At 47.0% G+C, this 72089-nt stretch overlaps 1 protein-coding gene across 1 annotated transcript; it reads right to left on the minus strand.

Annotated features, from left to right (window-relative positions):
• Positions 1–3122: 3122 nt before the first annotated feature.
• Positions 3123–57498, minus strand: CTSZ (cathepsin Z). The gene is made up of 6 exons (XM_086932640.1): positions 57231–57498; positions 28257–28420; positions 26557–26736; positions 22968–23118; positions 21780–21945; positions 3123–5963 (listed from the first exon to the last, which is right to left on the minus strand). Exons 1-6 carry the CDS (start codon positions 57347–57349, stop codon positions 5850–5852), a joined length of 894 nt encoding a protein of 297 aa, XP_086788766.1. The 5' UTR covers positions 57350–57498; the 3' UTR covers positions 3123–5849.
• Positions 57499–72089: the final 14591 nt, after the last annotated feature.

Consider the following 72089-nt stretch of genomic DNA (forward strand, 5'->3'; position numbering starts at 1 on the left):
TTTCATCTTTCGCACACTGTTCCCATACTTTCACAGTTTTGTTGGTGCCGCGGAAAAGTTTCTCAGAAGAAAACTGATGTCAGCGCGCTGGAGGGACTTGTATAACCCCGCTGACGTCACGTCTATGGACGATGTCCGGGTGGGGTCGTGTGGCGCTGTCCCCCGGCGTGCAGAGGTGCTGCTGCTGCAAAAAATTCCGGATCCAGTCTGACCCCTGGGGATACTCTAAGTTGAGGAATCTGCGGCTAGACAAAATCTCTACCAGATACATCATTACGAAAGGTAAGTAACTCATACGTTATCCTCAGCTGGGCCCCACAGCATACAAGGGAAGGCCTGGCCTGAATGGACCTTCCGACACCCCCTCCCCCTTGAGCCTCACCCCGGGTAGCAGTCAGGCCATGAGTAACCAACTGAGCCCATAACGCCGATCTCCCAGTGCAAAAGCTAAGGGACCCCTGCCCCAGCCAAGTCAGTGCCACAGAGAGGTGGAATCACACGCTCCAAGCCAAAAACACCCGCAAACCAGGATTCCCCTCCTTCTCGAGTCTGCAAAAGAGGCTCAGCACCAAACAGGATCCGGGTATCTGCCTCAGGCTAAGGGAACAGGGCCCCGTGGGAGTCTAGGCCCGACCGACCTCCAACCTGTCACTTCGGCGTTGGAGCCCACCCACACAGCAGATTTCAAATGCGGGACAGTTGAGGCCCGAGTCAGCCCCTGCACTGTCCGCTTTCGCCAGCAGTCTATTTTAAGTTGCCAAGTGCACAGCAGTGGTACGGTACCGGGGTACAAGGGGGACTTGAGCCCGACTAACCACCGGGTCCCCCCTCACCAAGCGCCAGCTCCTGGGCGTGAGTGGCTTCCCAGCCGTGGAGCATCGTTTCACACCGGTCAGCGGGCCTTTCCTCTAGACGTCCGGGAGACAGACCGGCTGTCCGCCGACCCAGCTGGATGTATGGCTTACTGCACGCTATGCCTCAGAGAGCAGCAGCTGTCAGCGGCCGAGGGCACACCAGCTATGAGCACCAGGAGAATGGAGGGGAGCTCAGCTCTGAGTAGCAGCTGCCGCAATTTACTTAAAGGCGCCAAATTAGTTGCAGGCCTCACCCAACAGACCGCTTCTGGTAGCTCCTTCGGTGTAGTAAATGACTCTGCACTGACCACAACAGGAGAGCCTCCCTACTGGGTATCCCCGAGGGAAGCTTGCAGCGAGTTTTGCCGCGATGTGCAGGATAACCGGGGGATTGGACCGGGAGCTCAGTTGGAGTACGTCCACCATCTTGAGTGCTAGGCTACCGACAACCCCACAGACTTTTACTAAACATTATAGTGTGGACATCTTGACTCATCAAGCTCTAGTTGGCCAAGCTATTTTAATTACATTATTCCACACATCTGCTTCATCCACACTCTAGCTTCCACGGCTTGGTGGGTACTGCTATACAATACATGCTAACACAACAACATGGTGATGAATGGAATTCTTGAATTAATCTGGCAATCGTTTGGGGCTGCATTCCAGTCTATCGGCTTTCGCCCACCTTGCCAGTCTATAAAAAGGCCTGCTTAATGCAAATCATTAACAAACGTGCTTGTCATGGCAACTGTCTGTACCAAAACTTCCAGGTGAGTTCCCCTTCAGAAGTGATTGCAGGCATGCCCAGACTGGTTTGAACTTACTTAGGTCTCATCTGTGAGGTATAGCTTGAGTGCTATGGCTCAGTGAGCAAGGGACCCACATCTGGGCATATGCGTCCCACTTAAAGGGCAAACTGCAACAACAAGGTGATAGATGGACTGCTTGAATTAATGTCAGCCACTGGCAATCGCACAAGCCACATTACACTCTATTGTATTTTGTCCATCATTATATTCTAGAAAAAGGCCCTCCTTATCCAAATCAGTACTGACCCTGCGGCTCATGGGAGCTGTCTGTCCCGAACTGCAGGGCGAAGTCCCATCCAGAAGGGACCACAGGCAACCCCAGAGTGGTTTTGACCTACTTGGGTCTCATCAGTGAAATATAGTGAGCACAGGACCCACATCCAGGCATGCCTATCGCACTTAGGGCGTAAATTGCAACTACCACAAAGTGATAGATGTAATGCAAACGTGTATCTACAGCCACACATTCGACGAATGGAAAATGCTATTTACCCATGTAAGCATCTGTTTAAGCGGTTAGTGCGGTAGATTCACATTCCACTGCCCTCCTCCTTGGATGCTTGTGCCTCTTTTACTCCACATTGAGCTCCTGCACCATACGTTTCTTTCGCACTCCATATATCCTTGCACCAGCTCTGCAGAAAACAGTCCTAACTTGAAGTAGGTGCCCATGTGCATTGCACAGTAAGAGGAGTCGCTGCAGCACATTTTGGGACTTGACAGACTTCTTCAAAGAAAAATAACTTGCAAATGTCCGAGCCAAACACTAGATTACAGGATTATGCTATGCATGTGAATCTACAGCACTACAAACAAATGCCGACAGAGTAAATAACTTTTTCGATTTGTATATGTATTATTTGTATTGGGCTGGCTGTGACAAGAAGTCATGCCATAATGGTAGATAGTTCCCAGGTCATAATTTCGATTTATGTGGCTTCCCCTGTTCTGCCAGCAGTTGCCAATCATCAACACGATCAAGGAATTTCTCCAGTTTGTATCACTTGCAATTCTGTGTAGGAAAAAGCATTTTATTCTAGAGCCCTGTCCTTTTTTGAAAGGGTGGTTACCTGTAAACTCTAGGAAAGAAGAGAAAACCCAGAGAACTCTTACTTTCAGCTATTTCTGGACCTGTAAAAACAAGTTACGCAGAAGAAAGATTCCAGTTCTGTGCTTTTGCCAGTGAAGTGGTCATACAGTGCCAGTACATCACCAGTGATTGGAAGTAATGCAGCCTTTGATCTACAGCCATGAAGAGATCCACCAAAGAGCTGCAGGGTATGGGCTAGTTAAACAAATCTATTTGTGTTAGAATTTGTGTATATTTTGCGTTTTGTCCTTTCGAACACCACGATATGTAGATGCAGCTCAAAACCGTTTACTCCATTATGAATTTTTGTGATGAACTGGATGGAGTTCACTTTAAATGTATATAAAACATTACAAGACAACTGTATACATATGAATCAGTTTTTATTTTTATAAAAAATTGTGTCTAAGGCATAAGATTCATTGACAAATTGGAAAGATTAGCCTGTCCCAGCCAGCACAAGCTCGCTCCTAACAATAATGCACAATGATTACAACACACATTCTGAAATATCCTGTCAGGGTTTCAGTTATTGATACTGATTTTGTGAACATTAAAGTTCATTTGTCACCAGAACAGAAATTTGATTAATGTTACATTTGATTTTCAGTTAAAAAAAAGAGGTAACCTGATCAGTCGTAGCATGACGCTCAATGTGTAATATTTCAAGCAAAAATCTGAAAGCGTCCTGGAATAGGCAAAGATAGTGCAAAAGGTCTGTACATTATTGTCTGTAGTAGCACAGCCACCAAAAACAGGGATGGACTGAAATGTTGCCCCTCCCCAAAAAAGACAGTTTAGCCTAAACAGTAAGGCCATATTTGATTCAGAATACAAGCATCCCCAGCCATGTTCGGCCATGTAGTAAACATCCCCAAGTGAAAGGCTGGGGGTGGTTCCCCCTAATTTTAGATGGTTGAGGGCACCTCTTCCAATGTGGTTGCTGTTTTATGTTTTAGTCACTTGCTATGGAACTTTCATTCTCTGTTTTCTTGCTGCCTATAAATTCTTTTGGTTCATACTTGCCAGAAAGGGGGGATGCACTGTCAAAGATTGAGCTTTATTTAAAAATATAAACAAATACACTGCAAAGGTGAAAAATGTGATACAATTCAATCAGCACTCAGTCCACATTTTCGATGGCTGAAGTTTAGTTCCCAGATACACTATAGTAATTTTTCACTACTCCTAAGGTGACTGCTCATAATTTGGGGTTCACAGCTAGCCAATATGGAAACATTGGAGTCTATTCACAAAGGTATTTTTACACATGAGGAAATCTAGACATTAAAAAGTTAAAGTACATTAATTTATTTTAAAATGATTCCCTATGAGCTTCTATGTTTTGTCCCTGCCTTCATTATTTCCTACCAGTGGTTGGCCATGTGTAGCCATCGACTTACTCTAGGTCTGAGCTGCAGTACATTTACTACTGGTTTGGGTCCTTTTGACTGTCATAACTTTAGTAATGTAGTTTATGAATAGCAATGGGATTGCTATGGGTGTCTGGTGCTCCCTAAACCACTCCCATTTAATAGCATTTCCATGTTTTCCAGTCACTTTCCCTGCTCACTCCAACATTTACTACTAAGTAGTAAACTTACAAGTGTCAGAAAAGGTAGAAGAGGTGGAGGTTTAAATTTGTAGGGTTATGAAATGCATTTTGAAGTAAGTAGTACTACTACTTTGTTCTAGAACATGCACTTTGTCAATCAGGCCAATATACCTGCAGTCATCATTGTCTTGACTGCTGTTGCTTAGCCTACTAAAGCAATGCAATGTATAGCCGCAAACGAAAAATGGACAGGAGTGAATGATCATGCTTGACCCTACTTTTCATACTCAAAAATGCAATACCATCTTCCATCTGTAAAACCAGATTTCATAAAAGTTGCGATTTCTACTCTTCCAACATGTATTGGCGTAACTATGATATAATAATTCTTATTACAGCCTGCTTCTGCTATCCACTTGTGTAACCTTCATCGTCAGTAGTATGTGTTCAACTTTCAGCAGCCCCTGGTCTACCCCCACTAAAGTAACGTGGGAACAGAAGGCTGGCATGCAGGACATGAGCCATAGGCTGTGAGCCTTACTTTGTTAATCTACCCCTTAAAGGTTTCATAGGTCAATTATTAAATTGCTATAGTGACGAATATAAGCCATGCTGCCTTTGGTGTTCAGCAGCAAGTAGAAATATAAGAATTCTTCATCTCCGTTCACTTCTCGTTTGCAGCATTTATCTTTAATGTCTGCCCCTAAATCTAAATACGAAATAAAGTTGTACCCAACTATGTGTTAAAAAGATGTGATCTATTGCCCAAAGTATATTGCAGTCCTGACTTCTAGGCCCACCGTGTCCATGTCAACAATATTCTATGACCCAGGGCAAATGACTTTGTCTCCCAGGGACTCAGCTCCTGTACCTGGACCCATTGGGAGCATTTAAAAACTTGTGCCTTGTAGAAAACTGACAATTCTGCACATTTTCTGAGGAGAAGATCGGGTGTGTGTGAGCCTCAGATAAAGTTCAGAATGCCTAAAGGCTGGAGAGATTTAAAAATTGCTGCTTTGACCACCAAGGTGGCAGCAGTTTTGTTTTTGATTACAAAGAGCTCATTAAAATATTGCTCTAAGGATCTACTATTTTTAGTATCTAATACCCAAACAGCAGAGCGACACGAGGTGACTCTAAAAGGCTTAGCCCACTTATTGAAAGAAGAGCGCAAATTGTGGCAGCGGAGTCCAAAATAGGTCATACATTGAATGTTGTCACACTAGGTTTCGGAACCCATCAGACGTCATCAAATAAACCAACCTTGTGGAATAACTGTTGTTAGAGATGTAGGACTGATTTTTGTCACTTCATCAGATGTCCTCTTGAAGTCACCGGTAAATTTAGACCTTGTGATGTCATAACAGTGGTGCACCCCTTCTTGATGTTGACCCTCCCTGGGGTGCTGAAACGGTTTTTAGGGGGTGAGTCTATCTCCTCCATGAGCGGGAAGCAAGCCAACATATCATCAGTTTCAGAAAGGATAATCCCAAACACGTGCAGCTGTGCACAACGTCTGCCGACTTTGGAAAATGTGTTCAAGGAAGTATTGGGTCACCATAGACACAGTCCTCCTCAATAGCCAGGTTGTAGTCCGCACCCTTCCCGCCTTTGTAGGCACTGGTCACAATCCTCAGCCAGCCGCTCTCTCCCTGAAAACAAGAACACACAATTAGCACTATTGCAAACGTGCCCCCAAACACTTTAAATCACAGAGTCGACTTGTTTGACACCCAATGCTTAACATAATACACTAGTAAAACATGAATTTGATAAGGAACCATGCACACACAAGTAGGATTTTGGCTATTACTGTGTCCATCTGAACTGTGCTGGAGCTATCCCTTAATTTATTGCATACATGTTGCTTTTTGGTTACTTCAATTATATCAGAACTGACAACATTCTGATATGAGACCAGGTAAAGGAGGGTAGAGTTCAATCGTTCGTGTAGAACCGTTTTCTGATCTGCCCCAGCGTCGCCCCACTGACTTAGAGCTAGCAGCTGAAAAATAAAACAATGTTTTGAGCGAGCGAGCGTTAATCCAGCTCTCTCAGGCCAATCTTTAAGCTACTCTCATGCTTGAGAGCAGCGCAGGGATTGGATGGGGAGTCTATGATGCTGTTCCAGGGACTGCTGGGACCAAGAACTAGAAGCAAGAGGCGGCTGGCAGCACTAGAAAAATAAAAACAATATATATTATTAAATCCCCGCCACGCACTCCCCTCTCCACCTCCACCCCCACCACTGTTTATCTGTGTCGGCCACCGATGATCTTCCTTATTTGCTTTCCTTTATCTGCAAGTAGTTCAGTGTCCTTAATTGAAGCTGTGCTCAAATCTGAAGGAGGGGTTGACAGGATATGGTGCTGTGTTTAGTCTTAAATGATTGTTGATGAATCTGTGGAAAGACGCTGATTGCAGGTTTCTGGCAGACTTTGGTGAGGGGTCAGTTTCTGAAGGTATACTAGGTTTTTGCCCCAGGAGGCCTCGTGGACGGTAGAAAGTACCTTGATTTGATACTTGGTTCCTCTGATTCCAGTGGCGGGCTCGATATTGCTGTGCCCACAGATATTTAGGCACAGTCTGGCTGCCTGGTGCTATAGCCTGGCATTGAGTTTCTAGAGAGGAAAGTGTAGATCAGAGGTCTTCAGACTCACCCCCCCTGGGGTTCAGTGAATAGATTCCCAGGGGGGCGCAATGCTTCTGCAAGGACTTGTAAATAAGGTTGAACTGGAAGTGCTGACCTTGTTTTTTGAGGTCAGGCTGTAATCCTGTGTGTCCTGGGCGCTCAGCCGGTGAGAGGGCTATTAGAGTCACATATGTAACTATTTTGCTCTTTTTACAGTCAGGAAATTGGTAAATAAATTAAACATGCACACACCTTAAATAAAAATAAATGCAAGTAAAACAAATTAGTCGAAAATGTACTCTTTTCCATAGTGAAGTCAGTTAGCTAACGCTACTAGAGCAGATGTATGTGCGTGACCAGAGAGTCACAGAAGTGAATCCAGGTTGGCACAGTAGGGACTAGTGACTTGTGTATTTATAGTTCTAGGATGTCCCAGCCCTAGGCAGAAAGCAAAGCATGTATGTAAATCATTATTTTGATATGATTCGCAAAGTGTACAGTTACCCGCAGGTGTTCTGGTGCTAAGGTGAGAATCGAACACTGAAACCAAGCAGTGAATAGTTATGTGACAGAGAGAATTAGGATTGAAACAGATGGGTTTTTTGGGGGACTTTTGAAATCTTAAAAGATTCAGTACGATTGCAAATAAGGAGGTTCTTCCAAGCTTGTGTGGCGATAATATACATTTATATATTTTAGTAATAAGTAATTGGAATATACCTCAAAGCATGTGTGCACTGAAAGGATACACTCTAGAACTCAACTGGTAAGACCCTTACATTGCCGCTCAAGAGAAATAAATCTTTGATGTGGCGGAGCTCCAAGTGACTCCAACCATTAAGGCCTATACTAGCTCCCAAGCAGCCTTATGTTTGGTACTTAAACAATTGCACAGGGTCGAGCAATATGAAGGGTCCACTAATCCCAGGGCCACTGGAATTATGCTGCAGGATAGGACCAAATCGTGTGACAGGGTTGACTAAACTTTGCAACAAGGAAATACTAATTATGCATCATACGGCAGCACATTTTGTGACAGCATTACTTAGTTTGTCATTTTTAGGTCTCGCCTGAGCTAGCGCTTGCGCTGCTCTGGCGAGACATTTAGTGAGTGGCTTTTAAAAGTCCGACCACAGCTTTGTGTGGCATACACTGTGCAGTTACGTGCACAGGCACGAGCAGAGGCGCCATTTGGCTTTCCTCTCGCTTGCCCAAGCGCACACGCCGCGCCTTCTCACAGCTTGTTTTTCCTTCAGTGCGAGGCACACGCCTTGCTTGTTAAATTATGTGTTTGTTTTTTAAATGATTTGTTTGCTTGCATTTTGTCTGCCTTCTGTCTCCAATGTGGCAGCTGTTTCGCAGCTTGTACGTAATCTGCTTCAGCACTGATTTTTAAATTCTTTTATTTTATATGCTTGCTGTGCTTATAAATATGGTACAAAAGGGGGTGGTGATGGACGGAGCATCTGAACCAATCAAACACTCACACCCAGTCAACAGATCTGGGTTTAATCCATCACCGTTCTTTAGCCCACTCTGCCACCCCAGTTCAGACATGGCCATATGCAAATCAGTCTGACCCTGTGCCTCATGGGAACAGTCCAGCCCGAATTACCAAGCCATGCATTCCCTAGACCGGAAACAAGCTTCCTAGGACCGGTTTCTGTAATGCATCTATATCTGCTTTGATATCTGGTTGCTTTGATAGGAGATTGGTCATGTGTAGTGGGATACTGCTATTGAAGAAGGGTAATGCGGGGACAATAGCTGTGTAGTTGTGTGTGGGTATCATGGGGGGGAGAGGGTTTTACAGTGTATATGTTGTATCATTTTCTTTTTTGATGTTTATGATAAACAGTGGGATATAACCGTCAAACACAATGACTTGCACTGCTTGTAATAGCAGTTGTCTCCTGGTTTGAGGAGCACTGCGTCTTCAATACCTATTGACCCAATAAAATATCTTTTTTTTAAAAAACAATAAATAAAAGAAGAAATGTAGCTCTAGTTTTAAGTATTGCGAGACCTATTGCATTGCAAATGCTTCTTAGATATTGACATTGCTGGGTAAAGGCTAGTGAAGCTCTCTGGATGTGTGCATTCAAAGAAGGGTCTCGGGTCCCTGCTGATTGTGGTCTGAGTATTCCTGGTGCTTACATGCTAATATCTCCTGAAGTGAGTATGAGGAGGTGATTAACAGGCTCCTAGGAACAGGCATAGGAATCCTAGACCATGGAGAGAGAGAGGAATAATATCTTTGCTATGAGCATAGATGATTTGTAGTACTGTGCAGACTTGCCAAGTGATCAGGAATGTTTCCCATGTGCACACACTTGAATTTTTGACTGGGGTCTTGTGGCACAATCAACATGGGTATAAAGGTGTGTGCAGGAACTTTCTGTGTTGAAAAGACTGGGTTAGGTATATTCAGTGTTGCTGCAGTTTCTAATAATAATGTTACAGTTGGAACAGGGCTATGTGTTGTGAGACGCGAGGACTTTTCTTCTGACGGAGTCCTCCATAATCAAGGGTGGGATGGGATCAGCTGCTAGCACTCTCCCAGTAGGACCGCTGGCTTGTCTTGCAACATTGATATATTTAGTGCTTTCATGTGCACTTCAACAGAAAGTAGCAGTCTAGCTGTGACGAGGCGAGCAGCCTGCCAATCACTGCACTGCTACTGGCGGTGACTGGCCGGGTGCAATGCTCCATGGTCTCAGAGCCAGGAGGATGCAATCAGGGACCCAGGATTAGCTCACCTGTGCCCCACAGGTGACACTTGTGTCTGGAAAATTCTTGGAATGGGAATTAAATGGTTTTCTGTAGCTGGAATATTAAAAGCTTACACGTATGCTTATAAAGCGCCGTTCCTACTCCCCTCAAGCTGAGATTCCATGTAGTGGAAGGCCCTACTTTGCTTCTAAGGTTCTTTGCCTTTCAGATTTCAAGCGTATTTATATTTATTTATTTTTGAGATTTATAAAGTGCTCAAATACCCAAGGGTGTCTCGGCGTAGAATCCTGTTATCCAACCTCCTTTCCCTGCTTTCATGCATTGGTCAGTATTGAACTACTGTTCGTCCCTATAGTTCATATGAGCAAGATGGAAACCCGTTTAACTTGGACTGAATGCTGAAACAAGCACTTGCAATAGGTCTCACATTTGCGCGAGTTTGAGCTATTGGCATTGTAAATGACAGTGCCTTTTATTTATGTGTTTGGAAAACCTGCAAGTGTTGGGTAAACCTGTACTTTGTACTTATAGTGGTTACTTATGAGAAGCAAGGCTGGCAGTAACTGCATCTCTTTTACTGCCTTGCTTCTTGTAAGCAAAGACTATAAGTACAAAGTGCGTGTTCATGCACCGCTTGCAGGTTTTGTAAATGCATAAATAAAAGGCATTGTCCTTTACAATGCCAATAACTCAAACTCTTGCAAATGCGAGACCTATTGCATTGCAAATGCTTGTCTATCCCATGCTACTGTTGATCAGTTCTATTTAGGGTTATCCTTATTTTAGACACTAATAAATAACTAATCATCTAAGTAGTGTGCTTGCTTTTTCACTGGCGTTTACGGGTTATCTATAGGCTTTACCACAATCCACTTGCTTAAGAACACATTAGTTTGTTTCTTATTCAAGTTAAACTTCTAAATAACAGTGTTGAACGTGCACAGTTTTATAAACTATAAAGACACCAGTGACCAGTTTAATATGTAATGTTTGTCACTATTGAGTAAAAGGAGGGCGTTCAATACCGACTTACGCATTTGTGTATATTTATAGGCATCCAATAGCCTATCTTAAAATAAGACAAAAAATAGGGAATGTGGCCTAAGGCCAGAGCTCCTGTCTTGGCAGCTGGGGAATCAGGTATGAGCCTTGGTGTCAGCTCAACATCCTGTGAATCTGGGCAAATCACTTAATCTCTCCATGCCTAACAAAAATGAATGTGTCCTTGTGCTCATCTTAAAGTCAAGTTTGCGTTATATAAAACTGCAAAAAAATTAAAAAATGTTATCACCCAATCTTTACAGAAGCCTCTCCGCTTCATGTAGGATAGATTTTTGATATTGGCTGCGACTGCAGTTTGGACCCCAGTATTAATGTAATGCGCAAATGATAAATTGAGCAGTCACTGAAAGAACGAATAAACAAGTAAAACCGGTATTAAAGTTGTTGTCTTCGAGGGGCGTGGCTTGGGCGCCGATGGCGTTGGTCGCCTGAGAGCTCGGCTCCGGGACTGAGCCCGTGATTATCCTGTAAATCGGAGGCTGCGGGGCACCCCAGCCCCCGCATTCTGCTGATCGGCCTGACGGAGACTTGCCGGGGCCCTTGGTGCGGTCTGCACGAGTGGTGACCCGGTGAAAAATCGAAGTTTGCGGAGTTGCGGAGTGCGACCCAACATGGCGCCCGGACTTCATTGTCCCCTTGGCCGGATCCATTAGACTGGAGGAACATCACCAGCGGTGGCACACCCCCTGCTCTGCCATCTCCCAGTGGTATGCGATCTGGACATCGGTCAGATCGGTCTCTTTCAACGAGGATTGTACTCGGATGGGCGGATGGGAGGATGCCCACGCTATAGTGGATCCCGCACACGGACGTCTGGAGTCCCCGGCGGGGACCCCACTCCCTACACCGCACTTGGCTACCTTTTCCTGGCAGACCCACTTCCATGGGAGGCGCAACCCTCTGGCGCCGCAAATCGTCCGGTGGAGTTGGTGACCCTCACCCCGGGACTTTATCGGCCGTGCGGGCCTGCCCGACCTGGCGACGATTGTCTCCGCCTCCTCCTCGGTGCCCTCAGACGACGGGGTGGTGGCGCGAGCCGAAGCTGAGAAGATCCAACAGGCCCTGGAGACAGGGATCTCCGGCACTCGACCTGAGGCCCAGCAACCGGGAGAGTCATAATCGGCGCCGGCACTCGGAGACGCCTGCTCCTGGGCCCACACGGAGTGCTCCCGGCGACATGGGGAAACCTAGAGGAGCCAAGGGGACTACCCCAGCCGCCTCAGACTCGGAGACCCAGGACAAAGAGGAACGTGGGGACCCGGAGAGTTCTGGTGGTGCATCGTTGCAACAGCAATTTGACCGCGTCTTGGAGGCAATAGCGACCACGCGCTCGGCCCTCCAGCAGGACATTGCCCAGGTAGCGACGAGCCTAGGTCTCCTTAGAGCGGACCACGGCAAACTTTCGGACCGGGTCAAAGAAGTGGAGAGCTCGGTGAAAACCTTGGAGCCGGCGCAGCGAACCTTGGCTGCGACTATGAAGGATGCTCTATCCCGGATTACGGCCCTGGAGCAGAGAGCGGAGGATGCGGAAGGCCGTAACAGGAGGAACAACATTCGTGTGGTGGGCCTGCCGGAAAAGATTGAGGATGGCGACATGGTGGCATACTTGGAGGCCTGGCTCCGTGACACGGTGGCCCCGGAGGGTCTATCCTCCTTCTACACCCTGGAGCGTGCCCATAGAGTCCCAGCGAGGCCACCGCAGCAGGGACGTGCCCCGAGACCGGTGGTGGCACGGTTATTGCACTTTAGGGACAGAGACCTTATCCTCAATGCCGCCAGACATAATGGTCCTTTCAAAGTGGCGAACAGCCAGGTGAACATCTTCCCGGATTACACCTATGAAACGCAACGCAGACGGTTTTCCTTCCTGGCGGTTAAGCGCGAGCTCAGGAGCGAGGGCATCCAGTACTCGCTCCTATATCCTGCAAGGCTCCGCATAATTGTCGATGACAAAACTCAATTCTTCGATACCCCGGAGGATGTCTGTAACTGGCTGGAACTCTATAGAGCAGGGAAAGATGGCTTCGGCTCCTCATCTCAGCAGGCGGCGGAGCCGGAGCAGAGACGGCGGTCCAGGAGGATTCGGAGTCGCCGTGGCCGCTCAGGGGGGCCCTCAACTGCAGATACTTCGACGGAGCGGAAGGGAGTGCTGGAGGTGTTGTCTGCGCTGTCTGGCTCACGGGACGATGCCATTGAGGAGGAAGTGGACCCTGGTGACGAGGGGGCACCAACGGACTCCGAGGAATCGGTGACTGATAGCGTCCATACACCGGTGATCACACCGAAATCGGTGGAAGACCTTCTGGATGGACAGGGGTGACGGGGTGAGCTACTTCATTTTGGGAGGGGGCCCGGCAGGGGGGTGGCGGGTGCCGACAATTGATGCTGACTCCCGGGGTAGGGAGGGTGGGGTGCCCTGTTTTTGCCCCGAGGGTTTTTGGCACTGTTTTGGGCTTGCTTTAGTCCTGGTGGCCTGAGCGTCGAGGGCCCACTGCCTCCGCCCAGCCCGCACCTGGCCCTTAAGGCCTTCCTACGGTGGCGACCGCAGGATTAGTAGGGGATAGTGGGTTGTTGGAGGGTATGGTTTGGATGGGAACTAGATGGTGCTATTTGGGTCCTGTTCTGGGGAGGGTGGATGGGGGTTTGGTTCATACTTGGGTTGTTAAGTTTTGGTTGGGGAAAATGGCCGCCATCAGTGCTGGGATGATTGATGTCCTTTCTTTGTTGGGACCCAGATGGGGAGACTTTGCGTGTACGATATGGGACAATGGCTGATGTTGCTAATCTGAAATGTGTTACTTGGAACGTGCGGGGGCTTCATACTATGTCCAGGCGTCACAAAGTCCACGCTTATTTAGTGCGTAGGGGGGTACAAATGGCGCTGCTGCAGGAGACTCATCTGAACAAGGCGGAAGGGGCGGCGCTACAGCGTAGATGGAGGGGGCAGGTCTTTTGCACTTCATACTCCGCGTATGCCAGAGGGGCGCTGATTTGGGTTAGAGCTGGGGTTCCCTTCCAGGTCACGAAAACAGTGATAGATCCAGAGGGGCGTTATGTGGCCATTTCGGGCACTTTGGGAGGGAGAGACCTAAACGTTTGCTGTGTGTACGCTCCTAATATAGACCAGACTGCCTTCCTTTCCAGGTTGTCGGGCTCGTTGGCCAACTTCTTCTCCGGGCCCCTCCTGCTCGGTGGAGATTTCAACTCAGTGGTGGATGTAGATGCTGACCGCTCGCATCCACCCCTTCCCGATTCTCCGGTTCGTCGCATGGCTAAGGGTCGTAGGGACTGGCAGACTCACTGGGGTCTAACGGATATCTGGAGGGCGCAACACCCCTCGTCTAGGGACTATTCCTACTTTTCGAGCCTCCATGAGTTGCACGTTAGACTGGACGGATTTCTTGGCTCGCCCGAACTGGTTTCGGCAGCGGTCCGGTCTGAATATTTGACCAGGACCATATCGGACCACAACCCCCTCCTGCTGGACCTTCGTTGGTTTCCCGGGGCGCCTGCGGTGCCCACCTGGAAATTACGGCCCGAGATCCTCGAGGACAGTGTTTTCAGGGCGGACCTAGGTGATAAGGTCTCAGAGTACTTTGCGTCCAACGGCGGCACCGCGAGCTCGAGAGCGTTAGAGTGGGACGCTTTTAAGGTGGTGGTGAGGGGATACTGTATTTCTAAAAAGGTCGGCATGAGGCGAATTATCCTCGCCGACCTAGATGCAGCGGACCGGAAACTCCGCGAGCTGGAACTTCGCCGCCCAGGGCGCCCTGAATTGCAGGTACGCACGGTGGAGGCGAAGGAGGCGGTGGCGGCGGAGGTCGAACGGCTTCGCTGTTTTGACTACAAGGCCTATACGGTTCGGTCCATTGCAGAGGGGGATAGGTCGAGCGCGTTGCTGGCATGGCTAGCCAACCCTACGCGTCAGTCCTCATTGACGACATCCATGCGCAAGGCAGACGGAACCGAGGTGTACACTCAGCCTGAGATTCTGGGCTGCTACCGGCAATATTACGAACGTTTGTACCGCAGTCGCTCTGCCCGAGACCCTGTCCGGCTTGATAATTATCTACGGCCTCTGGAGCTCCGAACAGTGGAGCAGGACGTGGCGAAAGCCCTGGGGTCCGACATAGAACTGGGAGAGATCCGTAGCGCCATTAAAAAGATGGCGAGGGGAGGAGCCAAGATGGCGGACGGGACAGACGCTTGAGCTCCCGGCTCCGTGAACCGCCTGGCTTCTTTCAACAATCCTGCTCACTTCTCCTGACCTGCGCCGCTCTAACACCGTGGGATACCGGCGCTGAAGTGACTGGCGTTCTCCCGATACCTTTATCGGCGGGTTTGGCAGCAGACTCGGTGTTTTCTCCGACTTCCGGCGCTTCCCCTGGTCCCTGTGTTGCTGGCCGCCGCTGGACGCCGAGGGACGTGGACGGGAAGACGAGCTGGGGTACCGCTGATGCCCACGGGGGTGTAAAGCGCTGACCGCGTGACCGGAGTTGGACCTCTTCATCCGGGTCGGACTCCCCCTCGCGCTGACGGTGTCATGAACGATGCTGGAGGCTCCCGAGATTAGCTCTCCTCTGCCACTCTGACGAGGAACGGGCGGACTCCATTTTGGTGCGTCTTCCCGCAGTGGACGGCCGGTTCTCACAGTTAACGTGGAGTGCCTCTCCCTGTGCTGCTTGTGCTCGGAGCTCCCCCGGTGGCTACATCCTTGCTTCCTTGGCTCACTTGGACACCCCCGTCTCGCCACTAATTGCCTGCAGTGGAGGTGAACATGGCGCCTGTTCTTCCTGTCGAGACGCGGGCTGCCCCTGCGTACATTGTGCCTGCGTGCCCATATGCCCCTGTGCCATTGACAGTACCGAGGGAGCAGCGGGATAGTGAGGACCGGTGTTTGCACCTGAGTGACCCGACCCGTGGTGATGTCCTGGCCGCCCTAGTGGCGTTGAAAGTGGAGATGCGGAGCACTGCCCGGGCGCTGGCCCGGAGACTCGATGAGGCGATGACTACTACGGGACAGTCCCGGCTGGAGTATCTTCCGCCGCCCCTGCTTTCTCCTGGAGGGGAAACAATGTTGCCGAGCGAAGGGACGGTGGTGTGGCGTTCTCATGGTTACATTGTAACGTGTCTGCACATCGACGAGGATACAGTTGCGGAGACGCCCTTCACTTTGGAGACTATGATTTTGCCTACGTGCTATCTATCGGGACCCAGCTCCTCGCTTTCCTTGCCAAATGTTACCCTAGCTGCATTTCTCACTGGAGCTTCTGTGGCACGTTACTACTGTGATTGGGACCCTGCGGCACGATGCGTCTTCATTGTTCCCTTTCTTCGTGAGCGGCCATCTTGCTTCTTTGTCCTGGTTGAAGGTGACTCGCAGCAATGGACAGGCCTGGAACACTTCTGCCGGTCCGGACAGGGGTGATGGTATGCCCGTTGTCGCTTTGGTTGGATCGGCTGGCGGAGGCCTGGACTGACACACATTTTGCAATATTGGCTGAGTAGTCTTTAATGTCCTGTTTTTTGCTATATGTCGCTGTCGATCTCTCCTGATGTCCACTTCATATGCTGGGGGGAGGACTTGTGCTGTGTTGAGGTACTGGGTGTTATTGATTCGGGTCCACCGGGTTTGCAGTTTCTGACATTGTGTTGTACATGGCGCAGGATACAATGGCGGTGAGGGAGACCGGGAGTTTGATTGTTGGGTGGGCTCCTCCCCGCTTTTCCCTTTCCTTTTCCTGGGAGTAGTTGGGTAGTATACTCTTCTTTCTCTCCCTGGACTTATGTGAATTGTGTCTCTTTTTCTCTTCCTTTTCCCTTTTCTTTCTTCTTCTCAATTTCTCTTCTCTTACTACATTTCGGGTTTTTTGGGGAGATGAAACACTCTGCTAGGGGGTGGGGGCAGGCCGTAGCCTCTGCATGTGTGTAGGGTGGGGGGGTACATTTTAGTTGGTGTTATTTTCTATGGTGCCTTTTGTTCTTATATAATTTTTTCTTTCCTAAGGCCGTGTTAGGCAGACTGGGGGATGGGTGGTGGCGCGGTGTTGGTTGGGATGTTGCGTCCTCCTTGGGGTGTGCATACTGTGTGACCGTCCTCTGGCTGGAACTTGCATGTTGCGGGCAGCACTGATTGATCCGGGTGTTTGCTGTCGAGTCCCACCTACATGGACCTAGTTTTCTCTTCTTGTTTGTATCAGCGCGGAGTAGTACGACCTGACCTTAATTGTTGCGATGAAAACCTTAAAATTAACCTTCACTGATCCTGAGACATGGTAATGTGATAATTACAGTGTAACCCATTTAATGCTTGCCTATAACGAAAGATATTACTGTGTCGCCGTAAAGTCGCATTGATGCATAAATGTTATCGTGGCCGGCCGGAAGGTTGTAGGCCCGTATTTGTTCTGACTTGAAGCACAATAAAGGTTTAAAAAAAAAAAAAAAAAAAGATGGCGAGGAATAAGACCCCGGGCCTGGACGGCCTTCCTGTGGAGTTCTACGCAGCTTATGCTGACCTCCTAGCCCCTAGGTTATTGATAGTATACAGAGAGGCGAAGAGGCTCGGGCGACTCCCGGGCTCGATGTGCGAGGCGTTGGTGGTTCCACTCCTCAAGCCCGGAAGGGACTCATCCGACCCGGGGTCTTACCGTCCCTTATCAATGCTGACGGTTGACTATAAAATACTGAGCAGCATCTTGGCCTCGAGGCTGCTGGGACACATGAGCTCCCTGGTGCATGAGGACCAAGCTGGCTTTATCCCCAGGCGTAACACGACCATGAACATTCGCAGGTTGTTCCGCTTGCTAGGGGAGCCGCTTGTGGACGCCCCGTGCCCGGTTGTCTTATCGGTAGACCTAGAGAAGGCTTTTGATAGCCTGGAATGGGACTACCTTTGCACTGTGCTACGGAGGTTCGGCCTCGGTGAGGGCTTCATCAGGTGGACCACGGTCCTGTATGCCTCGGCATCGGCCAGAGTACGGGCGGGACCGCTGATTTCCTCACGATATCCGGTGGAACGGGGCACGAGGCAGGGATGTTCGTTATCCCCACTTCTCTTCGCGCTGGCGGTGGAGCCCCTCGCGCTGCATCTCCGGTCGGGAGCCCATTATACGGGCCTATGGACTCCCTCGGGCCCGCACTACATTTCGCTGTATGCAGACGACCTGCTGCTCTTCCTAGAGGACCCGCTCGCCGCCCTGCATCGAGCTGCGGCGGCGCTCACAGAATTTGGGGAGGTCTCGGGCCTCCGGGTGAATTGGACTAAGACCTGTCTTTTCCCGGTTCGCAGGGGCACCCCTACCCCTACTTTAAGTAGGGAGATTAGATGGGAACCCGACTGCTTTAAGTACCTGGGGGTGTACGTCTATCATGAGCCATCTGACATCCTGGATGGGAACATTGCCCGCGGCACTCGAGCACTTCGAGGCTGTATGGACTTCTGGGCCACGCTACCGCTCTCGGTAGCAGGACGGATCGCTTTGCTTAAAATGGTGGCGCTTCCCCGGTTGTTGTATTATTTCCGGACACTACCGATCTGGGTCCCACCGGCTACGTTTCGACTATTACGATCTATGATAGTCTGATTCCTCTGGGGCTCGGGCCGCCGGCGGGTGGCCCTCCAGACCCTGATGAGGCCGAAGGATGAAGGTGGGCTTGCGGTGCCGGACTTTGAAAAGTATTATTTAGCGGCGCAGCTCCAGACCTTCACCCAGGAGATCGCCCGGGAATTCCGGGGCCCGGAAGACAGAAGGGGAACGGGTATGGCCAGGCATGTTCTCTCCTTCATAGCGCTGCGACAACGTTTGGTCTTGCAGGACTTGTCGATGGAGGAGCGGACCGTTCGCCTGTGTTGGAACCGAGCTCACGCCCGGGGCCACCTGAGAACACCGTATGCGCCCGAAATACCTCTGGGGATGCTGACGGCTTTGCCCCATGGTGGCGATTGGTCACGGTTGGCGAACTGGGAGGACGCCGGCTTACAACTTGTAGGGGACCTGTACGAGGACGGGACGCTCTTGCCCTTTCAGGAGCTCATTGATCGCTTCGAGATCCCCCGCGGCGACTTTCTGCTGCACTCGGCCCTTGTCCGGGCGATCCAGGCGCACTTGAGACGCGGGCAGGAGGAACCCACTTTATCTCCGGTGTGCCAATACGTGATGATGTCTGCGGGCACGGTGAAGGCGGTCACTTGCCTTTACGGCAGACTGATCAATGAGGGGCTGGCCCCCCTCACTATTCTGAGACACCGTTGGGAGGAGGACATTGGCAAGGAGATCCCGGAGACAACCTGGTCCCAGCTGGTGCGGCGAGCCTGGAAGGGCACACGCCACGCCCGCTTTCAACTGGTCCACTATTACGTGCTCCATAGAGCATATCTGACCCCGGTGAAAATCAGGCGATATTTCGCTACGAACTCGGCGGACTGCCCCAGGTGCCCGGCCCAGGAGGCGGACCTTCTCCACATGATGTGGGCCTGCCCGGGATTGTCATCCTATTGGGTAGAAGTGGGGAAGACCCTGGAGGAGGTGACGGGGAGATCCTTATCGTTTGACGCGGCGGTGGGACTCCTACATTGGTTCCCTCATACCCCCAAGAATAAAATATCAGCAAGTTCATCGATTTAGGGCTACTCCTGGCTAAACGAGAGGTGACCAGGAACTGGAAGGCACGAGTTGGTCCGACAGGAAGCCGGTGGCACAGCGAACTTTTGAAGTGGGCGGCGGGGGAGAGCACGCTGAGATACCAGCTAGCTTGGAAGCAGCATAATGAGAAGGCGCAGGAGGCAGCGCTGGAGTGGGAGACGTTAGTGCAGGCCCTCAGGGATTATTGCGCCCCCAGCGACTGAGGATGAGGAAGCAGCTCGCCCCATGTCCCGATAAACGATTGCACTTTTCAGAACTGTTGCTTTCCCCATGGGTCCCTTGGCAGATCCTGTTGCGGTTGTTACCGTGCGCTGATGGCGGGGTTGGGTAGGGTTTTCTTTGGTTCGTAGTGTTTTGAGGGTGGGATTTTTCTTTTAGGGTTTATAGGCTTGTTTGGAAAAGCAGATGACGGACAGTGGATCATCCGGACCAGCTTCGACATCCTTCTGAGCCCCCATTGAATTTCGCCGCCCGACCCCAGGGTTGTGGGCTGAATGGCTGTGTAAGAAACTTACGGCGGGGGGACGGAGGGTTGTGTCTCATTGATTTTGCTTGTGCTATAATGCTGGTCGATTATGTAACGATTTACTGATTCCTGCAATAAAAATATATTTAAAAAAAAAAAAAAAATTAAAGTTGTTGTCTTCGTTACCGGACAATTACCCCACAGATACACCGGAACAGGAGGCGCGTGCGCGCGTGTCCCCTGGAAGAAGAGCAGTTTATCTCACCTTGTTGAATACGGTCCATTGTGAAGAGGGATTGGGAAGTGTATGTTCAAGTACGTGATTGTGACTGTGACGTTGACTGTGCTGGCACGTGGTCTTGATCACACCATGTACCGGATGTAGGAACTGATCGTGTAGTTGGCATTAAGATATGTGCTGGCAGTCACGACTAGTGGATAAGACTTGAACTGCTAGAACACTGGAGTTTTGTTGTAAGAGGAGGGTGTGCAATGCTTACTTGATCTCTGCCCTAGTAGGGTAGGTCTAGAGTGAGTGAGCGCCTAATAGGGGGAGTGATGGAGTGCATGAGTGACTGAGTGAAAGGAAGGATACAGAGCAAGCCTGCAAACGAAATCACTTTTAGAGCCATGCTAGATAAAAAAAAAAAGTGCCAGCCGCACAGGGAAAGCTCTTCCCAACTGAGGACATCCCGAGCTGAGCGTGCGTGCGCATTAAGAAAGCAAAACTGCTTAAGGCTTGCGACGATGTCAGTTGCTTGGGGCATGGAGCGCGCGGCCGAAAGCGTCCGGGGCTCCCGTGAGCTGAGGGAGCCCTGTGTGTTTGGGAAGCGAGGCGGTAGCCCACCCCGCAGGGGGAAGTCCGGCGGGAGCCCACCCCGCAGAGGGAAGTCTGGCGGGAGCCCACCCCGCCTTTGTGAATGCTGCATTGTGCGGCCGGAGAAAGATTTCAGGCGGGGCTCTTGTGAGCAAGACGGAGCCCCACATGTTGCTGCGCCATGACCAGGTGAGGAGGCGAGTCCCCCCCTGCTATTGAGGAGACCAGCCTGGGAGCAGCACAGAGTCCCCACAAGAGACGGTGAGTGGGGTTGAACGGGAGGCATGCTGGACGCCGCTCCTGGACAGGACATGTGCAAGCGTATGGTAAGAGCACGAGTTGTGATAAAGACGTGAGCGTACGCATGCACATCTCCTGTCTGTTAAGCTTCAGCACAGACAGTCGATGTGCACGCGCACAGCATTCAGCGTTATTACAACTCCTGCTCGCACTATACGCGTGCACAACTCCTGTCCAGGACTTGCTGTACGCGTGCACCTGTCCTGCATCGCAAAGCAAGTCGGCAACAATATATCTCGCCTAGGCGAGCAACGCATAGCGCTACATCGCTAGGTGAGACCTAAAAAGATGTAGGTTTAAAATGTGGATGGCTTGACTAAAGCAATAGGAAGTTGAGCACTCTGCGGAACTTGTAGACTGTGCTGTAAATGGGAAGGTATTTTAGGTATTAAGTACCTGTACTTCTTTAATTTGGAAGGGACAGCATCAGCAGTGGTTTTAGTGAGAGAATACAGGCACTTATCAGACGCAAGTAAGTACTTTGAGATAAGGAGCACCTGCACCTCTATATTTCCATTTCGAGTACCGCTTCTAGAGAAATCCACCAAATATTACGATATACAATGTCTTTTTGCAGAGGAGTTGCAATACAAAATACACATGTATAAAATATCTTGAAAAACGAACAAGCTTTTGTTTCATAATCGGGTTTCCTACGTTAATTTTATGATTTGTAATGAATCTTTATTTTGACCAGAATGGTGATGTCCTACTTTTGTCCCATTGAGGCCTGAATTATAAATGAGGTCAATGGTGAGCACACATACACTGAATGTTTAGATTCAATCGAGGTCTTGTTTTGATATCACTTACCCAAGGCTCACCCCACGAGTTGCGGACAATCCAGTATTCTGTCCCATTTTCGTCAACACTCCAGCCAGCCACGGATACGATATGATTCACGAAGGCTTCTGTGTCATATTCAGCGTACACCCCTCCGGTGTAGGCATCTAGCTTTGAAGTCGCCATTATGCCACAGCTTGAAACAGGCAAGGGGAGAAAGGGGGCTATTACAAAGTGAAACTATAATGCATTGCCTATGTAACAACTTGCATACAATGTCATTTTTACTGTGTCATTGTAACATCCCCCTAGTCTTGCAGAGAATGGCACACTGCACTTTCGCAACGTACCACAGTTTAGTTTGGACAACTCAGATACCCATGCTAGGATAGGCACAGCAAGAAAGAAGCTTTCTGAAACCATGGCTACTGCCTAATACTGGATAAAAATGGCTGACTTTCATACTGCCTATAAACACACCAGGGACTTGTGTCAAAACCTGTGGGTGGTTGCATGGGAGCACCCATGGAATGTCCCTTTAACACAAAGTAACGCAAGGCAGCTCATTTTGCCGAGTTGCATTACTTTGGGTTACAAACCATTGCAAATCTTGATTTGCATTGACTTGTAACTTCCAGCAGATGCTGTAGCATCATCGAAAAGGTAACACAAACCTGGCGCAAACTCTATGTAAATCTGGGCTGTAGTTCTTGGCCAGAATGGGCGATATCTTAACTAGCTAGTTCATCCACAGGCCTATCAGGAACTTTATGCAGTGTTTATTTTCCCTTTCATGACTAATTTTGAACCCCTTATTCACATGCACATATCACTTGGAGTTCACTTGTCTTGGTTGCTTATGCTTACAAATTCTGATGTAACATTACACTTCTGAGCATTAAGATTAAAAACGTCCTCTACAGTATTTCCTAAACGTAGAAACATTAACTTTGGTAAACAGTGAATCTTACATATTCTTAACCTCCCATTATTACATATCATTTCCCAAACCTCAAAAAATATTATTAAACCTAAGTATGAGTTTCACATTTGTTTACTGTCAAGTATCGCAGGATCCCTTGCCTACCCGGTGATTGAGCTGGGCGAGATTCAACGTTCAAATAGTCACAAAGAGCTTGACCTCAAGATCAAACGTCTTGTATAAAACTGAAGCTAGCTGCTTTGCCGGTTTGAGGATCTGTGATTCAGCCTACTAACCTGATTGGACCGTTTGCATAAATCTCTGCCATCATCTTTTCTCTGCCGCTAACACTGCCAAAATCGCCCACCTTCCACAGCGTGAAGTTGTTGATCCAGTGGCATTGTCCAAATGTGACGCAGGTTCCACACTGGTTGAACTGGTTACACTCTGCAAGAGAATAGGTAACATTAGTCACAAGGGCTGTGTAGGGTCCCTCTCCAGAGGGGACTGTCACTCTGCATCCTTTTGGTAAGTTCATATTACTAGTCCTGGGCAGTGCTTAATTTGAGCCAGTGGTTTCTGGTTCTCTGCACAGGCACTTAATTGCCAACACTGGCACTTATGACAGTTGCCACATGGTGGCGCTGTTTGTATAATTTAGCGGTGAACAGAACAGCAATTGTTTATTAATTCAGTATGCATTTAAAACAACTAATACATGCTGCCCAAGCTCATTTTTATCGCGTTGGGGCCTGGAATAGGCTGAATTGTCACGCTTCTAGTAGTGTGTTGGTGAGTAGTTATGTAGTTACTGTCACTAGTAACGCTGGCAGTGGCAAACGGTGATGCAAGCTGCAGAGGTCTCCAGACTAGCTACCAGGCGCCTATTTTTTTTGTTTTACAAATTAAACACTGTTCCTGGGCAAATCTACAAAGTAGTTTGAAAATTGCTCATCGTTGTAAAGCAAAACAGTGACTCCCAAAAAGATGTTTCGAAGCAATGCATCAACAATCCCATCCGGGAGGAGGGAAAAGTGATTTATCTAAGAGGAGATGATAGTTGTGCTGTTGTCTCTCGCAGCACAGTTAATGGGTGGGCACGAGGGGATATTGTGGCGTTGGGAGGTAGTATGGGGAAATATAATTGAAAAATAACAACCTAGGCAATTAATATTTAAAATACCCTAATGGTAAAAGATAATAAGTAATTGGCTACAGCTGACTAAAAGACATAGTTTTTTATTTAATAATTAAAACAGTAGACAATTCATTCACATAACACAGAATTAAAATTAAAAATTCACAATGTAAGCATCATAAAACAGAAATTAATAAACAGTATAACATGATTCTTTATCTATAATAGATAAGTGGCAGAAAATATAAGACTCACAGTATGTGGAAATATGGCACTGGAGCGGTGTCCAGTGAATTCGTCCATGTTGGAATAGGGCACTCGGATTATCACTGGAGTGGGGCTTCTATTTGATGGTTGCACACGTGATACAAAATCGAATTCCATTGTTCACAGTGCAGTAGATTAGTGAAATGTCTATTAGTTTTCACTGAGACTGAGGTGATCTCAAATTTCTAAAGAAGCTCTAAGGATTCCAACTGTGTTTTTGTTTGGGGCTAATAATTACGTGTGGATTATTCTCAAAGTAATTATTAATTATTTTGGTGTTCCCGTCTCTGTTTTTGCCCTTAAATGGATTCATTTGTTTTCGTTCAATGCGATTTTTGTTTTAGTGCTGTAGATGGCAATTGTGTGCTGTTATATGTGTGTGTATATATATATATATATATATATATATATATATATATATATATCTACATCTACCACCACCAATTGGCTCCATTCCAGCGCGCAACCCGTCCGGTGCTAGCGTTCAGGGCGTAGCTAAGCCCTGCAACAATTTGCTACCAACAGGAAACTATACGCTGCACTCCAGGTGTTTGAATTCATCAATATCTATACTTTATTTCACCATCACCAACGAGTTTCGACCATCAAGGTCTTGATCACGGTGAGAAAGACCTTGATGGTCGAAAAGCATTGGTGATGGTGAAATAAAGTATAGATATTGACGAATTCAAACTCCTGGAGTGCGGCGTATAATTTCCTGTTGGTGGCAAATATGTATGTATATATACATACATGCAGCTTTAAATAGAAATATAGAATTGCCGGTACTCACTATTTATAGTACCAGTTTTATCCTGAGAAGTGCCAGTACTCTCCCATTAAATGTATTGCAGCAGTGCTGTGAAGTGCAGGTACTCTACATTTCCAATTTAAGAACTGCAAGTATTCAGTACTGGACAGTACCTGCCCATTTAAAGATCTACACTATTTAAGTTAGGATTATGAATTAAAGCCGAAAAACCACTGAAATTCACAAGCTGTGGTTAGGAGCACAATCTAGAGCTCTCACACCAGCCAAGCAAACCATAACTCGCCCATCGAATGTGACCTCACTCATATTGGAACAGATGCAATTACAAATGTACGTTATTTGCAAAAAAGTCTACGTATCACATTAGACTTAACATTTTGACTATGAATGTACTGCCATTTATTGGTTTAATTATGTTGTTTAATATTTGGCTCTTCTATGTCATTTATTGGTGAAACTATTGTGAGGTCATAAGCATTGCATTTCTTTTGTGAGTTACGATTTGCTTTTGCTTGGCTGATGTGCAAGTTACGAATTGTGATCCTAACCATGACTTGCGAATTTCTTGGTTTCCAGTTCTAATTTGTAATCATAACTTAACTTTAGCTGTGGTGTTTAGGTGAATTTCGGAGGTATTTTAAACATTTTAAGGTGCTATACCAAGCCAACCATAAGTCACTTTAACCTCCTGTTTTTTTTTTCCAGTGAATTTTGATTATATTTTGCATCCAAAAGTTCCCTTCCCACAACTCTCCATGCAGTCAACCCCCACTGCACACACGCAGCCAGGCCCTGTGTCCAACGCCCTGCAGACGGCTAACTCTTGCTGTGCATGGCCGCACCGTGTCTAACACTGTGACTGACTAACCCCTTCACCTTCAACAGTGGAAGTTGGCTGGAGGGCTTGGCCCTCATGCAGACCTGTGTTTATTCCACTGCGGACAGCCAATCCCCACGGCTCAAGGCCCTTTACTGTGGGCAGCGGGGGTCGGCAGCAGGGCCTGGCCCAAGGCTAGCCCTGCACCCCCCTTTGTACAGATTTCTTCAACAATGTGCAGCGGGGCTTGGCCACTGAGTTTAATCTCACATCCAACCAATCCCAGGTGGCCAAGTCCCTCTGGGCCCAACCTTCAGCATGTGTATTGCGGTTAGCCGCAGGGCCTCGCCTCCCAGCACTGCGGGCTGCCAACGCTTGTAGGGTCCAGGATTCGCAAACTGATCGTTTGATAGGAAAACTCTGCCACAAACATATTTGTATATATTGTATTGCCTGAGGGGGACCTTTTGGACCACTCCCCAAATGGGCCTTCTGGTTCGAGTGAACTTACCCAGCAGTTCTAGGGCCTTTTTTCTTTTTCCCAACACGTTGCTCTGTGTACTATGTTTGGTAAAGGCAGCTACACCAGCCAATAAGAACATGGCAGAAGGGCAAATCCAGTGCTACAGACAAGTAGGAAGGTGTGAAGGTTTTAAGAAGTACAATGTTTTACCCTAGAAGGTTTATTGGGACTATAGTACTAACCTCTGGAGACTCATACACACAAAGCTCACCAAATGGAAACTGACACCACTGGTCAGATGCAGAATATAATGGAGATGCAAAAGGAATCCTGCGATATGCATGGTTTACCTTTTTACCTCCTCTCCGCAGCATTCTCTCACTCAATCAATCACACCAGGGTCCTGAAAGGAGGATTTTGTCTCTTACTCTGATCCTTGGCTTGGTAGTTGTTGCAAGTCTCATCAGGGATCCCGTGATCGTGTGCATACTCCCAGACGCCTACGTGGTCTCCCCCCTCACAGGTGCCAGAATTACCGCAGTCGATGATGTGTTGGACCGACAGGTAGGATGAGGGCCAGGCTCCCTTCCGCTTGATGTTGATGCGATCTGCGATATTCAGTGAACAGGTACAATATTTCAATTGAGCAATACTGCAAAAAGTGAGACCCCAAAAATAAGTAGCAATAGTAGTACTAAACTAGTATTTCCCTATAATTAAGAAGGAACCAACCCTGAAACCAGCCGCCCCTTAACCTTCAGTTCTCTAGAAAATCTTAGCAAAACTTGTTGGAAGTGCATTTTCAATGGGAAATTAAGTGAGTGTGCTTCAGTTAAAATGAATTTACCCAAAGCATATTTTAGGGTGTGTATTCAGAATCGGAATACCAAGAAAAACAGGCAGCAGGAGGGAACCTCTTTAAGTGGAGATGAAAGAACATATATTTTTTACTGCACCTTAGCAGGCTATTTTTTCCAAATTTGTGTACATTTCCATTGCACAGTAATTGTGTTGGCAAAACTAACCTTGAAGCGGTAATTCAAGAAAAATGCACTGCTTTGAAATGAAAGAAGGCCTGGGTGCTTTTTAGCACTCGAGCCATTCACCATTCCATCAGTAACTTTGCAAATATTTTCCATTGGCCTAAGGCAGACAATGTAAAATGAATAGAAATTTCAAATTTATGAAGCGCTTGATCCTGGGAATCAGAACTGAAAATAAGCAAACGTTGGTGATTAGTTATCATTCTGTTGCCTGTGTATAACCAGTTTCTATAGAGGCCCAATATATGTCAATTTGCACAGGTGCCTTCGGTATGAACTACCGAAACGCATGTCTACTTGTACTAGACTTGTTCATACAGGGTTCTCTTCCCTAGTGAACGAGTGATGCACTGATAATGCAGTTTATTTTGCACTACTTCCATAAAGGTGTTACCTGAAGTCGCACACACCCATGCATGAAGCTGTGCTGTTCCTGCAGAGATGGTCCTATATGCACTGATGAGCTAAGATGATGTGCCATTTGGACCAATTATTTTATGAAGTGTGAGAAGATGTCTTGCCAAGATAAGTTCCACTGATGTGATGCAACATCTCTGAGAGACTTATTTACCTCCATTTACGGCATGGAACTAGTCTGGGCAGGCTCGACAATTGTCTCCGTATTGGCTGACACAGCCTACCGTGGTCGCCTAAGAGGAGTGAAGTGACCATAAGGTTTATGAGCCATCACACTTTATTGGCAATAGGAAAGTTGTTGATTCTGTGGGTACCAGCCATTCTTGTAGGTGTGAAGACTAGTCTACTGTGGACAGTCCATTTTATTCTTATTCGTCTCTAGTGTGACCATCATGGCCACCAGACACCTCTAGGAGAGCTGAATAGGAGTAAGTAGCAGTTCATTGATCACTACAGGTATAAACAATGACCCCTCCTCAGGTCTAGGGTAGTGACTGAATGAAAGGGACAGAAACTGCCCACTTGCTGAAAGAGGTCAGCCCTTGGAAGGGTCACTGTTGTGGCGAGTGTATGAAGAGGACAGTCACAAACGAAAAATACGTGACATCCGAAAAATACGTGACATCCATAGAGAAGTGTCCCAATAAGAATTACCGCCACTTCAATACCTGCCATAGCACTGGTGCTGCCGTGAGCCCAACAAGATCCGCAGTACTGGGGGATGTGCTGATTTCTGGTAGTGCTGACGTAGTTCGTTCCATTGATATTACGCCAGTCCCAGCTTTTGGGAAGTTCGGAGATGGCCAGATACTCGTGAGGCCGTGGATAAGTCCTGCAGTGAAACAAAACATCACACATGTTAATTCTGTCAGTCTGTTATTGCAAGTTAAAAAGCAAACACGCTCTCTCAGTGGGGCAAATCAGTCTTGTAAGTTCAACGCATGGGAAGTCAGAGTATATAGTTACACTGTTCCATAACCTAGAAAACAAGTGTGGAGTATCTCTGCCAGCCTCAGAACCTTTTGGAGTCACACACAGTTACGCGTTTAAGATTACTTTCCAACATACTGGCTCTTGTATTCACACCTGGGGCTGTAAATTGCATCCCAAAGGAATTGCTTCCCATCTAGAGGGAAACCAGTCCCACATATGGTTACACATACATTTTTCAGTCATGGCCTTCTCCCTAATTTAAATGTACAACAGCAGACTCATTCCCTATTTTCAACCAATTAATTTGGAAACCAACCTGCTTCTCTTGTGCTCAGCTAATTCTGTGCCAAGAATCTCCTGACCAGCCACCTCTTTTACATTGTCTGTCTGCTTTTTCTCTCCTCTCACTTCAGCTCGGGCAACCTATTCCGCAGTGCTCAACATCTGACTCTTCTTGCTGCATGTCCTGCTGGGGAACTAAGTAACCAGTGCATTACTGTGCATCCATCACGGTGAGGTCTCCAAATGACCTTTAATTTTGGTAGAAAATGTGTAACCATAGACTTCAGGAGATGGTGCGCTTGGAAAATGGGTTTATTACCAAGCACCAAAGGCCAGGTGCATGAAAAAACTGTTTTCCAATTACCTAATTGTGAATCCTTGCGATTCGCAATTAAGAAGTTGGAAAACAGCATGAATGAAAGTGTGTTCCTAGGGGATCACAAATGACGTACCTCATGAATATTAATGAGGTATGCTGCAATTTGCAACCCCATACGAATTGCAAAAATCACAGGGATGGTGGCCTGCTGGGTTCAGCAGAGCACAGTGTCCGTGATTGCTTTTAAATAAAGCAGTCTTTTTTTTAGGTCTCGGCTAGCGTGGCTGCGCACATACGCAGCTCGCTCGGCGAGATTTAATGATTTAGAGCAACTTCTGTGAAGGGCTTTAAGCCCCGCCCCTCTTTTCCATTGGCTGGTGTCACAGTTTATGCTAAACAGTGGCCAGCCATTTGAAAAGAGCTTTTTCTGATGTATACTTTTCTCTTTTTGAGACGGCCTACTTGGACGGGCTTGTCTGCCTTTCGTGCGTCGTGAAAGCTTTCTTATCTTTATTGGGCCATGTGTTCAAAACACATGGCCCCATAAAGACAAGAGATCAGCTGCAGTGCGGGGATCAGTGTGTGTTGCAAAGAGCTTTTTGTGACGTATACTTTTCTCTTTTTGAGACGGCCCACTTGGATGGGCTTGTCTGCCTTCCGTGCGTATCTGCGCGGCACCAACATGTCCTTTTCACACCCTGGTGCAGCCTCTGTTCATTGCAGGTTTCACCGCTGGGGCCCGGGAGCTGTGAATACTTGCTGTCAGTTGCACCACTGCGGCCCGGGAGCCGTCAATACTGCTTGCTGGCTTCACCGCTGCGGCCCGGGAGTCAGCCCGATCCCTTTTGCCAAAAAAAAATTGCTACTGCACTCACCGCTGCGGCCTGGAGTCCACCGACATCACAGCAGGGCCGTGCAGGGATTGGCACACGAAGGTGAGCGTCCAGGAGGAGCCGCGCTGGAATTGGCACCAACGCCGACACGTCACTTGGCCACCGAGGGATTCCAGGAAGTGCAAGGCATCCCAGCAACCTGATGAGCAGCTGTCGCCTACCCGGAGAGATGCGAGAGACCTTCTTGCTCCAGGTGCGTTTGCTCCGAATCACCACGTGTGGGCCTGTTGGGGGACTGTTTCTGTTCACATCCAGGAGGGAGCAGCCGTGCCGGCACAGTGAAGAGCTGCAGTACCGGGGCCGGCCCTCCGAAAGCAGTCAACATTTTTTTATTAAGGGTACCCTGCCTATGGACTTTCCATCTAGTTCCTTGTTGTTCCATCCCTCCACCTGTACGCTCTGTGTTGCTTTCCTCCAATCCTTGTGTTGCTTCTCTGGTCTTCCTGTCCTTCCTCATGCTGCTTTCGCCTATCTCATCTACCTTCACCTGTGTTTCTTTCGCCTCTCTCCATCTCTCCTGTGTTGCGTCTGTGTTTTTTCCATCCTCCCCCTCCCTGTTACTTCTGCTCCAACCATTTGCTTCTGTTCCTCACTTTACCGGCTGACTAAAATATAAACACTTTTGCATGTTTTGTTTTCTTTTTAGTTACATATTCAACTCAGATTTGTAACTAAAAAGCACGAAAAGCGCAAGCATTAGTTTGCAGGTGCGCATGTGTTGTATGAGGGCCTACAAAATAACAGGTAGCCACATCACAGGCTTTTTTTTGGGGTAATATTTCCCCACTATGCATACCATTGCTGAAAATCAATGGCATAGCCTATAGATAAAGGTGAGAACTATTTTGTTTGCCAATGCTTAATTGTCAATGTCTATGCTTTCATGTACTTCCAGTGAGCGAAAAAAGAACAAGCATTAAAAATGCAATAGGTCTCGCCTTTCCTTAAGTTAAAGCCATTTGCTTTTCTATACAATACCATTTGCAAAGCAAATGGCTTTAACTTAACCAAGACCGGTTACATTTTCAATGCTTGTTTTTGTAAAGCAGTCAGTTTTCCTTAAAGTAAAGTGGGTGCTGTACAAAAAGAAAAAAATGAAGAGTTTTCCTTTCATTTTTTTAAGAGCCGGCAGTGGTCCGTGGGACCACTGCCTGCTCTTAAAAAATGCATTTACAAACATTCACAAAGAGGGAGGGGTCCCTTGGGGACCCCTTTTCATTTGTGAATGGGCTACCATCTACTTGAAGTAGGTGGTAAAATGTGAATGTTTTGCGACCACATTTCGGTCACAAAACATTCATGCATATCGATGTGATTTGGTATTAGGAAGGGACGCCCTAAGCATACCCCCTCCTAAAAGCGAATCGCAATCCCATTTTGTGATTCGGTAACAGGTTACCGAAACGCAAAATAGGGTTTGATACATCTAAAAAGCATCGACCCGTTTGCAAATGCAAAAAATGCTTGATGCATGTGACCCCAAGTTTCTAATTGGTTGTTGAGCAATCAATCTATTCCAAAAAGGAGCCAAGAGGGAAATAAAGGGAATAACAGGGTTTCCCTCCACTCAAAAACCATCCAATTAAAAAAAAAAACTGTCCCTAGGACGTTAATATTTGGTATCTTTTATCGCAATAGAGAGGCCAAATGTCAGTTTCTACTATTGCACCACCCGACTTTACCAATTTAAATCTTACGGTGTAATCATACATATCGTCCAAACTGATTAAAAAGACTGGTGAGGTTCCTTGTAAAATTTCCAAAAGACAGTCAGGGCGAACACACAACTGATGTCTGCACCCTCAAATTGCGCAGCACATCAACAGTCAACCGTGCAAAAAAAAAATTTGTGGAGAGCAAAATGACCCCTCACGGGCGCACCACCCTCTGGGTTACTGGCAGGTACTCACCAGATAAAGCCCTTTTTATCATCATTGGTAGTCTTTTTATCATCATTGGTAGTCTAATGACGACCAATGATTGTGTGTTCGCCCTGACTGTCTTTTTGAAATTTCACAAGGAACCTCGCCAGTCTTTTTAACAAGTTTGGACGATACGTATGATTACACCGTAAGATTTAAATTGGTAAAGTCTGGTGGTGCAATAGTAGAAACTGACATTTGGCCTCTCTATTGCGATAAAAGATACCAATTATTAACGTCCTAGGGACAGGGTTTTTTTTATTGGATGGTGAGCAATCAAGACACCATACCTAAGAAGAACCCTCCTCTGACTCTCCATCAAACGTCACCCTCATAAACTAGTATCCCTTGGGTAAGCAGTAACCTGGTTATATATACATATATATATATTCACTGAAAAAAACCATAGGTTTCAGGGGCGTTATAGTTAGTTGGACATTTCACTCGTACAAAACCATAAAAATTCCATGTTATAGTTAGTTCAACTAACTATAACTCGTGCGCCCGGAATGCACTGCTGATGACATCACATATTACATCACTGATGACATGGTCAGTGACTTCACTGATGATATCACTGATAAAATCACTGATGACATCATCCAGTGAATGTGTGTTTTTCTGAAAATGAAATGTTTTATATATGTATATCTCAAGTTCGATGGAAGAATAAATAGGTGTATAAGTGTCTAAATGGATGATTTTTTTGTAATATTGATTGTACAACTGACTGATTAAGTATATCTTAGTGAATAATTTTTAAATATGTAAATATCTGTATCAATGACTCACTTTGTGTATAAGTGGCTGCATGAGTTGGTGAGTAGCTACATGAGTGTCTATATAGGTTATTAGTTGTTTTTTTGAGTAACAGTATGAGTGTCTGTATGGTTCGGTTGGGGGTATTACATAGTGCATAGATGCATGCATGAATGAGTGACTCACTGTTTGTATGTGTTGAAGACAGCATGTGTGCAGGACTGTGTGGGTGGATGAGTGTGTGTTGGTGAGTGAATGACTGTCTCAATTGTGTATTTATGAGTAGCTACATAGGTTTTAAACTAGTATATATGAGTATTGGTGTATATAAGTGAGTATGAGTGAGATTGGAAGAGTTCCTGTATAAATTAGTATGTGTTTCTATAAATGATTGCTTAAGAGAGTAAGTATGTGTAAGTTTCTGTAGAAGTAAGTGTGGTGGTGTGTGTATAACTGTATATGCATGTAAATGGATGTTTGATACTTTGCACGTGTGACTATGTGTGCGAGTAACTATGGATGAGTGTCGGTGTGTAACATGATGTATAGGTGTATGAGTACATATGATGAGTGAGTACATGTATGAGTGACTGTGGTAGTTGCTTCTTGGTTCTCCATTCGCACACTGCTGATCGCTTAGCGCCGGGACACCTCTGTTTGAGGTAGCTGTCGCGCTTTACAAGTGTCTATTATTATTATTATAGGACTGTTGGTGAATGAGTGTGTAGATCTTTGAATTTTCTGAATAGGTGTGTTGTAAGTGGTATTGGTATGTCCATTGTTTTGAAAATGTTAGTTTCTATTTTTGAGTGTGTGTATCAAAGGTTATATTAGGCTGAGAGGAGGTCTGCCACTCTATCACAAGGATGATGTCATCAGTGATGTCATTTGAGATGTCATCAGTGATGTCATGAGTGAAGTCGCTGGCCATGTCATGCGTGATGTAATATGTGACGTCATCAGCAGTGCATTGCGGGCGGGCGAGTTTTAGTTAGCTGAACTAACTATAACAGGGGAATTTCTATGGTTTTGTACGAGTAAAATGTCCAACTAACTATAACGCCCCTGAAACCTATGGTTCTTTTCTGTGAATTTCTAAGGTTTTTTAAATGCTAATTTCTAACTATAATGTGCCTGATACCTATGGTTTTTTCAGTGAATTTCAAAGGTTTTTTTAAATGCTAATTTCTGACTGTAACGTACCTGAAACCTATGGTTTTTTTAAGTGAACTTCCAATTTTTTTTAATGCTAGTTTCTAACTATGCCTAAAGAGGTAGGACATGTGAAGAAAGAAGAAAAAACGCACAGAAAGAAGAAAAAGAAATGCAGAAAGAAGCAACAGAAGTCCTCAAAGATGAAGAAGAGTGCAGGAAGAAGGAAGACGTGCAGAAAGAACAAACAGAGGAGCAGAAAGAGGCCTTGTTGCAAAATCATCCTGTACCCTCAACTTTTTCAGATGGGTACTGGTGGTAACTGACTGACTAACCAGTCCTAGAGCCAGTGCTATGCTAAAAGACAAATCGAATACAGTGAAAACACCTACATGCACTAGGGAACACTATGCTTTGGGGTACCCCTGTGATTACCATGGCCTCCTCTGTAAGACCCTAGTACATAATAATGCAGGGGATTAAAACTACCTCTTAAAACTCGCCACAGGGTGTGTTTCAACACTGGTGAAGGGAGGTAGGGGGCCTGAAGTGACGTGTGCAAACACGCCCTGTGGCCGTTTTAATTTGGGGGATAAGTCCCCTTGAATCCTGAGAGTCCCTAGGGTCCAACTAGGTACCTGCAGTAAACACCACAGAGCTGCGTTGCAGAGAGGTGTGAAAAGGGGCACAACCTGGACCACCTCTCTGCAACGCAACGCAGCGCAGAGGCACTTACTGGAAGCACCTGGTGGGCTAGTTGGCCCTCAGGGGCCCTCAGGATTGAAGAGGAATTATTTCCCCAACTTAAAACGCACCACAGGGCGTGTTTGCACACGTCACCTCAGGCCCCGTCCCCTCCCTTCACCACTGTGTAAACACGCCCTGTGGCCATTCTAAGTTGAGAGATTAAGTCCTGTTAAATCCTGAGAGTCCCTGGGGTCCAACTAGCTCACTAGGTATCTCCAGTGAGCACCACAGAGCTGCGTTGCAGAGAGGTGTAAAAAGGGGCGTGGCTTCTGAACACCTCTCTGCAACGCAGCTCCCTGGCGCATACTGGAGGTACCTGGTGGGCTAGTTGGCCCTCAAGGACCCTCATATTGAAGGGGAATTAATTCCCCAAATTTCAACTCGCCAGGGAGCGCATTTGCACAATGGTTAATGAAGGGGGCGGGCCTAAGGTGACAGGTCTGCAAACACGTCCTGTGGCGCTTTTTAGGTTGGGGGAATTAATTCCTCTTCCATCCTGAGTCTCCCTGGGGGCCGACTAGCCCCCCAGGTACCTCCAGTATGCGCCAGAGAGCTGCGTTGCAGAGAGGTGTTCAGAGGCCACACCCCTTTTTAAACAGGGACAGGAAATATGGAAGAATCCAAATTCTGAGCCAGTTATATCTGGCACAGCAGGCTGACTTAGTGAGCCAATTACTTTCTGTGGATTTGGAGTGAGGCTTGAGTAAAATTGTTCTAATCCCAGAAAGGCCACCGCAGTCTTAGGAGTTATTATTACAAAAAGTGTTATTTACAATGCTTGGAAATGGCCAAACCTGTTGTCTGAAGTGATGTGTAGGAAAAAAAAAGTCATTTTACTTAACATCACAAGGACACCTTTGTCAGCACTAGGATGATTTTCACTGCACCCTCCTTCAGTAAGTGGTTAACAGCATTGAAGAACAGGCTTTCTTAGTCATGCATGAAAATGGTGACCAAAAGTCTGGACATTTCTGGGAAGAAGACTCTCTGGTCCAGTGATCTCTCCAGTGCCAAGCTCATGTCAAGGTGATCGCAGCTAGTTACTGATTACACGAATGACATAGTATAATTGCTAAGCCTTGGTGTTGCGCAGGAGCAAAGTATGCGCAGCTTGGCAAACGCAGCACTGGTGGCCCGAGAACTCACGCACTCTGCTGCCTCCTCTTCAGTTAGGAGGCCAAGAACAAGTTCATCAACTTGTTACTCGATGGGAAAATATGACCAGAGAAGCCATCAGAAGGTCCTGAATCGAAGATCGAGTGATGGAAAATGAACACTGGATTTTTACCATGGGATAAATTCTCCTAGGCGTAGTGTAGATTAAGGGCCTCATTTATAGGGTTTTGGCGCAAGGCAGTGAAGCAAGTCTCCTAGCTGCGAAGCCCTATGTCACAGGGAAAGGGAAGGAACGCACCATATTTTTCCAACATGCATTCCTGTCCTTACCCCTGCGCGGATGCTGTTTTAGCAGCCTAGCACCAAAGCAGGCAACCTTGTGCAGTGGTGCGAGGGTGTCTGTGTTTGCAGGATTGTTTTTTTGGAAGTAAGAGGACCCCTTCCTACTCAAAAAGAATCCTGGGAGGCTTTTTCAATGTGTGGTAAAGAATGCAGCACACATTGGAAGAAGAAAGAACTAGGTGAAATAGAGTTATTTCTCCTCATTGCGCCTCCCCTATGGAGGTGTAAGGTTTTGGCGCGTCACAGGTTTATATGGTTTTGTAAATCTGGGGGAAGCGTCAAAATCCATGGGTGATTGCGCATGGAACGCCTCCAGAGTAAGGCAATGCAGCGATTTGTGCGGACTTGCCTTACTCCATATGTATTAAGCCATTTAAAGTGGCTTTAAGTGACCTCATAAATATGATTCTGTAGTTTGCGCCGCCGCAGCGTCACAAAAAATGGCGGTCCGGCGGCAGATGGGGCTCATAAATATGCCTCGAAGTGTCGAGTAACACTCCAAGTACGTGATCTCAGTCATACGAGAAGGGATTGCTAAACCTATTTCGTCTCGCTGTGTATCTGAATAAGTAGGTTGGAGGAACGCTTATCCAACAGCAACAACGTCATTTGAGGCTACTAAATTGTGCGACGTCCCCCGTTTCCTACGGCCGCATATCATCTGAATCTCGTGTTTTCCTGTCTCATATATAACACATTTGAGCTGATTACCTTGCATGACTTTTAGGCTATCGCTACTACCTACTGCATTTAGATAGCACTTATTAACATAGCCTGAAACATGAACTGTAATGAGAAAACCAAGGCCCTCACTTTTCTTGTAAAACCTGCTGGAGCTGTATAAGATCCTACGTTAGGTGTAAGCTGATATATAGGATCAAATCAGCCTGGTAAAAGAAACTTCTTTGGTCTCTGGACCGAGTCCAATGTGTGGGGCCGAGAAAAAGATCTTGGAGAAATTAGGGAGTGGGAGTTTAGCTGTATGTAAGAGATGGGATATGTAGGTACATAAGCAATTGCAAGCAGATGCCATCACCTGAAAGCAAGACAAGCAACTGTGAGTAGAATTTACTATTTGACAGGAGTTACTAAAGTGATCCTCTGGCTGGAGACAAGAGGTCACTCATGTAGGTCTATGGAATCTACATTCTGAACCAGCTGTATATTATGCAGGAGAGCGGCAGATGATCTGTTGAACAAGGCACATAAGTAGTCATGGCTTGGGTTTACAGCAGCACCCAGAATTACTGACAGTATTGGTCTCAGTCTGAAAGGACAACACAAGAAATCCATGAAGAGTCTTGACCTTCTCTGAAGGTGAGAGGGGAAGGTTAAATAGGTGATGCCACATTTCTAAGAGCTACAATTTATTGCCAACAAATATATGTTTTTCCTGATGGGCACTTAGGCAGCAAGTCAGCAGTCACTCTTGAAAAGTACTAAGACATTTTAGAGAGTGCAGAAAACCCTCCCGCTAGTCAGTAATCTTATTTTATTTTTTAAATGGCCTAATCAGGGGTGGTGGAGTGTAAACAGATGTTAAACTTTTCCAGAAACCGATAAAAAGAAGAAAAAAGGTAACTACTGACCAGAGCGGCGGTGGTGAAGTGAAACTGGTCGAACATTGCTCAGAGCAGCAACTAAATCACTGAGAAAAGAACCCATTTGATGCCAGTATTCGTTTAGGTCAAGAGGAAGCCCTTAGGCCAACCTAGAACTTCTAAGGCAGCAGTGGTGACCAAGGACAACCTCTCTATAAGGCTGTGGTGGATCACATCAAAGTAGCATCGAGATCCCGGATAGCACAAGGGTATTCACTACTAAGCTTCTAAAGGGGCTTCGTGTGTGTGTTAGCAGCTGCACAAGGCTTCGGTTGCAGCAGCCTTTAGAACCACTTTTCGGGCAGTGGTTGCTGCTGAGGGCCATGGAGACCACGAGTTCAGAGTAGAAGAGACCACGAGGGATTAGGAGTAAACAGATACTTTTCTCTGAAATGTATACTGAGGAAATTACAAAATTCATGTCTGATGACAAGCTAATCAATCCTCTTGTACTTCCTCTTTGTGTCCATTTATCACATGACCCCGTTATGGAAATAGTGCCGGGTCACGCTTAAGCCCATGCCCAGGTCTGTAACTAGATTGTAAACAGCAATAAGTCTCGAAATGGCATTCTAACAGACGGGGAACAGTTTCCGAAGAATTTTTGTAATCACTGTGAGAGACTAAACGTTGCCCAGAAAGAATTTGTTCAAGTGGGGCGTATTTAGAAACTGCAATAGTTTGGCAGCGAGCACACAGGACATGGGGTGGATTTTTAGAATAGGCTAATCTAAGTCAGACTTCCACCATATCCTTGAAGCCGCAGGAACACAAGACATAAGTTGGATTTATTGATGAATTAGATGATGGTTGCAAGCAGTTCTACATCATCCCCAGGCAAGAAGACAGAGCCTACATCACTGGTGTATCCGGTTTGTTGACCATGACCTCAAGTGAAAGTGAGAACTACAGACAGAGAGCCTTATTTCATGTACAAGATAGATGGGCTAGCGGCACATCTGACCGAAACTGATAATAGCGGCAAAAAGATTCTGCATATGGTACTTTTTTTTAAGACAATAAATGAAATCAGAGAGTTGTAGAGGGTTGCCTAAAGGAAGAAGAAGGTGAGCAACCAGCTAAACAAACATTTGGGCAGCAGTACCTCTTTATAACTAAGCTCCGCAAACCTTTTTGGCGCGGAGAGGATCGCTACTTTAAAACCTTGCTGGCGAATCGGATTGTTTTGAGCATATTTTTTTAATGTGCCTTCTGTGGGAATGCGACTTCCAACGAGATCTGAAAGGCTGCTGGGTGGCTTTTCGGACATACATTATACAGCCTCCATGCTCTTGTGCTTTTAACAGGGGGTGATGCAGAATGTAGCCAAGGTGTTAGAAGTCCATTTGTTTCAGACTTTTTTAGTCCGATGCACTCGTTTTTTTCTTGCACCTCTGTTTGAGTGATTTACGTTATGAAGAGGCGTACATAAAGATATAGGGGTAGGAGAAACCTAATTTCATTTACTGTGTGTATGTAAAGCGCTCTGATACCTACGGGTTAAGCTAGCGCTATATAAAACTTAAAAAATAAAAATTAATGGGGACGAAGCACTCGGTTCGCTTACTCCAAGCGCCCCTTTGCCATTGGTCACACCCATCTCACCACTAAGCTTCTGATTAAAGCGGACACCTGTGAAGGCAGGGTGTGAGGGGCCTCGTGTGCAGCATAGTCTGTGTGTGTGTTACCAGATGCACAAGGCTTCGGTTGCAGCAGCTTTTAGAACTATTTTCCGGGCAGTGTTTGCTGCTGAGGGCCACAGAGTCCACAGGTTCGGGGTATAAAATACCGCGAGGGATTAGGAGTAAACAGATACTTAACCCTGAAACATATACCGAGGAAATTGCAACATTCGTGTCTGATGCCAAGATAATCAATCCCCTTGCTACTTCCCCTTTGTGTGCATTTATCACATGACCTAGTTATGAAATGGTTCCGGGTCACGCGGTCCATGGGTCATTGGCAGGAGGCCGTACGTGGAATGTCCCGCTCAGGCCTCACGTGGTGATCGTCACGTGTGGAGAGTGAGCGAAAGAGGGTATTGGGAGGGGGCGGGGCGGTGACTCATCCCCGCGTGCTCTGCCCCCCCCTTCCTTGGAGCGAGCACACAGCTGGGGAGGAAGCGGAACTGAACTGCGAGAAGAGATGAAGCCTGAGAATGTAATTAAACTTTGCAGAGTTCTGTTTCAAGGTCAAGGATGCAACGTTGACAAAAGCGGCAGAGCACGCATTTTAACCAATGTTGAGAGGAGTGAGCCACAAATCCATGGGCCTCATTTATGAGAAAGGACGCATCGCTGCGTGAAAGCAGCGATGCGTCACTTCTCAGTGCACACTCCTTGCGACATTCCTGATGCGTCATATTTAATGTATGATGCATCATGTCGCAAGGAGTTACAGATCCGTCAGTATTTCTGACTTATCTGTAAGCGCAAAAGTGACGCATTGCTGGAGTGTCTCACAAAAGTGACGCAACTCCAGCAATGCGTCCTTTCACATGGGGCAAGCCCCATGTGAAAGGGCCTGCGTCAGTCTTACGCCTGCTGTGAGGCAGGCGCAAGATTTTAACGCAACGGCGTCCTAAAAGTGGCGCAGTGAAATCTCATAGATTTCACTGCGTCACTTCCACGACCCTTCCTTGCGTCAATACGCCCCCCCCTTGCATGCATTATACCTGCTGCAGGTGTAATGTGGCGCAGGGGTTTACAAAGTGACGCATCTACCTTGATGCGTCACTTTGTAAATATGGTGCAAAAAGGCGCTTTTTTTACGCCACCGGTGCGTCACAAAAAGTGACGCGCCGGTGGCGTAAAAGTGAAGCAAGGCCTCATAAATGAGGCCCCATGGGTTTAAAAACAAAAAAAAATCCAAGCCCCTCTCACGTCCTATCAGCCCCTCTACGGTTGGCCTTCTTTCTTGGGTGCTGGGGCGCAGGCAGGGACACGCGCCAGCAGGCACCTGACTCTGACGAGGGCCCTTCACCAGCCTTGGTGATAAAGAGCCACACCTCCCCCCGGACTCTGACTACCAGCGGAGCCGTCTCCACAGAAGACTCGTAAGCAGCTCCTGTAGGGTTGGAAGGCCTCCGAGAGAAGAGTAACCGGTTAGGAACTGGTAACCGAGGGAGCTCTGTTTATCTGGCAGATGTCGCACGTGACGAGACAACTTACAACTACTCATGGGATTTTCCCAACAGCTCTTTGCATTCCGGGACTTGTGTTTTTTATTCAGCACAAACTGCTGTCAATCGGATGTGGCCTAACGGTCAGAGCTGCCGACTTCGGAGCTGGGAAACCAGGTTCGAGTCCAGGGGCGGCTGGTGACATTTGAAAGTGGTGAGGCGTAAACTAATTTGCATATTGCACCGCAGCGATCGAGCCCGAACCACCTTGCATCCATCCATACATCATTCATCCATGCACCCATCCACCCACCCATCCACCAAACAATCATTAATGCACCCACCCTGCATCCATCCATCATTCATGTATTTTTATGACCATATAAAAATAAATTATGGACTCTAACAAGCCTTTAGGATTGATGTTGAAGGATGTGCCAGTTTACATATTACATCACCCCTACCTTTTTATGCTGGAAACCTTCTACCGCCCATGTATTTGCCATCCTGTAAGCCCTAGGTATGTACTATACAAATTCACATACAAACATACACCAACATGCATGCAATAATAAATGCATATATCATGCTATTCCGCCTCTACCGTTTGTTAACATTTTGAAATTTTATAACCTTAGTTCAAAGAGTACATTATATTTGTGGTGACAGTTGTTAACTCATTTTCTGGAAAATGTTTAATAAAATGAAATATGTTGAAGTCTGTTGTTGCAACTATCAAAAATGAAATTCTGAGAATTTTTACATTTCCAAAACCCCATGCCGTGGAATAAACGAGTGACCTGGAATACACGCACACATTTCTGCAGCAGATGCTTTAACACACTGAACTATCTCAAGTCATTTGTGCAAGCTAGTGGCAGCACTTACGTTTAATCTTGGAGTATTACTATATGTCGACTCGCCACATATCGTACCTTATGTGCACCCACACGAGTTTCATACCCTAAGCATATGCAAATGACCCCCTGACCCGTCGCGGCTGGCATGAAGGGGCGAGAGTTAATTTAATGAAAAGAACTTACCATGCATCTCATCCGGTCCCGCAAACTAACTTCTCCCCGCTCTTTTCTTTTGCTGCTCAACAGGAAACTAACTGCAGTGCCAAATCAGGAGATTGGATGCGACGGGGGGCCGGGCAGCTGGCATTTGATAGGGCATGGGGCGACATTACTAAAAACACGTCACCGCCCCAACATGAGCCTATCTTTAGACGCCTGCACTAAACTAGGCATGCGCAGCATACCTAATGGGTCGTGAATGTGAGTGAGGGGCAACGCTCCTCACTCACATGCGCAGTCAGATAGCCCATCTTCTGGACCCCTGCTCTAGCGGCTTGCCTGCGTGCGCCGTGCGCACTTTCACAAGTGAAGCACAGGCCGGCCTGGAAATGTAAAAAGACGAATTGTGAAAGCAATTTGTCTGCTTACATTCCTGTTGCCGGCCGGAACTGCAGTGAGCAGTTTCTTTTGCGGGGCGCTGCCCCGGCGCCCCTATGGACCAGCCGCCATGGTCGAGTCTCCAAGTCAGCTCAACATCCTGTGATTCTGGGTAAATCACTTAGTCTTCCCGTGCCTACCAAATATGAATGTGTCCTTCTCTAACGAAACTGGGGCTTGTGTAAAGCGCTCCAATACTTCGGGTCGAGTTCGTGCTATATAAGACTGCAAAAAAATAAACTATATATCAAGAGCCTTGGATCCACCCTACTGGTGGCATCTATGAGTATCATTCCAATTCTTATGGCTTTCTGGTGTCGCAGTCGCTATATATAAGGGACTATTTTTACATCTCAAACATACAATGACTCATTAAACATTATATTAATTATCTCAGATATTATATACAGGAAGCACCTTTTTTTGTTTTATTTAACTGCACTGGGTTTTTCTTTGATGTTTAGTCAAGACTCCCATAATGATTTCAAGCTAGGCATATTAACTTTACCAAAGCTTGTTTATTTAGAAATGTGTATGTTGGGGCGAACGAGGCCCCCACAGGGCGTTGGAGCACCTCACATGATGTCGGATAAAGGATAATACAGAATCATTCCACCATACCTAAAAGTAGGGGTAATAAGAGGAAAGGGGTAGGGTTTAACATCACTGAATGATAATACTTGTGCTGAGTAAATAAACTGCATTACTACAACGGAATCTCCTCCATCAAGCAACTTTGAGGCAGCCAACTCCAACAGTGAACTAGCACATCAGATTTCACTTAAAATAAGCTGCACTATCTGAAATGAACTTATCCACATTGGGAAACTTTGAGACAACAACTCTCCAAAATGAGTAAACTCCCACCAAACATAATTCCAGAAACCCAGAAGTATTTATCCAATTGGTGGAGTTTCAGGGGTCGTTTGAGGAGTTGCTCTCTGGGATTGATACTTCCAAAACTTGGGCGCATGGCCTCAGCAAGCCTGTTCTGCAGGGAACATTTCCTGAGGCGTGGATCAGAGGGAGACAACTTCCTCTGCATCGCATCATTTGGGAACCTCTGGAGACGCTCAGTTTATTTGAGACTGCAGGGCGGGGTACCACGTGGGTGGACGGGGTACCACGTGGGTGAACGGCGTCCCCCCACTTTTTACCGTGAGCTCGATCACTGGAGCAAATGGAGCCACACATTCACTCTTTGGCCTCTCTAGGGCGAGATCGGTGCTCATTCAGAAGGCTGCTCACGCGCTGGCTTCTTTGATGCAATCGCATCTAAGGTGTGAGCGAGGGGAGGGAATGAGTCTGATGGTGCTAACCACCTTCCATGACATCACTTCCGGTCGTGATGTCAGCGTCCCCCCTCTTCTTTTTTTAAGACTTGCGCCCTGTTTGAGAGGTAGTTAGGTGAAGTGCCTTATTTTTTTTAAAAATGCATATGGTTGGCGTGATGAGCAAAAAAACGATGGATTGAAAAAACTGATTAGCATATAGTTGGGTCCAAATTGATTGGTGTCGTGGTGAGCAAAAAACACGATGGATTAAACCCAGATCTGTGGTAGGTGTGAATGTTTGAGTTGCTCTTATGTTTATTTTGCCTGTTGCCGTACAAGTCACGCATGCCATTTTATAGATGCATCTCTATTCAACTGGGCGCCCATTTACGAAAGCGAGGCCAGGAGTGTTGTAGCCACATTTATGGGACAATAGACTGCCCTGCAGCAGCATGCAGGCCTGCTGACAGACGGGCAAGACTCTTCGGAGGCATTCCCCTGAGAAGGGCATAGTCTTGCTGTGGAAGACCCAGTGATAGTTCTGCTGTTTTCAGGACTTCAGATGGAAGAAAGCGTTTGCAGTTTTAGTTGAATGCACATAGGAATGTAAAGTGCTGCTGTCTAAAAAAAGTTATGCCTGAATGCAGATGTTTAGTAAGACATGCATCCTTGAACCAGCAATGACTCTCTGGAAACTACAAGGAAATCTCCCCGGGCTACCAGAAGGCTCACTGGCATCCAAGTCTGACAGATCTTTCAGAAGTGAGCACACCCGTATTGTTGCCTCTGCTAGATCAGCAGTTTGGACTTTGTGCCCGTCATCAATCTAGGATTATAAAATGCTGCAGTGTCTTTTATCTTGTGCTCTTTAATAGCCCTTCACAAGGCGGCAACGAGCGAGTGACGTCACTTCCGCTTGTCAGAGGAGTTTGGTGAAATTACACCACTGGGTGAGGCGCTGGCAAACTAGTGACGTTTAGACCGAATCCTCCGTGGAAAAATTAGCATAAGTCTAGTGCACCGAAGAAGGTATGCGTTAATAAACGCTGCCCTCTGAACCCGACACTCTTCTGGACCACGAACATGACGCACTTGTGCGGCCCTTCACACTTCCTGCAGCGAAATAGGCAATGGCTTCATAGCAGTTCGTGCCCACACGCCTGGAAGCTAGGCGTTATGTGCAAAATGATTGCTGACGTATGTTCAGTGGCGCAGCCATAGTGCCCATAGCCCCAGTGCAAGGAAGTAAATGGCCCCTCCCCCGCTCGCCACCCTAGCAGGGGCGTAACACAGGCCCCCGCAGACCCCGCAGTGCGGGGGGGCCTCGGGCCCCCACGCTCCAGACAGGGGCCCCTCACTCAGCCCAACAAGCCTCGACTCTGACTCTGTGTGCGCACGCCACACGCATTATTTAATTCATGATTGAAGTTCAATCATAAATTAAATGGTGCTCACAGCGCACGCCACGGCCAGCCGCACAGCATCTTTATTATGCATTGGTCCCGACGTCACGTGCCTCCAATTGGTTAGTAATGGTGGAGTGGTGGTGCACACGCGCATGCCCGGGCCCCGGGCGGGCGGGGCCACCAGGGACTTTCACTTCTTGCTGCGCGCGCCGAGGGCCAAGATGATGAATTCAACAGTTGAAATGAAATAAAAGCGGACCTGGGAGGCCCCTGGAATTGTTTCCGCTTCACAGGTAAGGCTTTGGCTGTGGATGATGTGTGGCTAAGTAAGTTTCGACCTCTCTAACGTTCAGCAGTCAGGGCGCAGCAGCAGCAGCATGGATTGAAAGACGCACAGATCTGTAACTTTCGCCAGCAGGACGCTCGTTGAATCATGAAGACTGGGCGCGTGGGGCTCGTGCTTCGCCACTGACTCCAGCTTGGCTGAGAGGCTCACATTTTGGGGGCCTCCGGAGTGCTATGGAGTTGGGGAGGGTCGTTCCCTGGTTCCACAGCACATTTTCTCTTTTTTTTAATGCATTTTGGGTACTCGGTTTCCGCCCATACTGTGCACTTTTTGTTTTGTTTGTTTTCCTATGAATTCTATTTCTTGGTGTTCAAATTGGTAATGTTTTTTTATTGAGGAATCCAATAGAGAGCATGTTATGGATTGGTGGTTAAAGTCTAGTGGGGCGTGGAGTGAGCCCACAGAGCAGCAACAGTGTACCAAGAATGATAGAGATATATTCGGGGAAGTGGATGGGCCTGGAGTGTAGCAAATTGTCGCCGGAGTCATATGGGAGAGAGTGGGACACACATGGGAAGGGAAGGACATTGTGGGTCGGAAGGGGAGGATCCATGTGGGATGTCATATCTAATAAGCATTGGCAAAGCCAATGGGTCTGACGTTGGTTGCAGAGCTATTGACTGTGCCAAAGTATGTTTCTTTTGCTGTAGTTTATTGTGACTTTGTTGTTCCAAGATGGCTATTGGAGGCTGAGAAAAGAGAGACCTGAAGAAATCATTGAAATACGAAGGGATGTAAATGCAGTGGGTGGACAGTGGTGTATGAGAGACATTGAGGCACTGCAGGGTGTGGATGCAGCGAGTGGACAGTTGTGTATGAGAGACAATGAAATGCAGGGTGTGGGTGCAGTGGGTGGACAGTGGTGTATGAGAGACAATTGAGTGCTGCAGGGTGTGGGTGCAGTGGGTGGACAGCAGTGTATGGGAGACAATGGGATACAGGGTATAGATGCAGTGGCTGGACAGCGGTGTGTGAGAGACAATGAAGTGCAGGATGTAAATACAGTGGGTGGACGGCGGTGTATGAGACAGTGAGGTGTAGGTACAGTGCTGGACAGTGGTGGATGAGAGTCAGTGAGGTGCTGCGGGGTGTGGATACAGTGGATGGGCAGCGGTGTACGAGAAAATGAAATACAGGGTGTAAATACAGTGGGTGGACAGTGGTGAATGGAAGACAATGAAATACTACAGGGCGTAGATGGGCTTGGACTACATAGACCATGATTTGGCATGGGACAGGGAGTAAACGCGGTGGGCTCTGAAGTCGTGACCTCGGCTGTTCTGCAGGGAGCTGTGCGCCAGTGCCCCATAGCCGATTGCAGACCCTGCATCTCGCATATGGGTCAAGCTGTTTTTGTTCTCTGTGATGTCTTCCTTACTTTTCTAGGTGTGTAGCCATTCCAGGATGGTTGATATGCATTTGACCTGTGAAGGGGTACAGGCGACATGTGGGTGACCTTGTGTACTGTGGGGGGGCTGTGATGGGAGTGGGTAGACTGTTAGAGACAGGCTAGGAAGCCATTCATGTCTTGTTCTCTCTTTTCCATAGTACCTGCGACATGCCTTTGTGTGGAAAGGGCTATCACTGGCTAGAGAGGGGAGCTTGTCGCGGCCGCTAGTGAGATTCTGCAGAGCTGCCCCATTTCAACACCAGCGATGTTCCATGATTGTGCACTTGATAGATGGAATGACATGACATAGTGTTGGCCCTGCCATGGTGGTGGTACATGTCGGCCTAATGTGCTCACCCATGGTATGGTGGTGCCCCGGCCGGGTGGAACGCGGGCCCTGGCATAATAGTGGTGGTTCCTGTCTGATTGCGTGGTGGTGCACAGCCCTCGTGCTAGCTTCGGCTTGATGGTGATGGTTCTTGGCTTGGGATTGGCGCATATGACATGCGACTTTGACACATAGATGTTCAGGGCAGAGTCTATCCATGTGTTGCAGTGGTTCATGCCAGTGGTTGAACTTTTTCACAGAGCAGATGACTTCTTGATTTAGGGAATCTGGGTTGTTTTTCAAAATGCAAAGCTAGTGTTTGGTGGCAGGGCGTTCATGGGCTGACGGGCTGATGTTTTGGAGACAAATGACTGAATTTGTTTGGAGCTGAGATTTGAGTGGTTGGGGGGCCGACTTGGGAAGGACAGCCCTGGGAACTCCTCTTTCACTTTGGTATACTTGCTGTACGCACTTGCTCCTTCGGCTTGGATCTCTGCTTTTCGTTCCACCACTTTTGGGATCCACCGGCCGCCACTGGTGCACGCGCAGCAGGCCCTTGACCTGAGGGCTCCTGACTGAATCCGGAGTATGGGGGGCCCCCTCCATATTCTTTGCAGGGGGGCCCCCTCAAGTTTCGTTACGCCACTGCACCCTAGAAGCTGTTTTAAGTATAAAATAAACCGCAATAATATGGGTTTAGTGGGCCCCGGTGCAACTGCACCTGCTGCACCAATGGAAGCCGCGCCCTTGCATATGCTGCGTGGACAATATAACAAGGGACAGCGCGCGCAGGGTGAGGTGTTATCCTTATTCAAAGGGCGAGTTCTTGTCTGAGAGAAGGGCTGAGCCATAGTGGCGTCCTGTAACTGGCCTTAAAGCCTGATCAACTACAGAATGCAATTGTTTAGGGTGAAACCGTATCACCCCCACAGGCCTACATTGAACATATAACACCCAACACCCCATTCACGTGCACTGAACACCAATACAATTCGACCATCGGGGCAGGCTGTCTCCCAGAAACGGACAACACAAGAAAAGCAGGCCTGGGCGGCCGAGTGCCTTCTACGGGATGCCCAACGCGTACAGATGCATCATGGGAGAATCCATACATTATGAAAATTAATAGGTATCCGTGGTTTCAACAGCTACCCTGGACAGCTACTGGCCTCTTCGGCAGGGAGGAGGGTGACCTGATCTTAACATCTGCCTTCTGTTCCATGGTACAACACCCCCCCCCCCCAACACACTCCCCCCACACCAAAAGGAGCAGGCGAGTCCTCGTGATGGTCTGACTGACACCACAAGGGGAGGGGAATCCCCACTTCCTGATTAGAAACAAAGGGAATCAGACCTGGTGTGCTATTAAAATACAGTTTCGGTCGCGCTTCCCCATTCTCAAATAGCAAACAAGGGGCCCGGTGGAGGAGGGACCCATTGAGAAACTAAAGAACCAGACACGAATACTTACATCACATCCGGGGGCCGGACACAGATGTCTGCCGGACACGTCACGTGCCAAACATCTGGACTTCTGTCATGGCTGTACCACCGAGTTCTGCAATTGTACACAGCAAGGGTGGTTTCCACCTCTCACTGTGACTGTATTTATTGTATTTATATATAGCGTGTTGTCCTCAGTCGGGGTCTAAATCAATAAAAGAAACCCGAGAACTGGAACTCACTGCCTGGGCACGGAGAGCCCTCCACTGCCTGTCCTCAGTTTAGGGCAGATCTGAGTGTTCTGGTCAGGGAGATGTATGTTTACGACTGACTTGTGCTGGCCACTCGGGCACACAACCCTCCACAGCAGCGCTACAATGCGCAGAGCGTGCTGCGTGATGTCATCCAGCGCCTCAAAAGCCGTAAGCCGATATGGCCCGGTCCACACTAACATGTGCTAAGTTCTAGCATGTAGTAAAGTCGCTTTTAAATGAAGTACAGTGGACACGCAGATCCACTTCGAGAGCTTTCTGATACATGGACACTGAATCAGAAGTGTGTATCTAGTCCAGGAGCGTGGCTATCAGCAATGCAGCAGGTGCAGTGGCACCGGGGCCAGTGGGCGCCAGACATGGCTGCATTTCGCTACTTAAATGGGGGCGACCTCAAGACACTCTTGCTCTGCCACTGGCAGTGGCCTGCTCCTGAGCCCGCTGGCCCTAAGTGGCTTTTCAGTGAATTGTTGGCGCGCTGGAAACCATCACAACACCGTGTAACGATTTTGGGCACATTCCATGGCGCAGCCGCGACGAGTTGCTTTATTTGACATGTTTGGCTCACGAGGTCATGCTAAGGACTGGCTTATATGACCCAGCCCAGCAGCTATAATAATAAATCCATTACATAACGCTGCTGTCGCAATTCTGTAGCCGAGGCGCTAGGCAATAACAAGTGTTCCTGTAAACCGCTGGACCAATTTATAAGGAAATGCAAAATGCCTGCGCTCCTTAACCAAAATTATCCTTAGAGCGGAATGTTACCTCAGACAGCCCTTGCAGCACACCTTAGGATCAGACCTCATTAGGACCACCTGCCTTAGGGCTGCGCGTGACCCCTGTCTGTGGGACTTGGGAGTGCACAGCACTTCAGCACCTGTCCAATGGAAATAGCCCCCATTGTGACAAAACCACTCTATAATAATAAACCACATTTGTAAAGGCGCTGGGGACTTTAAACAAGCTATTGCCCAGAATCACATGGTGCAGGGCTAATCTGCCACCGGTGCCGGGGATCGAACCGTGATCCCCAGATTCCGGAGTCAGTCGCCTTGGCCACGGCGCCACATGTAATGCTTTGTATGAATTATTGAACATGCTTCCTTAAAAAATATTTTTTATTTCATGGTCATGCTATAGGTTATGTAAATCGATATGTAAAATGTTTGCTTTACTATTGTTTTTTCCTGTTCTAATAAAAATGTATAACAAATAAAGGAATAAAAAAAGTTACACTTGACTCCATCCGGTCTCTCCCGTTGTCTGGCAACCGATAGCCCCTAAACCCCCGAGAGCTGAATGTCTCCCTTCCTTCTGACCTGGACGGACCCTCGAAGGTAGTGGACACCCACCCCAGACAGGCATTGTTAGAACGGGTGCCCGTCCTCATTGCTGTACCCATGGGCGTAGGAGACACTAAATTTCTGGGGGGGACAGGGACAACCTTGTGGACTTTCCAGTGACCCTATACAAATCGCCCATTGTGCGAGACCGTACGCGCGTTAAACGTATACAATCGCATAGTTATGAAGAGAAATATTGAGACAGGCAGGCAAGTAGTCACAGTCTGCAAGTATGCTTTATTTTTATTTACATTCACAATAAAGACCAAATGGGAAAAAAATATGTATATGAATCTTGCATCTTCATGCACCAAGAAAACAAAGGCGGGACAAAAAAAGGAATAATAAACGAAACGCTCTTAGCGACATTCCTACATCTCAAAATGCAATCGGACAAATTAGAAATTGTTTTTCTTGCTGCAGGAATCTGTTTTAAAATTATGAACTTTATTTTGAAAAGCCAAAAAATTTCTTGCGCCGTTCATTGCAGAGTCCATCATCTCTCTTATGTTGCTGCAAAGTGAAGGGCCCTTTGCAAAGGTTGACTGGTCACCTTTCTCATTGCTGCATTTGTATGTTACACTGGTACTAACGAGGCAAAATCTTTGCAGAGACTGGAGGTATGTGTAAAAATGTCAACATTCACTGGAAGTAACTTATTCCTTAAATTATTAATTGTTCCCCTAAATTAAGAATTTTAACCAAAACTAAAGTCATGTGTTTTTCACATGCCTTATAAAAACACATGTAATGTGTGTCACAGAACATATCCAATCACAACAGGATTTTGGTTTTCTGGATCATTCTATTTTTTCATGGCAGCTGATTTCATTGCTGTTTTAGTAGTAGTAATTCGCCCCCCCCCCCTTCCCGGACGATGTCACTGTCATGTCATACCTGTGAAATAAGACCAATTAAGTACGGAATGGCAAGTTTCACTGTTGTCTAAGCTGCATGCCAATACATTTAGTTCACAGCAGCACCAGCCCACATGGCTGGACTTCACCTTTGAGGCTTTTGGATACAACGCAAGGGTGGGCAAAGGGACTAAAGTGATGAGCTCAAGAAAAAGGCCAGATACCAAGGAACAGGAAAAAGTGGCTGAATGCCAGCACAGTCCCACTTTCCTTTGCAGTGTAGGGTGTTGCAGTGACAAACAGCCTACAATAACACCAGTGTCTGTGGGGGGCTGCTTGCATTCTTGGGTCTGTGCTGAGCACCCCCAGCTGCTCAGAGGCCCCAGCTGACGTGGTGTTATGTACTGGAGTCTGTCACCAGGCAATGTCGGGCCTAGACAGGCTGAAAGACATGAAACCTATTGAGTGTAGTGCATTGAAGGGTGAGTGATGTCTGTGTGAGTGCAGGGTGAGCAGTGTGCCTGTGTGAGTCCAGGGTGAGTGATGTCTGTGTGAGTATAGGGTGAGCAGTGTGCCTGCGTGAGTCCTGGGTGAGTGATGTCTGGGTGAGCGCAGGGTCAGCAGTGTGCCTGTGTGAGAGATGTCTGTGACAGTGCAGGGTCGGTGATGTCTGTGTGAGCGCAGGGTAAGAAGTGTGCCTGTGTGAGTCCAGGGTGAGTGATGTCTGTGTGAGTATAGGGTGAGCAGTGTGCCTGTGTGATTCCTGGGTGAGTGATGTCTGTGGGAGCGCAGGGTCAGCAGTGTGCCTGTGTGAGTGATGTCTGTGACAGTGCAGGGTCGGTGATGTCTGTGCGAGCGCAGGGTGAGCAGTGTGCCTGTGTGAGTCCAGGGTGAGTGATGTCTGTGACAGTGCAGGGTTGGTGATGTCTGTGTAAGCGCAGGGTGAGCAGTGTGCCTGTGTGAGTCCAGGGTGAGTGATGTCTGTGTGAGTGCAGGTTGAGCAGTGTGCCTGTGTGAGTCCAGAGTGAGTGATGTGGATGGGTGAATGCTGGCTTAGTGATGTGTCAGGGAAGGGTGAGTAATGGGTCTATGAGTGCAGGGTGACTGTGCCTATGCGAATGCAGGGAGAGAGATGTATCTGTGCAAGTGCAAAGAGACTTGTCTGGCTACTCCCAGAGATGTATTGGCCAAGATACCTCTTTCTCAAATGTGCTTAAGACTGCACCATTTGCCCACACTTTTTTCAAAATGTTCTCGTGGGAGAACCCCCGAATCCCCCATAGGTGGTTGGGCCTTGCTCGCTGCGCGCGCTCGTCACAGTGCAGTATTTAGGCCTCACCACTTTCAAATGTCACCAGCCGCCCCTGCTTTTTAAATGAAAATACACTATGAAAATTACAGTGTAGGCATAAGGTGATCACATATCATTTCACACACTGACAAATCTGAATACACAATGTAATACAGCAATGTCTAGCACCATCCCCTAAATGAATATAAAAAAAAACCTTTTGACCTAATGTCAGATGTGTCAGTACGAATCTAGTTATACTGAAAACATTGACAGTCTTAACTATCACAGTAGTTTAAGGAAGAAAGTCTTGAAAATTTCCAAAAGGCTTCCTCAGAGTTCTTAAAGAACACTACAGCACGTCAACACAGAGCATTATATAAGTGTCCAATCTGCGGCTGGGCTGCGCCGCGCCGGGCCCGAGAAGGGACCTGCACCTGGTGTGCCCAGAGAACCAAAGGTGTGTGCGGAGCTGCGGTTGTGTGAGGTGACCTGGGGCCGCGATGTATACACTCACTGCACTGACTGCATGCCAAGAACAACGGTGCGGGAAGCTGCTCACAAATGGACAGTGCCACGAATGACAGAACAGAAGGTAGCGCTAGCAACCCCAGCCTATGCGTTAAAAACACACGAATGTCCATTTTTGCTCAACAATCTCCAAAATCTTTTCCCATCTTCCTACCTCGCAGATATTTAATTCACCCCTTGAAAGCCTTGTAAGCGACCGTCTGATTAATTCCCAGTCCTTATGAGGTTAGATTTCTCACGTCCGTGCTCATAAAACTAAATCTACTTTGCAAGCCTCATTCAGATAATTAGAAAAGTATCACATGTAAGCAAGAATATTGAGCCACAATGCCCGTGAATAGCCGAATTTAGAGACAGGCCTGTCAACACTAGTCCGCGGTGACATTTACACAATTCCAATCTAACAATTACAGGAACACGGCGTGAAAGGGCCCTTTGTTTTTGGGAGTTATTCAAAGTGCGGAATTAAGACAGAACATACGTGGGCACAATTTAAACAGAATGAGACGAGGAGAGGGCTTTCACGCACTATAAATGAAAAAAAATAAAAAGCAGCACTGGCAGCAGAGGTGAGGGTGAGGCTGCTGTAAACTTGTAAACCCCACACCCCCATCACTTTCAAATGTCACCAGGCCTTGCCCCTACTTACAAGTTAACCGAGCGTCAGAGCGTGCTGGTGCCTGCAGCCCTTCGTTCAAGCCGGCAACAGACACTTGGCGAGGAGTCCGAAGACGAGGTCAGGTCAGGTCAGCCAGCAAATCAACCAGAGCACTGGCTACAGCACAGCTTTCCAAACTTTTCATGTTGGTGACACACCTTTTAGACAATCTTCATCTTGTGACACGGTAATGTGAGCGAGTGCAGAGAGTGAGCCCGAACCACCTAAGGGGGGCTCGGGGTTTTCCCCTCCGAGAAAGTGCTAAAAAAATAGTTCGCAAATGGTGCATTTTCAAGCAAATTTGAGAAAGCAGGAAGGTTATTAAAGCAATTGTGAATCTGTTCTAAAAAAAGACAGTGACTGGCAAAACTGGGTGTAAGCAAGGTTAGGTTTGGGCCTGAAACAAAAATATAATCATGCACACATTGACACATGCCCCAGTTGTTTACGGCACAAAAACAAACTCGCCACCTCAGTTCAGACCCAGCTATATGACAATGAATTTACACTGGAAGAGTAAGCAGTAAACACAGAGCTGGAATCTCAAACAATTTTGAAAGTCATAAATATAATCAAAGAATTTACTAAAAAGCAAAAAAAAAAAAAAACTGCTTGCTTGAAACGTGATTTTCGGAATGTACAAACAACCAGAGTTGGAAGGTCGTAAAAATACCTACAGAACTGTCTTGCTAAACGACATGCAGAGCGAAGGAAGCACATCTGCATGCACAAGAAGCTGGACTATACCTGCCAGGAGGAGTGGCATGATCCAAGAAAGACTCAGCTGCATGATGGAATATCATGAGGACAGCTCAAGGAATTGAGATAGCCCAGGACCAAGAAGGCCACCCTCGCACGGCTGCATCAACTCTTGAAAACCCCACCCTTGTTCTTTTTTTGTCTAAATTAGGGAAGGGATAATTGTTTTACTAAGTACAGAAGCCGAACTGAGGCAGCTTGCTTCTGTGACTACATGATTCGCATTAATGGGAAAGTATCTTCTGAAATTTGGAGTAGCCTGGTCAGACAGCGGTAGCAGCAGTTCAGGCCCCCTGAAACAGAAAGCGCACAGCCGTCCAGGATCTGCTCACTATACTACAGCATATGCAGATGTTGTGCGAGAGAAAGAGAGACAGGCACACACCCACCCAGGATGTAGCTACTATAGGTGCAGCAAGTGCAGTGACACCATTGACCCCTGATAACTGCTGTATTTCTCTTAATCAACAGCAGTCAAAGGGTCCATTTTCCCTGGTTGCATCAGGGTCCGTGGCATCGCTGCTACACATAGGTAGTAACAGTACAAACATCCCTGAAACATAGCAGTGATGGATGCAGTGTTGGTTTATTGGAAATAGTTTTAAGTTGTTTCAGTTTGTGGCTCCAAAGATTCACAGGCTATCTTGTAAAATATTTTGGCTGAGAGCCAGATGCCCCGAGGCCTGGTCTCTGTTCAATGGCTTTAAAACTGTGCGGCGCCCTACAGGAAGGTGCAGATAGGTGTCAAGGGTGGGTGCGATTCTGGCACATTAGAGCACGTAGCTTGTCCCAGATGGGCACAGACAATTTTGGTAAAGAGTAATGTCATATTATAAACGTAGACAACGTGTCATGGAGCAGAAATTAACAACTTTTTGTCACTTGCTGGGAGTAGATATCAAGAAAGGATTCCAGATGACCTCTAAACTCCCACCGCTTCTGTTCAGATTAAGGATCATAGTGTGACTATTTTATTGTAAAATGTTACCCGAGCGCCTGTTGGAAATAATGCATTAAATTATGCTTTAAAAAAAGATAACTGAACTTAACCTCAGTGTACGAAATATTTAAAAATGCCCAGTTCCTAAGTGGCGCCATGTCTGGTGCAACAAAATAAGTTACTCCTGGTATTTTAGTAAACCGCTTATTGCATTTTGTGTTTAGATTTGTAAATATGGACTCAAAAATCCCAGCAGGCATCGTGGTTTTGGTTGGACTGTCTAAATGTGGCACTCAGTTGCTGGTTGCACCCCTCCCCTCTCATCCCGTTCATACTCTAATTTTATCCCTCCTGGGTTCCGTCCAAACTTTATGAACTGTGCTTGCTGTACAGCGCTCCAACGCCCCTGCAGCATGTTCAGCGCTTTTTAAAAAGAACTCTCTAAATAGGTGAAAGCAATAACCAAATATGTAAAATAAAGCACGTACAGCCACAGCATTTTCCATGTTGCCCCTTGAGGGTAAGTACACATCTTGCCATTGCCTGTCTCTGCAACGCGTGCTTTATACACCGGAAATCAACATGTCACAACCATGTGCCTTTCATTCAGAGCATACATAGTGTCTGTCTTCTTTCCTTTATGTAAAGTGCACGCACTCGTGTAATGGCCCTATGCATAAACTACACATTGCCATTCTTTGCTTGTTTCGACAGTGCACCAAACAGAATACACTTGGCGCTTTCTAGGCCTCTTCTAAGCTGCTGCCTTCACAATGTAGTGTGGGCTAATGGCCTGAGCGGTCGACCTCGGAGTTGGGGAACCGGGTTCGAGTCTGGGCATATCACTTTAACTCCCGGTGCCTAACACAATTAATGTGCCAGTCTGTAACGCAACTGATGCTCATGCAAAGAGCTCTGATTCCTTCGGGTCTAGTTCAGCGCTATATATATAAAAATAGCACTTTAGGCCCCCAAAGCCAGATATTACAGGCAGAAGAGGTGGTTTTCACGAACGCCTCATATCAAGAATAGGATCGACTCTGTTGGTTCTGTATTTTTTCTACCACTAGTTCTTGTATAAAGAATACAGCCGCCTGAGTTGAAGAAGTTGTATTTGTTCTTGAAAATTATATTTATATAGCTCTTGCTACTCGTGATGAGTTATTGAAGCGCTTTGCAGCGAGCAACATAACAAATTCACATTTTACACTCCTAGGCAGGTCGTGTAACTAGATACGAATATGGTGTACTTAGGTGCACGTTTCTTGCACACAAACAAACACAATATGCACGACAGCGGTAGCAGCAGTTCAGGCCTCCTGAAACAGAAAGCGCACAGCCGTCCAGGATCTGCTCACTATACTACAGCATATGCAGCTGTACTGTAGTATATCGCGCGACACACCCACACATGGCAGGCGACACACTACTGTGTCGACACAGAGTTTGGAAAGCTCTGGGCTACAGGCAGCTGAGGTGAGAACTAAATCATTCCTGGAGCCTCAGGGGTGCTGAGCCACACAAAGAGTTCAAAGGGGCAGTGCAGGGGGGCTAGTGGCCTCTGACGCCACCTTATGCTGTGACTTTCGGATCATTGGCGGCTCACAGACAGGTAACTGGAGAGGCGCCAGGTCAAGTGCAGGGCCATTAATCCGATAGTCACAGCATAAGGTGACGTCAGAGGCCACTCGCCCCCCTGCCACTGCCCTTTTGAACTCTTTGTGTGGCTCAGCGCTGATGGCCTGCCAATCTCCCTCTCAGGAGGTAGAGGGGAAATTTGTTTGACCCCTCGTCCCCCCCACCCTTGTCCCCTGTGTCCCCCCCACTCCAAAATCTGGGGGGGATATGTCCCCCGCGTCCCCCACAGTTCCTACGCCCATGGCTGTACCCCTTCCAATTCAATAATCTTTATTCGGATACGGATATCCATAAAAGCACAATTTAGCAGAAATACCCCTTCCAAGATGTACCTCCGCTTCAAGCGCTACCATAAGTGCTCCAGCTCTCTTCTAGGCGCTCGGATGAGCCCTCAGAGCCTTCCCCTCTCAGCGAGTCACCCGCATTAATGCCCCTGCCCTGTATTTGCCCCCTTGGTGCTGTGCCCCCTGACCAGCGCTGTTCATCGCCCCTGAACGCCCCGCCCCCCCCGCGCCATACCTCACTCCCGGGTGCCTCCTGGGTGCCGGCTTGTAGCAGTGCTGCCCCTCCATGAAGTACAGCCCGGCGGAAGCCCAGGGCAGGAGGCAGGCGAGCAGCAGCAGCTCGGGTCGGGCCATGGTCAGTCAGTGATTGTGGCTCATGTGATTTCTACTCACTCCGAGAGCCGTAGCAGACGGGACCCTTCCGGGTCCGCCCCGAGGGTGGGTAAGGGTGTCTGGGACCGCCCTTTAAAGGGGCCGCAGGAAATACACAGCGCCTCAAAGGCGCTTCCCAGTAAACCCTCTGCTCTTTATATACATACAATGCGTGGAGAGCAATTACCATATTAGTACACTCTCAAGAAATATTCAAAACATTTCGACCACAAATAACCAATTATTTCTTTGTTTATTTTATACAAAAAGTCGATGAAAAATAATCTACAATATTCATTCTGTCTTTCCAGCTTGGTAAAATAGACAAACACATTTGTGATTTTTGATGGCAGTCCTCGAGTTTCACTTTGAGATAATAGTCCATATACATTTCCTTTCCTTATGTTTTGTTTATTTGCTAAAAGATAATGTCCGCATTGGAGTCCTCATGTGTTGGTCTTCTCCTACCGTCAAAAAACGTATTTGCCAGAATGTCACAGCCATAAGGCCACTGCCAGAATGTTTCGTGGTATGGATTCCCCTTCTTCAGGGTTTAATAAGTCATTTCTAACTAAATTTTGCGTGATCATCAAAGTTAAAATTTGTTATGAGCGGTAATTTCCAGCATCTTTAGGTCAGTGGCGTAACGAAACTTGAGGGGGCCCCCCTGCAAAGAATATGGAGGGGGCCCCCCATACTCCGGATTCAGTCAGGAGCCCTCAGGTCAAGGGCCTGCTGCGCGTGCACCAGTGGCGGCCGGTGGATCCCAAAAGTGGTGGAACGAAAAGCAGAGATCCAAGCCGAAGGAGCAAGTGCGTACAGCAAGTATACCAAAGTGAAAGAGGAGTTCCCAGGGCTGTCCTTCCCAAGTCGGCCCCCCAACCACTCAAATCTCAGCTCCAAACAAATTCAGTCATTTGTCTCCAAAACATCAGCCCGTCAGCCCATGAACGCCCTGCCACCAAACACTAGCTTTGCATTTTGAAAAACAACCCAGATTCCCTAAATCAAGAAGTCATCTGCTCTGTGAAAAAGTTCAACCACTGGCATGAACCACTGCAACACATGGATAGACTCTGCCCTGAACATCTATGTGTCAAAGTCGCATGTCATATGCGCCAATCCCAAGCCAAGAACCACCACCATCAAGCCGAAGCTAGCACGAGGGCTGTGCACCACCACGCAATCAGACAGGAACCACCACTATTATGCCAGGGCCCGCGTTCCACCCGGCCGGGGCACCACCATACCATGGGTGAGCACATTAGGCCGACATGTACCACCACCATGGCAGGGCCAACACTATGTCATGTCATTCCATCTATCAAGTGCACAATCATGGAACATCGCTGGTGTTGAAATGGGGCAGCTCTGCAGAATCTCACTAGCGGCCGCGACAAGCTCCCCTCTCTAGCCAGTGATAGCCCTTTCCACACAAAGGCATGTCGCAGGTACTATGGAAAAGAGAGAACAAGACATGAATGGCTTCCTAGCCTGTCTCTAACAGTCTACCCACTCCCATCACAGCCCCCCCACAGTACACAAGGTCACCCACATGTCGCCTGTACCCCTTCACAGGTCAAATGCATATCAACCATCCTGGAATGGCTACACACCTAGAAAAGTAAGGAAGACATCACAGAGAACAAAAACAGCTTGACCCATATGCGAGATGCAGGGTCTGCAATCGGCTATGGGGCACTGGCGCACAGCTCCCTGCAGAACAGCCGAGGTCACGACTTCAGAGCCCACCGCGTTTACTCCCTGTCCCATGCCAAATCATGGTCTATGTAGTCCAAGCCCATCTACGCCCTGTAGTATTTCATTGTCTTCCATTCACCACTGTCCACCCACTGTATTTACACCCTGTATTTCATTTTCTCGTACACCGCTGCCCATCCACTGTATCCACACCCCGCAGCACCTCACTGACTCTCATCCACCACTGTCCAGCACTGTACCTACACCTCACTGTCTCATACACCGCCGTCCACCCACTGTATTTACATCCTGCACTTCATTGTCTCTCACACACCGCTGTCCAGCCACTGCATCTATACCCTGTATCCCATTGTCTCCCATACACTGCTGTCCACCCACTGCACCCACACCCTGCAGCACTCAATTGTCTCTCATACACCACTGTCCACCCACTGCACCCACACCCTGCATTTCATTGTCTCTCATACACAACTGTCCACTCGCTGCATCCACACCCTGCAGTGCCTCAATGTCTCTCATACACCACTGTCCACCCACTGCATTTACATCCCTTCGTATTTCAATGATTTCTTCAGGTCTCTCTTTTCTCAGCCTCCAATAGCCATCTTGGAACAACAAAGTCACAATAAACTACAGCAAAAGAAACATACTTTGGCACAGTCAATAGCTCTGCAACCAACGTCAGACCCATTGGCTTTGCCAATGCTTATTAGATATGACATCCCACATGGATCCTCCCCTTCCGACCCACAATGTCCTTCCCTTCCCATGTGTGTCCCACTCTCTCCCATATGACTCCGGCGACAATTTGCTACACTCCAGGCCCATCCACTTCCCCGAATATATCTCTATCATTCTTGGTACACTGTTGCTGCTCTGTGGGCTCACTCCACGCCCCACTAGACTTTAACCACCAATCCATAACATGCTCTCTATTGGATTCCTCAATAAAAAAACATTACCAATTTGAACACCAAGAAATAGAATTCATAGGAAAACAAACAAAACAAAAAGTGCACAGTATGGGCGGAAACCGAGTACCCAAAATGCATTAAAAAAAAGAGAAAATGTGCTGTGGAACCAGGGAACGACCCTCCCCAACTCCATAGCACTCCGGAGGCCCCCAAAATGTGAGCCTCTCAGCCAAGCTGGAGTCAGTGGCGAAGCACGAGCCCCACGCGCCCAGTCTTCATGATTCAACGAGCGTCCTGCTGGCGAAAGTTACAGATCTGTGCGTCTTTCAATCCATGCTGCTGCTGCTGCGCCCTGACTGCTGAACGTTAGAGAGGTCGAAACTTACTTAGCCACACATCATCCACAGCCAAAGCCTTACCTGTGAAGCGGAAACAATTCCAGGGGCCTCCCAGGTCCGCTTTTATTTCATTTCAACTGTTGAATTCATCATCTTGGCCCTCGGCGCGCGCAGCAAGAAGTGAAAGTCCCTGGTGGCCCCGCCCGCCCGGGGCCCGGGCATGCGCGTGTGCACCACCACTCCACCATTACTAACCAATTGGAGGCACGTGACGTCGGGACCAATGCATAATAAAGATGCTGTGCGGCTGGCCGTGGCGTGCGCTGTGAGCACCATTTAATTTATGATTGAACTTCAATCATGAATTAAATAATGCGTGTGGCGTGCGCACACAGAGTCAGAGTCGAGGCTTGTTGGGCTGAGTGAGGGGCCCCTGTCTGGAGCGTGGGGGCCCGAGGCCCCCCCGCACTGCGGGGTCTGCGGGGGCCTGTGTTACGCCCCTGCTTTAGGTTAATATAAGAATCCATCCATTCTAGTTCCAATTTCCCACTTGGGCCATGTTTATAAATCAAATAGTGTGTGGACTTTGAGATTCAAACCTCTGCTCTCAGTCTAGAGAGAGTCTCCCAGATATGTCTCTCAGCAGGCTCTGTCTCGCGCCTCTCCCCTGTGCATCTCCGACTCCAGACTTCCTTTTCAAGTTTAACACAGGTAGAACGAAGGGTTCATGGTCAAATTGTATATTGCTTTTAATGGGGTTTTTGTATACAATAAAAAAAGAAATACCTGATGATTTGTGAAAGCGATTTTTAGAGCATTCGTTGAGAATGTACTAATGTGGTAATTGATCTCAGCAACGTCGGAATCCAGGAGAAGGCACTGGAATGGATCATCTCCTTCCTTGACGGAAGAACACAGAGAGTCCGTCTACCACTGTACAAGTCAGAGGCCACCGAAGTCATCTGCGGCGTCCCTCAAGGATCCCCGCTGAGCCCCACCCTCTTCAACGTCTACATGAGCCCCCTCGCGGCCATCGCACGCCAACACAACCTCAACATCATCTCCTACGCTGACGACACCCAGTTGATTCTCTCCCTCACCAACGACCCCGCCACCGCCAGAGCCAACCTTCACGAAGGGATGAAAGACGTAGCCGAGTGGATGACAACCAGCCGCCTGAAACTGAACTCAGACAAGACGGAAGTCCTCATCCCGGGCTCCTCGCCCTCCGCCTGGGACGACTCCTGGTGGCCCCCCGCCCTGGGCACCGCACCCAAACCGACAGACCACGCACGCAACCTGGGCTTCATCCTGGACTCCTCCCTCTCCATGACCAGACAAGTCAACGCCGTCTCCGCGTCCTGTTTTAACATCCTGCGCATGCTACGGAAGATCTTCCGGTGGATCCCCACCGAGACCAGGAAGACGGTCACCCAGGCCCTCGTCACTAGCCGACTGGACTACGGCAACGCCCTCTACGCCGGAACCACCGCCAAGCTTCAGAAGAGTCTCCAGCGGATCCAGAACGCCTCAGCCAGACTCATCCTCGACATCCCCCGACGCAGCCACATCTCCGGACATCTGAGGGACCTGCACTAGCTCCCCGTCAACAAGAGAATCACCTTCCGTCTCCTCACCCACGCACACAAAGCCCTACATGACCAAGGCCCGAGCTACCTCAACAACCGCCTCAACTTCTACGCTCCCAAACGCCACCTCCGATCGACCAACCACACCCTCGCCGCCGTCCCCCGCATCCGAAGAGCGACAACAGGAGGAAGGTCCTTCTCCTACCTGGCCGCCAAGACCTGGGACTCCCTCCCTCCCGACCTGCGCCTGACCCAAGACCACCTCTCCTTCAGGAAGAAGCTCAAGACCTGACTGTTCGAGCAGTAGCAGCACCCCAAGCGCCTTGAGACCCTCCGGGTAAGTAGTGCGCTCTACAAATGTCTTTGATTGATTGATTGATTGATCTCCACACTTTGAATGTAGCTCCTCAAAGTAGCTGTCCAGTAAAGAGGCACACAGGAAGAGACAGTGCCTCAAAGGAGCTGGCCCGTGAAGAGGCACACAGGGAAATCCATCCCATCAGAGGAACTGTGGAGTAAAAAGGCACATAGTGAAAAAAGCCCTTCACAGGAGATGCTCCACAAAGAGGCACACGAGGGGAAACAGCGCCTTGGATGAGTTGGCCAGTAACAAGGCGCACGGGAAAGCGAGACATTCAAGGAATCTGTTCGAAAAAGAGGCACCCACTGAAAAACACATTCCAACCACTCCCACCTCCCCACAGCAGACTTCAAGAAGCTACTTAGTAAAGAGGGACACGCGAAACAACAGGGAAGGAGAGGGGTAGGGGGACAAGCAAGGTGAAAAAGCATATTTTTGGTTTTTTTTTTAGAAACTCCGCAGTGACCGCATTGTTTTCACCCGTGCAGACTGTGCTGTGCATAGCTCCAGAGGTTACTTGGACCTGTCTCACAAAAAGTCCAGAAAACGTGCCTGTCGAATTGGACTACATTTTCATTTTCTGTGTTATCAAAGAATGCCAGATGTGTGCATTCGATGTTATTTATTTTTGCAGTTTTATATAATGCGAACTCTGAACAAGGACATTTTATCTACCCACTATGCTGCATTTCATCTTTCTGTTCTGTTATCCATTCACTCTTTCATTCATCATTCAGTCATTCACTATTCCCTCAATCCGTGGGCCGTTCCACCCAACAATCAGCTCACTCATCCTTCACCTATGCATGCGCCTGTCCAAAAATCCAGCCACCCATCCTTTGACGTAGCCTCCCCTCAATAAATCCATCTAACCATCAGTTGATCCTTTTGCCTATCTAGTCACACTGACCTTTCCTTATACTCAGCCATCCATTCATCTTTTCAGCCATCCATTCATCCAGGGCACAAGTCCTAAAAAAAAGAAGTGGGGGGACGCTGACGACACAACAGGAAGTGACGTCACGAAAGGTGACTAGCACCATCAGACTCATTGCCTCCCCTCACTCACCCCTTAGTTGCGATTGCATCAGAGAAGCCAGCGCGTGAGCAGGGTTCTGAATTGACTCCGATTTACCCCAGAGAGGCCAAAGAGTGAATGTGTGGCTCCATTTGCTTCAGTTATCAAGCTCCCGGTAAAATAAGTGGGGGGACGCCGGCAACCCGCGCGGTACCCCCACTCGAGTCCCGCATTCACCTATGTATCCTTTCACCCTTCCTTCTGTACCACCATTCCTTTCTTTCCCTCTTCCTCCCAACGTTGCTTCCTTCTTTTACAACGCGCGAAGCTCGAGGAGCGCGCCATTAGGGCCCGGCCTCCCGGCTCCTCGCCACGCTCAGGGTAGGATAGGCGGCCGGGCTCGCCCTATGGGCGACTGGCCAGAAATCACTTCTGGGTCGCGGGGTGACGCACATCCGGTGCGGGAGAGGGCGGAGACTCGGGCCTATTTAGGCTCTGGGAGTTGTGGTCCCGGTCTCTTTCCTCGCCTGCATCAGATGGACGGACCCTGGGACAGCGCCCCCTGCTTTAAACTCCCACCCACCCTTCCCTTATATCAGTAGTTCAGGGGGGGGCGTTTTTGCGTTAAAGAGGCCTTAGATTAGAACATTGACATTGAAATGGACTTACAGAGTGAACGGGAGTCCTCCTTGTGTACTCCCGAGGCCAGCACTGAGGGGAGAGACGGTAAGCTCTCCGCAGGAAGAATGAGGCCACCGGCTGGGGAGTCAAGGGCGCCAGGTTACGAGCCTCCTGGGATCCTGGGCAGCCTGGTGGTCGAGGGGTGGGCCCCAGCTATGGAGGACAAGGACCAGAGGGCAGGGGCCCATCACTCAAGGACGCAGGTGGGTTGCGCCTTGCGTGGGGTGCTCAGATTTGGAGATGCGAGCCAGAGGGCCCCTTAGTGCTGGGGGAAAAGTAGTTATTATAGTTGAGAAAACTTTGAATGTCAATATTAAAATGTGTTATTGATCTTATCAATTTTAATATGTATTGTTTAGTCATGTTTATGAATGTTGATAATCAAACATGGCCGTTTTACACCCACTCTCTCTCTGGAGTATGAATTTGATTGTGGGTTGTATGTATCATCAGTCTTGGCGGGCGGGGAGCATGCTGGGGGTCCGGGCCCTATACTTTCTAATCTAGCCATTTCTTTCCTTGCCTACACGTAATCTCCTATTTTATCACCAGTGCCCTTTCCCCCCAGTTTCTTAAATCTATCTTTCTCGTCCCCTCCACTGACATATTATGAGCTTTTGTCTGCTCTGTTACAGACATAAAAGGCCCATAAGAATCCCAAGCCCGCTGTAGCTGCTACATCAAGGGTTTCGTAATGCCCCTGACTGCATCAATGCATATATTAACCAGCAGGGCTTTAAGTGGGATGAAAAAAGTTGGGGGTCTCTCAAAGGGGCGTGGCCAATGTAATTAAGGTTGTGGCTTAAAACACATAAGCAAAAATCTGTGCGTAGCATAGTGTTTCGCCCGACTTGTATTTTGCTGTTTCTGTCACTGCATCCTGATACATGATACAAGTAACATCATACCTATAACAAGTCAGGACTATTGGCTTTGTCAATGGTTGTTAGTTGCATAAGATAAATAAGCAGCAACTATGGCTTGTATAGAATATTGAAAACGCTTTCACCTAAAGCTCTGGTGACACCACAACAATTTTGCTGCTCCTGAGTTTCAAAAAGAGAAGAGAAATCCAGAGAGAAAATGATTCTCTTTAAATAAGTTCCTTTCCCTACAACACTCTCCTGGCATGACGTCATGCCGTAACCTCCAATAGTGAGAAGTGAGCAGTGTGAGCACGTGCACATGATGTGCTGCTGTCACTGCAGTTCAGCGTCGGGTTGGTAACGCGGGCATTCAGGCAATGCCGGAGGGGCCGGTGTCGTGATCCAGCTGGGCTGATTTTTTGAGCAGGCGGGGGGGGGATGGGGGAGGGGACTGTTCGGATGCTGCCAGCGGCCCAATGGGTGCCTGAATGGCCTTTCTGGAGGCAGATGGCGGCCCATTACCTCCCTTTTATGATCGGCCAGAGGTGTCACTCCCTTTCTCCCGCCGGGCCACCCTTCTCTCTCGCTGGGCCAGCCCATAAATATATGCATATTGAGCGGGGCAGGGAGCCTGAGGAAAAGTGGCCTCACTTGTTTTCAGGTGTGTTTCACCCGTGTAAACCAATCCGTGCATTTAATAACATTTTGCAGAAACAGTGTTTTGAGGAAAGGCAATATGCAAATGTGGGCCACTTTTTTTCCCGGGGCCGATTTTTAATCCCAATCCAACCCTCCTGCAGTCTGATAAAAAACGGACCACCTGTGCCAGAGCACAAAACAGAGCCCAATAGAGACCCATTTCGAGCCCCCCCTTTAAAAAACTGCCAGTGCTCAGCACTGGTGAGACCCGGCCCACTAAAAGCCCTGTTAATCAGTCATAATGATGAAAGACCCCAACCGTCGGCGCAGTTGTCCCATCCTGCTATTAATTTGCCCTCAAGTTTGCCCAGTATTGTAATCCTTTTTTTTTAGCAGACTTAAGGTGTCCCAGAATCTCAGAGGACACCCCAGACTGCAGACCTATTTCTATTTAGGATGCGGTTGGCACAGTCCAAGACTGGGAAGTTAATAATTGATCAACCGACTCTGCAGTCCCAAGGGAATAGCCACCCTTAATCTATTTTCCAGACCTTAGATGGTGGCAGCATTAATCAGTAGGAGCGCCAAGGGGCCTTCCAGTGTCCCCTTTAACTCAAGTCTAGGGACGTGTGGCAAATGCGGATCCTGCAGGGTTTTTTTTCATACATGATTGTGAAAGGGGACTACCATTATGTGCATGATTTTTGCAATGACAATCATGGGCAGTAGAACAAGTGCATATAAAATACTGATAGTGATCACCTTTGGTGCACCTACGGTTAGATCACTTCAAGCACATGTTTAGTTTAAACGGTTTGTGCACGATGGAGTGAGGCTGCTGTCCATAAAGAAACAACAAGGACAGCTCCCCTCCTTACCTTTTCAATATCTCCTTTGTCTTCAGGTCCTGTTTAAGGGAATGCACAAGGTTTTCCAAAGTAACATGCCCTGGAGGTTGTACCTGTTGAGGCGTTGCAAAACATTTCAGAACAGGTTGGATTAAAGCCACAAGGAAGAGATCTTAGAACAACAAATACTAAGATCGATCAATTCTTAATACTCGAGCCAGCCACGAGTTACAGGTTTCAAATAATCACTCCACCTGTATTTCCTCATCTTCAACATAGTTATTAGATCCTTAGATCCCTACCTCATGTGTTCCATGGGATCTGTTCAGCTGCTTCCCATCTCATTATAGTGACTGAATGCGTAGTTTGATCCACTGTAAAAAAAAAAAAAAAAGTAATGTGAATATATTTTGATTTTTTTCTATCTTCAGACTTAAATTTTACTATTTTGTCAAATCATTAGTTTTTTCTGGTTTGGTGGTCAGTAATTACATTACCTATTATTACTTTATGCATACAAATTAAGAAATAAGGGGCATATGTATGAAGCTCATTTCCCGTTTGCAAACGGGCCGATTCTCAGATTTAGCCCGTTTGCGAACGGGAAAAAGCCTTTTGGGATGTATCATCCCAAAAGGCCCTCGCAAAATAGGGAATCGTAAAATTTGTGATTCCTTATTTTGCGAAAGCATTTAAGGAATTGCAATTTGCGATTCCTTAAATGCGATGTAAGAAGAACCCAAATTGTGCGATTTTTCCTTAAGAAATCGCAAATTACTACTAACTCCAAGTTGGTGGTAATTTGCGGCTTCTTTGAAAAATGCCCTTTTTTTGCATTTTTCAGTGCCATGTGGCGCACATACATGCCCTTAGGGCATGTATGTGTGCCACATGTGCACACATATACATTTCAGGGGTGCAACAGGGTGTCCTTTTGACATCATGGCACCCTTGAAATTGCATTCTCAATTTGTGATTCTCTAATTGAGAATCGCAAATTGAGAATGTCTTCCCATTCATTCATATAGGCCTCTAGGCCCATAGCAATGAATGGGGAGGTATTTCTTAATTGCGAATCGCAACTTGTGATTCGCAATTAAGGAATATGTAGGATTCGCAAAATTATATTGCAAATCCTACATATATAGGGTTTTGCGATTATCAAATAGCGATTCATTAAAAATCGCTATTTGAGAATTGCAAATGTATCTTTCGATACATATCTCCTACATCACTAGCTGTATGCTTTGTGCTGCTAGCAGTCATTCAGACTCCTCCCACACTCCAAAGTAAAAAATATAAGCCTTACTTAGCAAATTCTGAAGGAACACCACTTGTTTTAATGTTTTACATGAGGCCCTAGGCACTCCTGATTGAGACATTTTGAGTCTCCTGGTGTGCACGAAGGTTATCTCATACTGCATTACTATTTTTGTAACTTATTAAAGATATTGCCATTAGTCATCATCAATGGCTTAAACAAACAAATAAGGCAAGATTAGCTTCACAACACAGGTGCCCATTGGATTTATGGTATAACAACTGGATACACAATTAACCTATTAAGATCAAGGGACTCTTAAGATATTTTCCGCTCCATGTTTTGGGGCAAAATACTTCCACAAGTGGTGCTGCTTTTTGGAATATTAACCCTTATATCATGGATTGAAAGTCATAATCTTATTTATATGGTAGGTGGCACATACCTGAATGCTAAATGATGAAAGGGATCTTTTTTGTCTGTAAATTTGTTTATTAGATTTTTTTTCCAAGAAAAATACAATCAACATTGCAGTGTAATAGGATTTTGTACATACATATTTTCATTTCATAAGTTTCAAGGTAGAACAGAAGGGTCTCAAGAGATGGCAAAGGGAGAGGTAAGAGACAGATCGATCAGTCACGATGAAGGAGATCTTTACAATTGACAAGGTGAGGTAAAATCCAGCAGAATACAACTAAGCCCATGCATGACCTAATGCATGCTTTTAGGCTGGAAGGTTGGGTATATGCAGGGCCACTGAAATTATGCGTCAGGGAAGAGCCAAATTATGCGGCAGGGTGAGTAAATTATGTGGCAAGAAAAGCCAAATTATGCAGCAGGGTTGAGAAAATTAAAATTATGCAGCAAGAAAAGCCATATTATGCAGTGTTACACAGCATATTTTGTGATAGTATTGCTTCATTATTTTGACATGTTTAATCTTGTTAACACTGTTTGGGTATTGGTTGCACCTCTTAAGCATCAGTTTAGAAGTCAAATATAGTAATAAGCAATAGAAAGTTGACCAGTCAATCTTTGCCAAGGGCCTTCGACTGCGTACAATACGTGTTGCTGCGTTTTTTAGTAACTTCTGAACCATTAGAGTTAGGAAAAACATTTTTGGGGGTTAAAATCTGTGGATTATGGGGCAGATGGATTACATGGCAAATGCAGCAAATCTATAATTATGCAAAAATTGCCATAGCCACACAATCGCATACTTCCGGTGGCACTGTGTATATTAGGTGGGCATATGGTAAATTGTTGACTTTTTGTTCATACTAATAATAGTTGTACACTTGAATTCATTATTTTCTTGTTCTGTGTAGAATTCTACCCAATTGCTTCCATAATATTTTAACAAGTGGTATCTCAAACCATGGTATTGCATCTTCAAAAATTAGGTTTTATGTGATTAATCTGCCATAGAAGAGATTGATTTTGAAACCGCCCCTCCTGGAAGATTCTGCTTTCTTATTACTATGCAATTTGTCAGAAGGTACTAAATAGAAAAATATTAAAATGAGCCACAATTAACATTGCTTGGGAGCCATTTAAAGCAATGATAGGGGATGTCTGTACTATTTTTTCTCATCACAGAGCCCATAACACAGGCATATACATCGGGCTGACTATATAACTTTAAAAGCACTCCGTATAGAACGTATCAAATCCCAAAGGAGCCGGCGGACCTGCAACTGAGGTAGTAACACTGTTGTCAATAATAATGGCAGAGGATGGTGGGATTTATTTAATCTCTAAGGAGCTGGAGGCCTGAAATGAAGATTAATCCTATTGTCAAAGATGTATAACAGATGACACTAGGTGTTTGTAACATACAAGGAGTTGCGGGATGTGAAATTGAGGGATTACTCTTGTTGTCATACGCGTATAACAGATGGTGCCTGGATGTTTACAACTCCTAAGGAGATATTGGTCTTACAATTGAAGGATTACTCTGTTGTCAAAGATGTACACATTGTTCTAGGTTCTACAGGTGTGCGCACAGCGCAATGCTATACTTAGGAGTGACTTTCATCAAATTAAACAGAATATCTAATTCTCAACCAAATGCAAATGCATTATATTGAGTGTTCAAAGTAAATTTGGGGCTTTGTAATAGGTATGAACTCTCAGTAAAAAAAAGTAAATTTGGAGGAGAAGGTGATTAGATGTTTTCTTTTTCCACTGCGTGGTGTTTACAAAACGAATGATAACTAAGGATAGGAATGGTACATCACTGTTGGCAAGAAGTGGTCCAAAGCAGTTCTGTTGTGGGGTCTTTTCACACAGAATTGGGTGCCATTGATTATATATATAAAAAGCGCTTTAAGGCAAGTGGAAAGGTGCATGATCGAGAATATGTCTTGTCTATATGCCCAGTACTGCGACATTACAATAGGGTGTTAGGCATTTTCAGGTTGGTCTTGTATTTTAAAATACCATAAATATTCCTGATTATTGTCTCATTCTTTTGTTTTCCCTATTTAGTTGCACTCATTATTTATTAGAAAGGTTTTATATAGCGGGGAAAAGACCCATCAGGGTATCAGAGTGCTGTACATTAAGTTAAAAAAATTACACTGGTAAAGGAAAAACAAATCATAGACATAAAGGCCGTTACATTACATGCCCATTGTAGAAAATAATAAACATAAATGTAGTTGCATCAAATGCACATTGTATGACAGGTAAATAAGGTCTATGCTGCAAAGCGGATACAGATGGATTGTACGGTTACAGGTCTGTTGTCGTAGGTGGCTATTTAGGAGCAATCCTTTGAGTTCTCGTTTAAATGCAGAGATCAAGGGGTTCTTTCTGATTTGGGGAGGGAGAGTGTTCTAAATTCTGGGAGCGAGACCAGAAAATGTACAGTTGTAGGTTCTCCTTTTTTTTTTTTTTTTACTTTTTTACTTTTGTAGTTTTAACAGTAAATTGTTTGAGCTTCTCAGAGCTTGATTCCCACCAGATAGTTAGTTCAAGCTTATTTGCCAGGTAAGTAGGAGTGTTCTGATGCAGCACTTTGTGCCATACACAGGCTATTTTGTCTCTGATCCTTGCATCGGGTGAAAGCCAGAGTTGGATTAGATCTGCTGTGATGTGATCATGTTTTCTTGATCATGTGATGAGCCTGGCAGCAAAGTTCAGAGTGGCCCTTAAAGGTGCCAGTCTAGCTTTGGGTGGTATGACGAGGGTGATGATAGCATAGTATTTCGGTGAGAGGTTCCATTTACAAGTTGAATAGTGTGGGTGAAAGTGCAGATCCTTGCAGAACTCCAATTGAGACTGGCGTGCACCCTTGGAAAGCTCCTGGTTGACTTTGATTCTTTGCGTTCTATTTTGCATGAATGAAGCAAATCAATTTAAGACTCTACCCGATAACCCTATCCTTTTATCAAGAAGTTCAATCAAATTGTCATGTTTGACTGGGTCAAAAGCTGATGAAATATCAAGCAGTATAAGTAGGCAAGGTTTGTCCTGGTCAAGTAGTCTAAGGGCATCATCAACAATGTGTGTTAGAACTGTACTATGTCCAGATCTGAAGCCCGATTGGTATTGATCTAGTAGTTGAAACTGTTAAATGTGATTGCAGAGTTGTGTGTGTATGCACTACTCAAGTAGTTTGGCTAAAGTAATGATATTGGAAATCGCGCAGAAGTTGCTAGGATCAGATAAATCAGCATTTGGTTTCTTTGGGATGGGGTTACTTGTCCGTTCTTGAGGCAATCTGGAATCAAGTAATGCACAAGAGATTCCTGTACAATCTTAGACCAGAGAGGGAAAATGGAAGAGGTAAGGTTTTTGAAGAACTTGGTGGGCAAAGGATCCTTGAAATGATTTGAAGGTTTTAATAAAGTTATGATGTTTCGCAGCTCCGTGTAATCCGGTAGTATTAAGGTATTCCATGATGCCTCAATTGTAGGTCTTGCATAGGCAGTGCTTCCGCTGTCTCTTTGAGACATGCTGTACTGAGGTATTGACTTGAAGCTCCGCCCACTTTCAACTCATCTTTTTAATTGGCTCCTGTTACTGTGCTTTGTAAATGGTGGCTTTTCATTGATCAATAGGCTTAGTAGTCACTCCTTAGTAACATCTTTTCTTGTAACCTCCCATGAGGACATCCCCTGTTACATGTGATGTTACTCTGTGCGTTCTAATTACAGCTCCAAGCACTATTTTTTCAAATCACTTTCTCCTGTCTGGGGTTGTAGGCAAGACACGCTGTCCCCCAATTTTGTTTGAGGTCGAGCCTACAGTGCTTGTAAATAATGTCTTATCTCCTTACATTTGCTGTGCATTCAAAGACTGAGGTCAAATATCAGAGGCAGTTTTCCGAGTGGCCTCTTTCCTTAGTACTGTTGCTAGCACTTTAAAGCACACTGCTGTCAGAGTAAACTTCCTGGCAGCCATTAACACTGTCTCGGCTGTAGGAGCGCGTTCACTTCAACCAGGTGCAGTGCGTCCATTGGGGCGTAGCCCCAC

The sequence above is a fragment of the Lissotriton vulgaris genome, chromosome 7 (assembly GCF_964263255.1).
Source record: "Lissotriton vulgaris chromosome 7, aLisVul1.2, whole genome shotgun sequence".
Lineage (NCBI taxonomy): Eukaryota > Metazoa > Chordata > Amphibia > Caudata > Salamandridae > Lissotriton > Lissotriton vulgaris.

Bases quoted from the DNA above. Each gene is read 5' to 3' on its own strand.
- CTSZ (XM_086932640.1), bottom strand. From the start codon at position 57,349: ATGGCCCGACCCGAGCTGCTGCTGCTCGCCTGCCTCCTGCCCTGGGCT. The intron at 28,421-57,230 runs GTATGGCGCGGG...GTTTCACTGCAG, and splicing joins AGGAGGCACCCGGGAGTGAG to GACTTATCCACGGCCTCACG. The intron at 21,946-22,967 runs GTTAGTAGGCTG...GCCTGTTTCAAG, and splicing joins TATGCAAACGGTCCAATCAG to CTGTGGCATAATGGCGACTT.